Raw genomic sequence first — 72,089 nt, 5'->3', positions numbered from 1 at the left:
GCATTATGGACATAGCACTTTAACTGGACCTGTAAAGACAAGGAAGATTACAGGAGAAAGACATGGGGCAAGGCAAATATTTAAGATAGGGAAATTGAAGCGAGCAATTTCTTTTATAAAATTGGGTATTTGTTGGGTTAAGGAGGGATATAGTAGAGAGAAAAGGAAATAACTGATAAGAAAAGATGATTTTTTTTTTTAGAGTTGATTGAGAAATATCAGAAAGTATTGAGAAAAAGTCCAAATAGTTTTAAAATCACTTTACACTCTCCCCTGAAATTAGATTATTTAAATTTTCTTCTTAGAGGAAGCAGCCTCATGAAAATTAAAATGTGTTCATTTATTCAAGTGTTCTCCCATAAAGGCTACTCTCTGCTGACAAAATATGGTATCAACTAAACTTTGCCTCCAAGGATTTTGATGCTGAAAACATTAGCAATTTCACACATTTCTATTTTCTGGGATGATTGTACTTATAGAAGGGAGTTAGGGAAGGCTCTCAGTCCTGTCTCAAGGCTTTAGGGAAAGTTACTGCAAAATTTAATAAGGACATGCCAATGTGACTCTGAAACAACTCAAATCAATTTCAGATAAGGAATAATTATCTGGGAACTTGCAAGTCAAATGTTAAGAAGGTTTCTCCACTAGTGCTCCATTTCTTTCCTTCTATGTATGAAAATATCTAATTACTTCCTTGAAAATCTCTTGCATCTCTGACCTGTGTGACCTCACATCACAGGGACGCTGCAGTTGCTGCCACCTCTACTTGGAAATGGTACCTTGATATGAACGTTTAACAACTTTTTCTGCATGCCCTCTCTGACATCTTATTCCACTGTTTCTGTTTTTAAAAAAAGTGTTGAAACATTCAGTTACGTCACTTCATCACAGAGAACCCTTTTTCCAGATCTTTATTTTGCAGGGGGGGAGAGGGGACAGAGTGCTACAGAAATTTCTTGAAGGCTTACTCCAATGCCACGTCATCTTGTGGAAGGGACTCTGGGCTCTCAATATGATAACATAGTACAACCTACTAAAACTTGTAAGGAATTAGCATGTAGGCCAAGTGATAGATTTTTGTCTTTATTATTCAAGGTCTGGTCTAGCTAACTTTGTTGAAACTATTCACAAATTTGACTACATGATGATTTCTTTGGAGGGGGGCAGTGTATAAAGCTTGAGAAAAAGCATTAGCCAAGGAGTCAGTGGAGGGATTACACACTGATTTAACCAAAGATCCTGGGGGTATCAATGCTTGAGCTATTAAAGTAAAAGTTTACATATGTATGTATATATGTATGTACATGTGTATATATGTATGTGTGTATCTCAACTTGTTCAAACAACTTAATGTTCAAACTATGCCTATTCCTACAGAAGAAACCGAATGAGAGGAGGCTGCGCTGTCCACTTTGTCCTCTTATTCATTTAGGCAACTAGGTATTGCAATGGTTAGAACTCTAGGCTTGAAAACAGGAAGACCTGAATTCAAATCCTGCTAAGGAAACTTCCTAGCTGTATCATTTTACTATCCAAGTCATTTAACTTCCGCCTCAGTATCTGCCCCTGAAAACTGAGAATAATAATGTCATCTACCCTGCAGGATTAGTGTGAAGATAAAGAGAAAGAGTATTTAGAAAGTGCTTTGCAAAACTTCAAGGTGCTATATAAATGCCACTTGGTATAATCATTATTATTAAGCATGCACTTACTGTATATCAGGCACTGTACTAGTTGTAGGTGATACAAAGAAAAATATGAAATAGTCATTGCTTTCAAGAAGTTTTTGCTTTTTAGGAAGATATAATATTAATAGTAGGGATTTTTAACCTGGGGTCTAGGAACTTAAAAAAATTGATAACTATATTTCATATAATTATTTTCCTCTGTAAATCTATATATTTTATCTATTTACAAGCATCATTCTGAAAATGATCTGATGACACCTAAACAATTGAAACCTTGTTTCATAGAAAGAAATATAAATACAGATGAAATATTTTTCATGGAGTGCACTAGCACCTAAGGGATCAGGATAGACCTCTTGAAGGAAGTGACACTGGAGCAGAATCTTCAAGGAAGACAGAGATTTTGAGAGAGGGAGGAAAGCAGAGAATGTGTTCTTATCCACAGGGTACAATCTTTCCCTAGTTATGTGGAAAGGAGACTGAATACTGAGAAGCTGAGCAAATTGTTCACTGCAGGTGTGGGAGGGCTAGTTTGTGCAAAGGAACTGAGAAAGGTGATGGGATACTGTGTACACATAACACTGAGTGCCATTTGGGCTGAAAGGTGGAGTTCATGAAGAGAAATAATTCCCAGAAAGCCTAGAAAAACAGACTGGAGTAAGATTTTTCAGGACTTTAAATGCTAGAAAAAGGCCCTTTGTTTTATCCTGAAGTTGCTGGGATCCAAGCTCAGATATATGATTGAGTAATATCAAACTAGTAGATGTGTGTGGGATAAGTTACAAAGGGGGTAGACAAGAAGAAAAATTAACCAGGCTACTGCAATAGTTAGAGTAAGAGGTAGAACAAACTTGATCTAAGATGGGAGCCAGTGAGTGTGAGTTACCAGGGGTGTTGTGCAAGTGGAGTTGATAAGATTTCTCCAGTCATTTCTCAGTCATGTTCAAATCTTTGTGATTCCATTTGAGTTACAGGATTAAGTGACTTGCCCAGGGTCACGTAGCTAGTAAAAGTCAAAGGTCAGATTTCAACTGAGGAAGATGAGCCTTCCTGACTTTGTCCCCACACTCTACCCATCATGCCACTTAGATGTCCCATATTGAAAAAGGTAGAAACTGATTAATATTGGGTGCTGGAAAAGAGAATGAAGCGTAGAGTATGACTTACAATTGTGAGCTTGGGTGACTGAGGTGGTGGTCTAAAGAGAAAGGGGTTAGTTAAAAAAAACCTGTGAGTTTAGGGGGAAAAATAAATAGTCATGTTTAAGGAATGTTATGTTTGAGATTCTTGTAGGACTTTGGGAGATTTCCAATAATTAAAGTAGTTGGCAATATCTCAGGAAAGAAAAGATTTCAGAGATCTCTCTCTCTCTCTCTCTCTCTCTCTCTCTCTCTCTCTCTCTCTCTCTCTCTCTCTCTCTCTCTCCCTCCCTCCCTCCCTCCCTCCCTCCCTCTCTCTCTCCATAAGGTAAGAGTTATCTTATGAAGAGCTGTTAATTGAACCCATGGGAGCTGAAATCACTGAATTGGAAAGCATATAAAGAGGAGTGCCCAAGACAGAGCTATGGGACACATTAGGGGACATGGCATGGATAATATTTAAGCAAGTAATATTTAAGCTTCTTATGTACCAGGTGCACTAAAAAATATACAAATTTAGAATACTGTTTTCCTCCAGGTTCCCATTGTTTATTTTTTTTTTTTGTCCTTGGGCCAAAGTAATGAAAGCACTGTAATTTTTTTCTATTGTTACTTTAATTAGTTATTCAAAAAAGGAATGCTTCTCATTGTTAATTTTATTTAATTTCTCTAGGGAATTAATTTAGATCATGTGTTCTTGACCTGGATTCCAAGAATTCCTTAGGTTTCAGGAAGTCTGTGCTTTGGGGTGTGTGTGTGTGTGTGTGTGTGTGTGTGTGTGTGTGTGTGTGTGTGTGTGTGTGTGTGTGTGTGTGTGTGTATGTGTTTGTATTTTTACTAGCCTCACAGCTCTAGTGTAAATATTAGACTGTTTTGTTATGAGAGTATTTCTGTGTATCAAGGTACCAGGCACAACCTCATGTTTCCAGAACTCAATCTGAGCTGCCGGGTAATGTGAAACCAAAAGGAAGAGGAACCTGAGAACCCTGGCAAGACCCCTATAACTGAGATGAAGAGAAACTTGATTCTCCCAAGAAGACCCATACTCTTTTGGTGGAATCTATGCCTGTGGAGGACTCCTCTTTTGATCTGGGGGAGACAAACTGGAAAGAAGTTGGTTCTTTAAGACCAAATAGATTCTGATTTTGGTTTAAGTTAGAGATCTATCTAAAAAAAGAATACATAGGGTTCATTTGCCCCCAGTTGCTGTTGGTATAATACTTTTTCCTTGAGTAATTTCTAGTGCCATGTGTTGACGGGAAATTTTATACCAGTTTTGCTTGTTGAAGTCAACTCATCTTCCTCATCTTGCCCTGTATTCTGGTTTGACCTATATTTGACTCCTGCCCAGGCTTCATACAAGAAACGCACAGAGCAAATAGAAGATTGCCTAAGAGTAACCACATTAGTGCCTGGGGGAATCTGGGAAAGGTTTCCCACAGATTGTGGGATTCAGTCTGAGTCTTGAAAGTAGCTGGGAAAACTAAGAGGCAGAGGGTTAAGGCAGAACATTCCTGCCACAATGGACAGTCAGTGTCAGTGCGAAAGGCATGGGCACAGAAAATTGAATTCTGTGTTTGAGGAAATGCAAATAGATTAATGTAATTGATCATAAAATACAGTACATGGAGAGAAGAGTATAATAGGGAAATAAAGTTCCCTGTAAACCTTCTTATAGTAAGATAAAGAAACCATCAGCTTCTGGAGGAGAACATGGAATGATGGACCTTGAGGCTCAAGTTGGCCAAGAAAACCTCCTTGCAGCTATAGTTGCAACCTATCCCAGCATCAATAAGGAATGGATTTGTAATGGGGGAAAGCCTGTTATACTTGTACCTTGTTGAGTATTTGGTTTTCATACATGAGTGGTAGTCTGGTACACTTGATTTCTTTGCACCACCTAATCTATGGCATGGTCATAGTTTAGTGCTGGGCTCCTCAAACTATAGATTTGCTTAATTGTGGGACCTCACATCTGCTTGAATATTTGGTTTCATAAGATTTTGCTTGTTATTAGTAATTTCTTCCTACTTTGTTCTTTGGACCCCAACCATACCACATTATAATTCTGTAATTTAAGGTCTTGAGTAGGCTTCCTGCCTCTACCCTTTAATTGTTTCCTACTTTGTTCTAGCTAATCTGATAATGGTTGTTTGTGACTCACATGATCCACTCTCTGATGCATTATTACTATAGACTTCTGACCCAGATAGGGTGGCATCCAAGTTCTGCCATCAAAGGTACTTGACAACAGTTGCCCCTAGATCTGATATAGCTCTTCAGTAATTCTGCCAGTAACAACTCCCTGTACAGTTGAACTGAGGAAGGAAGTTGGCAAATAGCTTAGATTTCCCTTCAAATCTGGTTGAGGAATTTCAAAGGCAACTATGTGACTTGCCTAGATATCTAGGAAACCATTTGACAAGGACTATTCCCCACAGTTTAATTGTGGTGTTAATATGAAGTGATTATAAATGCTCCTGGTCAAATAGATCAAAGAATCACGTATTTTGAATGGGGAGAAACCTCATACATTACTCTAAAGCCCTCAGTTTGAACATGAGGAAACTGAGACTCAGAGAAATTAAGCAACATCTTCAGTCACATAGCTAGTAAACAACAGATGTGGAATTTTAACTGAGATATTCTGAAAGCAAATTCAGTTCTTTTCCCATTGTTACATGATGCATTCTTACTAGCAGAGTTCTTGGAAAAAGAAAACAAGCTCATACCCAGTTTGTGTGGCTATCAAATTCTTCAAAAGCACAAAATACAAGGCTTTTGTTCTCTGACAAATTGTGAAGTTCAATTTTAAGGAAGAGCACATTGTTGTGGGGATCTATAAAAGTAATGAGTTTGACCAGGCACTAGGCTATCTTGTGATTGGTCTAGGGGTGCACAAAGTTATGGTTGTCAATGAAGATGCAAATACAATGAGTGACTCCCTCCAGATGATGACACAAAGTAGTCTTCAAAAACAAAAGTATCCTTCTCTCAAGGGATGTAGTTCATGTACAGTTCAGCGAGTTTCCAGATGAATAAAACAGACAAATTAGGAAGAGATTTTATCTGATTGGGACATGATTTCTCACTTGGCTCTGTGAAAAAAATTAGTTTGCACATTAAATGGGAGTTGCAGATGTACAGAATTTAGGGACAGACATATTAAAACTTTCAGCAAATAAGAGGCTTGCTGGGTGGCTAGTTCTTGGAACTGATCCAGCTCAGTTCTTTCTCAGCATTTATGTAAGAGAGGTGGTTATTGCTGTTAGTCCCTCATTTTCAAAGAAACCTGGTGTCATCATGTGGTGATATTTTGACTTGCATGTGAATTGTGTTTTAATGATACAGTTACACAAAGTTATCAGGCTCTCTCTCTCTTTCTCTCTCTCTCTCTCTCTCTCTCTCTCTCTCTCTCTCTCTCTCTCTCTCTCAAAGTCATCAAGTCCAATGGCAAGACAAAGGTCAAAATGACTGGCAATGGCCTGTGATGCAGTTGATGACCACACTCCACACTGTCTGCTTCAGATTCTTTAATGATTGTTGGAATACATTTTTCAAAGTAGGATTATATAACAAATTAGCAATTATACCTGGAAAAATTTTAAAAGCACTGAAAAGTTTTGGTGCCCAAAGAAAGCTTAGATTAATTGAAATAGTAACCTTCTTACTCTATCTTTGAATATCTTACCAGGAAAGTCCAAGGACCCATTTATCTTATGTAGGATAGTCAGTTTCATGACTGGGAAAGCTATTTTGTCCATAATAGCCAAGAGTGGTCACAAAAGTATTTGAATCTCTAGACACAGTCGGAGGGGATGGTGGAAATATGGTGGAAAGCGATAGTTAATGGTGAGTGAGTCCCTGCTAAAACAGTGGGTCAAAAAGAAGAGAACATTAAAGTATAAAATAGATAATTTGATTACATATAATTTAAAAAGTTTTTTCACAAACAAACTCAATGCAACCAAAATTAAAAGGAAAGCAGAAAACAGGGTGGAGAGAAAATTATAAGTGTCTCTGACAAAGGCCTTATTTCTGAAATATACAGAGAACTGAATGAAATTTGTAGCAAGTCATCCACCAATTCATAAATGATCAAAGAATATGAAGAGGCAATTTTAGATAAAGAAATCAAAGCTATCTATAGTCATATGAAAAAATCTTTTATGTCAATATTGATTAGATAAATACAAATTAAAATAGCTCTAAGGAACTATCTCACACAAACTGGTTCTCCAGGATGGTTGAATAAGTTCACTGATCCATCAACAGTACATATACTAAAGGTGGAGCTATGAACTGATCCAATGACTCTGGAGAGCAATTTGAAACTATACCTAAAGGACTATAAAACTCTGATGCAGCAATATCACAACTAGGTCTATATCTCAAAAGAGATTAAAAAAACTAAAAACAAAACACCTATATCTGCAAAAATGTTTATAGCAGTTTTTTTCTGGGGGCAAATAATTGGAAATTGAGGGAATGACCATCAATTGGGGAATGGCTAAACAAACTGTGATAGAATATTACTGTACTATAAGAATGACAAGCATGGGGGTGGAACCAAGATGATAGAGTAGAAAGTCGCTCTTCCCCCCACATCCCATAAAATACCTGTGAAGAAAAACTCTCAACAAATTCTAGAGTAGTAGAAGCCACAGAACAACAGAGTGGAGGAGATTTCCAGCCCAGGCTGGAAGGCTGATGGGAAAAGTCTGTCGCATTGAACTTGGAGTGGAGCCCAACCTAGCCTTGGCTGTGAAGCATGGCTCCTGGAAGAGGATGCAAGCAGGCCTTGGGGGTGGAATCCCCAGCTGCAGTAGCAATGATTTGCAGATCCCTCAACCCACAGGCACCAAAGATCAGTGAAAGAGTTTTTTTTCAGCTGACCAAGAAAGAAGTTGGCTTTTCCCATAGCTCAAGCGTCAGGAGGCAACAGCAGCTCCCACAGCAGCCAGCAGTCATTGTTAGATCGTAAAATCCCTGGGGGAACTGAGCAGCTGATTCTTACCTCAGTCCTGTGTAGTGGGTCTGCCCTCATCTAATGTTTCTGGGGTATTTGAGCAGCTGATCTTTATCTCACACTGAATGGCAGCCCTGCCCCCACTGAAAGCCCCTGGGGGAATGGAGAAGCTTATTTGAATCTCAGCTCCCAGTGCTTGGGTTGGAGGCCAGGTGGCTGTGGAGAGGAAAATCTTACTCAAAAGATTTTGGGCACGAAAGTTTCTGGTTGCTCCTAGACCAATGTACATGCATGACTGTGCCACCTTGGAGGAACTGAGATCTTACAGATGCCCAGAGTATTCCCTGCCTTTGACAAAGGACCCCAAAGTCAAGTAACTGATTGGGAAAATGTTCAAAAAAGGGGGAAAAATAAGACTATAGAAGATTACTTTCTTGGTGCACAGATATCTTCTCCCATCCTTTCTGATGAGGAAGAGCAATGCCTACCATCAGGGAAAGACAGAAAAGTCAAGATTTCTGTATCCCAAACATCCAAAATAAATATTCAATGGTCTCAGGCCATGGAAGAGCTCAGAAAGGATTTTGAGCATCAATTAAGAGAGGTGGAGGAAAAATTGGGAAGAGAAATGAGAGAGATGCAAGAAAAAGCATGAAAAACAAGTCAACACCTTGCTAAAGGAGACCCAAAAAATGCTGAAGAAAATAACACCTTTAAAAATAGGCTAACTCATTTGGCAAAAGAGGTTCAAAAAGCCAATAAGGAGAAGAATGCTTTAAAAAGCAGAATTAGCCAAATGGAAAAGGGAGGTTCAAAAGCTCACTGAAGAAAATAGTTCTTTAAAAATTAGAATGGAACAGATGGAGGCTAATGACTTTATAAGAAACCAAGAAATCACAAAACAATACCAAAAGAATGAAAAAATGGAAGATAATGTGAAATATCTCATTGGAAAAAGCAACTGATCTGGAAAATAGATCCAGGAGAGAAAATTTGAAAATTATGGGACTACCTGAAAGCCATGACCAAAAATATAGCTTAGACATCATCTTTTCATGAAATTATCAAGGAAGACTGCCCTGATATTCTAGAACCAAGGGGCAAAATAAAATTGAAAGAATCCACTGATCACTTCCTGAAAGAGACTCAGAAAAAGAAACTCCTAGGAACATTGTGGCCCAATTCCAGAGTTCCCAGGTTAAGGAGAAAATATTGCAAGCAGCTAGAAAGAAACAATTCAAGTATTGTGGAAATACAATCAGGCTAACACAACATCTAACAGCTTCTACATTAAGGGATCAAAGGGCATGGAATATGATATTCCAGAAGTCAAAGGAACTAGAACTAAAACCAAGAAATACCTGCCCACTAAAACTGAGTATAATACTTCAGGGGGAAAAATGGTCCTTCAGTGAAATAGAGGACTTTCAAGCATTCTCGATGAAAAGACCTGAGCTGAAAAGAAAATCTGACTTTCAAACACAAGAATCAAGAGAAGCATGAAAAGGTAAACACAAAAGAGAAATCATAAGGGACTTACTAAAGTTGAAGTGTTTACATTCCTACATGGAAAGACAATATTTGTAACTTTTGAAACTTTTTTCAGTATCTGGGTAATTGGTGGGATTATACACACATACACACACAAAGATGCACACACACACACACACACACACATATATATATATACATAGAGAGAGAGACAGAGACAGAGACACAGGGTGAGTTGAATAGGATGGGATCATATCTAAAAAAATGAAATTAAGGGGTGAGCAAGGAATATATTGGGAGGAGAAAGGGAGAAATGGAATGGGGCAAATTATCTCTCATAAGAGAAGCAAGAAAAAGACTTTTCAATGGAGGGGAAAAGGGGGGAGTGAGAAAGAAAACATCAAACTTACTCTCATCACATTTGACTCAAGGAATAAAATGCATACTCATTTTGGTATGAAACCCATCTTGCAATACAGCAAAGTGGGGGAGAAAGGGATAAGCAAGGTGGGAGGGTGATGGAAGGGAGGGCAATGGGAGGAGGGAGCAATTAAAAGTCAAGACTCTTGGGGAAGGACAAGGACAAAAGAAAGAACTGAAGAAATTGAGGGCAGGATAGGATAGAAGGAAATATAGTTATTCTTATACAATATGACTATTATGGAAGTCATTTGCAAAACTACATATATATGACCTATATTGAATTGCTTGCCTACCCAATGGGGATGGGTGGGGAGGGAGGAAGGAAGAGAAGATGGAACTCAAAGTTTTAGGAACAGGTGTTGAGAATTTTTCTTGCATACAACTGGGAAATAAGAGATACTGGTAATGGGGTATAGAAATTTATCTTGCCCTACAGGACAAAAGAGAAGATGGGAATAAGGGAAGGGAGGGACTTTAGAAGGGAGGGCAGATTAGTGATAGGGGTAATTAGAATGTTCGGTGTTTTGGGGCAGGGGGAGGGGAGAGATGAGGAGAAAATTTGGAACTCAAAATTTTGTGAAAATGAATGTTGAAACTTAAAATAAATAAATAAATTTTAAAAAAGAAAGAAAAAACAACACAAAGAAAGAATGACAAGCATGATGATTTCAGAAAAAAAAGTACCTAGAAAGACTTACCTAAACTGATGCAAAATGAAGTGAGTAGAACCAAGAGAATGATGTACACAGTAACAGCAATATTACAACATAAAGAATTGTGAATGACAACTATACTCAGAATGCAATTATCCATGACAATACCAAAGGACTAATGACGAAGCATTCTATCACCTCCAGAGAAACAACTGATATTGTTTGAATACAGACTGAAGTGTGCTATTTTTCACTTTCTTTCTTTCATTCTTTTTCTTTTATTCAAGTATTCTTGTATAAAATGACTAATACGGAAATGTTTAAATAATTGCACATGTATAACCTGTATCTGAATGCTTGATATTTCAATGAGGATAGAAGAGAATTTGGAACTCAAAATAAACACAAAAAACAAATATTAAAAATTTAACAAATTTTAACAAATGTTAAAATTATTTAACAAGTAATTAGGAAAAATAAAATATGTATAAAATTAAAATATAAAATGAAACAGTGGGTCACGGGACTGGGCAGGGGAACATTAGTAATTATACCACTGACAGTTTTCCTATAGGCTGGTAGGAAAGGAAGTGACCTGGAAGAGAGGATATGGGTTAGTAAGGGGGAGACCTCTTTATTCTGACCTATCCCTTTCCCTGCTTTATTTTCACAGGAAACAAGAAACACTGGATAGAGCTGCTTAATCTCCAGTCTGAGTAAGATAAGGTGACTCAATCTTTAAAAGAAAAAAAAAGAAATAGGAAAAAAAATTCTGAACGCCAATGAAATTACAGATGTGCATATGTGTATGAGAGAGAAAGGCAGACAGGAGGGAGTGAGAGAATATAATCTAATATGTAAAGAACTTTTAATACTATAAATAAATTAGCAAAGCAAGGAGTAGTGCATCTGTCAGATTTATGGAGAATGGAGGAATTTATGACCAAACATGGAATAGAGAACATTATGAAATGCAAAATGGATGATTCTGATTGCATGAAATTGTAAAGTTTTTGCACAAACAAAGCCAATGCAATAAAGATTAGGAGGGAAGCAGAAAACTAGGGGAAAATGTTTAAGTAGAATTTCTAATAAAGATCTTATTTCTAAAATATATGAAGAACAGAATCGAATTTACAAGAATATAAATCATTCCCCAATTGGTAAATGGTCAAAGGATATGAACAGGCAGTTTTCAGAGGGAGGAATTAAAGCTATCTATATTCATATGAAAAAAATTTTCTAAAGCACTATTGATTAGAAAGATGCAAATCAAAACAACTCTGAGGTACCACATCACACCTATCAGATTGGCTAACATGACAAAACAGAAAGATGATAAATGTTGGAGATGATGTGGGAAATTTGGAACACCAATTAATTGTTGGTGCAGCTGATCCAATCATTCTGGAGAGCAGTTTGGAACTATGCCTAAATGGCTACAAAATGTGCATAACCATTGACCCAGCAATACTACTTGTGGTGCTGTATCCCAAAAAGATAATAAAAATGGGAAAAGACCCATATGTACAAAAATATTTACAACAGTTTGTTTTGTAGTGACCAAGAAGTGGAAATTAAGGGGATTCCCATCAATTGGTGAATGACTGAATATCCTGTGGTGTGTGAATGTAACGGAATACTATTTGCTATAAGAAATGAAAAACAGGTGGACTTCAGAAAAACATGGAAAGACTTATATGAACTGATGCTGAGTGAAGGGAGCAGAATAAGGAGAACATTATACACAGTAATAGCCACAATGTGTAAGGACTGTTTTTGATAGACTTAGCCCTTCACAGCAATGCAAGGTCCTAAAACATTTCCAAACATTTCATGATGCAAAATGCCATCCACATCCAGAGAAAAACTTCGGAGTCAGAACACAGAATGAATCAGACTATTTTCTCTTTTTGTTATATTATGTTTTCTTTTTCTCATGATTTCTCCCATTAGTTTTAATTCTTCTATGCAACAAGACTAATGTGAAAATATGTTTAATAGGAATGTATGTGTAGCACCCATATACACTACATGCCATCTTGCAGAGGGAGGAGGGAGAGAAGTGGAAAAACTTTGGAACTTATGGAAGTGATTGTTGAAAACTGAAAACAAATAACAATAAATCTGGGGAAAACATTTGCATACCTTTACTGATTCCAGGGCTGTATCTCAAAGAGAACATAAAAATGGGAAAAGGACCCACATGTACCCCCATATTTATAGCAGCTCTTTTTGTGGTGAAAATTGAGGGGATGTCCATCAATTTGGGAATGGCTGAATAAGTCATGGTTTATCAATGTAATAGAATATTAGTGTACTATAAGAAATGATGAACAGGCAGACTTCAGAAAATCCTGGAAAAACTTACATGAACTGATGCTGAATGAAGTGAGCAGAACCAGGGAACCATTTTTCACAAAAACATCCATGGTGTGTGATGACTGATTTTGGTAGACTTAACCCTTCTCAGCAATATGAGGACTTAAAACAACTCCAAAGGACTCAAGATTGAAAATGCCATCCACGTCCAGGGAAAGAACGATAGAGTTGAAATGTAGAATGAAGCAGGTTATTTTTTTTTGTTTCATTTTGTTTTGTTTTGTTTTTTCTTTCTCATGATTTTTCCACTTTGTTATAATTCTTACATGCAACATGAATAATATGAAAAAGTGTTTAATATGAATGTATGTGTAGTGCCCATATCAGATTGCATGCTATCTTGGCTTGGGAAAGGGATGAGAAGGGGAGAAAATTTAAAATTTATGGAAGTGAATGTTCAAAACTAAAAATAAATAAACTGGAAAAAATGCATCAACAAAATATTCATAGAAATATGTAAGCACTTTGTAAACTTTAAAATCCTAGAGAAATATTTCTTCTGTCATTATTTGTCATGACAAAAAACACAAGGCTTGGAACTAGACATTGCTTCATTGTACATTGCAAAGGAAAGTCCTGTGGCAAACTTATTAGGTTATATTTTATCATTTCCTTCTCTGTCCAACTTGACAAAGACAATAATGCTATTTTCTCCTCAGAAAATAAAATGATAAGTCCCCTTGCTTAGGAAAATTTTTTTTGGGATGATTTCTCCCTTAACTACAATTAAGACCTAATCTACATTTACCCTGTATAAAAGTTCTAAGCAGCACTTTTTCAAACTACATGAGATAACTGTTATGACTGATTCAAAATATTAGTAATATTCTTGTGAGAATGAGAATGTTGGGAACCTCATAACCTACAAGATCAGATAAGTCTTGGTATGCAGAGTTCATCAGTACTCTCTGCTCTTCTCATTTGAGGACAGAGTGAAGAGTTCCAAAATCTAAAAAGTTCCCAAAACCACTTAAGGTGGGGACTGAGTTCAGCCATCTCTTCATTAACCTCTTGGCTGTACTCTTTTGACTTCTCTAACATGTCTTCCTGTCAGGTACCTTCCCCCTGCTGTCTTTTAAGCTTCCTTTTATATGTTGTCTCCTCCTTTCTCTCTCACCCCTTTGACACTGGATTGAGAGCTCTTTGAGGACAGAGACTATTTTTTCATTTTCTTTGAATACTCATGATTTAGTCCATAGTAGGTTCTAGAAAATAATAGGTGCTTAATAATTGATAATTGCCTGTATGACTAATCATAGTATCAGATTTAAATCTGGAATGGACTTCAAAAACATTTTAGTCTAGCTCATTCATTTCACAAATGGGGAAAATGAGGCCTAGAAAGTAAAAGTGCTTTTTTTTTTTCACTCAAAGCTTTAAAGATAGTTAGTGATGAAGCTAGGACTTGAACCCAATTCTAGTAGCAGTGCTCTTTCTATTATACCATACTGCTGACACACAGCGACTCTAAAATGACCAGTTACTGATAAAGAAAGCTTAGTAGGAAGTTTGATCCTGTTCTATAATAACTCAGAGGGTTTAAGAAGCCTGAGGTGGATGAACTCATGTGATATAATTATTTGTTATTTCTTTTATGCTTTCCTTAGGACTTTTTTCATAAATGCTCATAAAATGCTACCTAGTCAATCTTCTTTGATTCAATAAAATCCTTTTGAAAAACATAATTTTTCTCTTGAAACTCCCTAGAGTTTATTTCTAAGATCATGCTTATAGGTAGACACTAAACATAGTGAAAAATCAAAACCTAGGTCCACATGATGAAAACCAACAGCCCCAAAGTGAGTGTTGTTTAGTGTGAATTATCTAAACAACAGCCTCAACTTTTTATGTCCTGCTTCACAACATGGTTCAGCCCAAAACATGTTATTGCAGAGGATAGGATCTTTTGGTAAGTAGAAAACTAGTTTTCTCATCATTTGAGGGATGAAATAGAGATACTGTATTTTGTTTCAAAGGTTGACTTAGGAGGGCGAACTGACACACTACAATTTTGAGTGTTCATTAGAATAGGTCAGGCCATGATGCAAGGGTGATGTTGGCCTGACTATTAATGGACTCTGCTAAGCTTAAATATTGGCCCGAAAATTTAGTATTGTCTAAGGGCAGCTATACTTTATCCATTAACCTTCATTCTGCCTGAAACTAAGTATTAAAAAAATCTTTGATTTAAACTTAGCCAGAAAAGATGACAATGTGCTTACTTCTTTTGGTCGCTGATTTTTTTCCTTTAGTTATTAGGTGTGTAGTATTATACTGTTTATTTGATGAGAATTATTGAAAAGTTGGCATTTAAAATACCTTTCCATTTCCTCTTTCCCAGTCCACAACTACCATATTAATCAAGGCCTGGCTTGAAACTCAGATCATTTTGTGCTTGTCCTTAAATCTCATCCCACTTTGATTACACTATGATTGTGTGTCCTTCCAGGATTTATATACTCCATGTATTGGTTTATAGATAGTACATAGGTGGTAGGAATACTTTGCATAATGGAGGTTGAGTCACCATTTGAAATGATCTTGGCAGGTTAGAATATTGGGGCAAATCTAGATGAAATTGAAGAGTGATAAATATTAAGTCTTTGCTGGTTCAGAAAATTGAAAAACACTGTGATATGGAAAACAAATAAAAGTAATATGATATGTAAACCAAGTAAAGCTAATGAGGTCTTGTGTTTCATTGAATATTTAACTTCCAGGGGAAAACAAAGGTTGATAATCCCACCGTACTCTGTCTCAATCATACCATGTCTGTAGTATTGTACCCGTTTCAAGATGTTTCAATTTAGAAAAGACACTCCTAAATTGGAAAGCATCCAGAAGAGGACAATTAAGATAGTGTCAAGTCTTGAATCTGTGCAACAAGAGAATTGACTGAAGGCCTGGAGGATTTCTAGAGTGGGGATAACAAGATACAAGAGGGACATGATAACTGTGTTCAAATATTTTAAGGTCTTTTATGTGAAAGAGGAATTAAATTTGTTCTGTTTGGCAGATCCAGGAGTAATGGACTGAAAATATAAAGAGGCAGCTTTGGGTTTGATGCCAGGACAAACTTCGTATCAATTAGCACTTTCCAGAAGTCAAATAAGCTTATGCAAAAGGTAGAGTATTCCTTCCTGTCTCCATTGGAGGTCTTCAAGCAAAGGCTACATAACCACTGGTTGAATAATGTGTTGTGGGGGTTCTTTTATTCCCTCCAAATTAATTTCAGTTTTCAACATTTACTTCCATAAGTTTTAAATTTTCTACCCTTCCCTTCTTCCTCCCTCCCTAACATGGCATACAACCTGATATGGACTCTACACATACATTCCTATTAAAAATATTTTCATATTGGTCATATTACATATAAAATTATAACAAAGTAGAGGAACTATGATAAAGAACAAAGCAAAACAAAATAAAACAAGCAAAAAAAATAGTCTGCTTCATTCTGCATTCCTACTCCATACTCCTTTCTGTGAATGTAGATTGTACTTTCCATCATTTGTCCTTTGGCATTGTTTTAGGTCCTTCCACTGCTGGGAAGGGCTAAGTCTATCAAAATCAGTCCTTGCACACTGTGGCTGTTACTGTGTACAAAGTAACCCTGGTTTAGCTCACTTCACTCAGCATCAGTGCATATAAGCCTTTCCAGGTTTTTCTGAAGTCTGCCTGTATATCATTTCTTATAGCACAGTGCTATTCTATAACATTCATACACCACAAGTTATTTAGCCATTCCCCTGTTGATGGGAATCACCTCAATTTCCAATTCTTGGCCATCATAGAAAGAGTTGTTATAAGTATTTTTGTACATATGGGTCCTTTTCCCATTTTTATGATCTCTTTGGCATATAGTCCTACTAACAGTATTACTGGGTCAAAGGGTATGCCTTTTTTTGAAGGGAAGGATAAAATAATTTTATTTAAAAAATGTTTTAAAAGTGTTGTTATTAACTGTATTAATTTAATTTATTAATTTATTAATATTTTGATTATTTTATTTTTATAATTTTAAAGTAATTTAAATATATTTATATAGCTTATAATTTTATAATTAATTTTATAAATTAACTATTAATTTTTATTAATCAACTAATTTTAGTTTTCAACTTTCACTTCCAAAAGATTCTGAGTTTCAAATTTTCCTCCATCTCTCCCCTCTGCTCACCCCAAGACAGCAAGCATTCTGATTATCCCTTATCCTAATCTGCCCTCCCTTCTATCAGACACCTCTACCTTATCTACTTCCTCTCTATTTTCATGTAGGACAAGTGTTTCCTCAAGTGTTTATTTCTAATTACCTCCTTCCATTTGCTCTACCTTTTTTCTTCACCCTACCCACAGTTATTCCCTTTCCCCCTATTTTCCTGTAGTGTAGCATAGATTTTCATACCAAATTGAGTGTGCATGTTATTCCCTCCTTAAGCCAAATGCGAAGAGAGTAAGGTTCACGCTTTACCTCTCACCTCCCATTTCTTCCGCTCCATTGAAAAAGTTTTTTCTTGCCTCTTTTATGTGAGAGATAATTACCCCATTTTATTTCTCCCTTTGTCTTTCTCACAATATTTTTCCCTCTTGACCCTTAATTTTATTTTTCTTAAATATTATCCTTTTATATTCAACACAATGAGTGCCCTCTATCCATCTATATATATATCTATCTATGTAGAGAAATACACACATGCACAAATATATGTATGCATATATGTATACGTATGCACACAGATATATATGTCCTCTAACTACCTTAATACTTACAAAAGTCTCAAAGTTACAAATATTATCTTTCCATGTAGAATATAAACAGTTCAATTGTAGTAAGTCCCTTAAGAGTTCTCTTTCCTGTTTACCTTTTCATGCTTCTCTTGTTTCTTGTGTTTGAAAGTCAGATTTTCTATTCAGCTTTGGTATTTTCATCAAGAATGCTTGAAAGTCTTCCATTTCATTGAATGACCATTTTTTCCCCTGAAGTATTACACTTAGTTTTCCTTTGTAGGTGATTCTTGGTTTTAATCCTAGTTCCTTTGACTTCTGGAATATCATATTCCAATCCTTTCAATACCTCAATGTAGAAGCTGCTAGATGTTGTGTTATCCTAATTGTATTTCCACAATGATAGAATTGTTTTTTTTCTGGCTGCTTGCAATATTTTCCCCTTTACCTGAGAACTCTGGAATTTGGCCAAAACATTACTAGGAGTTTCTCTTTTCAGATCTCTTTCAGGAGGTGATTGGTGGATTCTGTCAATATTTATTTTGCCCTCTCGTTTTAGAACATAAGGGCAGTTTTCCTTGTTAATTTCATGAAAGATGATATCTAGGCTCTTTTTTTGATCATGGCTTTCAGATAGTCCCTTAATTTTAAAATTGTCTCTCCTGGATCTATTTTCCTGGTCCTTTATTTTTCTAATGAGATATTTCACATCATGTTCTACTTTTTTTTCATTCTTTTGGTTTTGTTTTGCAATTTCTTGATTTCTCATAAATTCATTAGCTTCCATATGTTCCACTTTAATTTTTAAAGAACTATCTTCTTCAGTGAGCTTTTGAACCTCCTTTTCCACTTGGTTAATTCTGTCTTTTAAAGCATTCTTCTCCTCATTGGCTTTTTGGATCTCTTTTGTCAATTGAGTTAGCCTATTTTTATTTTTTTTTATTTTTTATTTTTTATTTAACTTTTAACATTTATTTTCACAAAGTTTTGGGTTACAAATTTTCTTGCCTTTTATCCCCTCCCCCCCCAAACCCAAGCATTCTGATTGCCCCTGTGACCAATCTGCACTCTCTTCTATCCTCCCTCTCTGCCCTTGTCTCCGTCTTCTCTTTTGTCCTGTAGGGCCAGATAGCTTTCTTTACCCCTTGACCTGTATCTCTTATTTCCTAGTGGTAAGAACATTACAGTTGATTCTAAGACTTTGAGTTACAACTTCTTTAGCTCCCTCCCTCTCCACCCCTTCCCTTTGGAGGACAAGCAATTCAATATAGGCCAAATCTGTGTAGTTTTGCAAATGATTTCCATACTAGTTGTGTTGTATAGGACTAACTATATTTCCCTCCAACTTATCCTGTCCCCCATTACTTCTATTCTCTTATGATCCTTTCCCTTCCCATGAGTGTCGACCTCGGATTGCATTCTTCTCCCCATGCCCTCCCTTCTATCCTCCCCCCCCACCCTGCTTGTGCCCTTGTTCCCCACTCTCCTGTATTGTGAGATAGGTTTTCCTATCAAAATGAGTGTGCATTTTGTTCTTTCCTTTAGTGGAATGTGATGAGAGTAGACCTCATGATTTTCTCTCGCCTCCCCTCTTTATCCCTCCACTAATAAGTCTTTTGCTTGCTTCTTTTATGAGAGATAATTTGCCCCATTCAATTTCTCCCTTTCTCCTCCCAATATTTCTCTCTCACTGCTTGATTTCATTTTTTTTTTTGAGATATGATCCCATCCTCTTCAATTCACTCTGTGCACTCTGTCTCTATGTATGTGTGCGTGTGTGCATATGTGTGTGTGTACTCCCACCCAGTACCCAGATACTGAAATGTTTCAAGAGTTCCAAATATTGTCTTTCCATGTAGGAATGTAAACAGTTCAACTTTAGTAAGTCCCTTATGACTTCTCTTTGCTGTTCACCTTTTCATGGTTCTCTTCATTTTTGTGTTTGAAAGTCAAATTTTCTTTTCAGCTCTGGTCTTTTCATCAAGAAAACCTGAAAATCCTCCATTTCATTGAAAGACCATTTTTTCTCCTGAAGTATTATACTCAGTTTTGCTGGGTAGGTGATTCTTGGTTTTAGTCCTAGTTCCTTTGACTTCTGGAATATCCTATTCCATTCCCTTCGATCCCTTAATGTAGAGGGTGCTAGATCTTGTGTTATCCTGATTGTATTTCCACAGTACTTGAATTGTTTCTTTCTAGCTGCTTGCAATATTTTCTCTTTCACCTGGGAATTCTGGAATTTGGCCACAATGTTCCTAAGAGTTTCTCTTTTTGGATCTCTTTCATGTGGTGTTCTGTGGATTCCTTGAATATTTATTTTGCCCTCTGGTTCTAGAATCTCAGGGCAGTTTTCTTTGATAATTTCATGGAAGATGATGTCTAGGCTCTTCTTTTGATCATGGTTTTCAGGTAGTCCCAGAATTTTTACATTGTCTCTCCTGAATCTATTTTCCAGGTCAGTTGTTTTTCCAATAAGATATTTCACATTATCTTCCATTTTTCCAATCTTCTCGCTATGTTCTGTGATATCTGTCTTTCTCATAAAGTCCTTAGCGTCCATCTGTGCCATTCTAGTTTTGAAAGAACTATTTTCTTCAGTGAGCTTTTGAATCTCCTTTTCCATTTGGCTAATTCTGCTTTTGAAAGCATTCTTCTCCTCATTGGCTTTTTGAACCTCTTTTGCCAATTGAGTTAGGCTAGTTTTCAAGGTGTTAATTTCTTCAACATTTTTTTGGTTCTCCTTTAGCAGGGAGCTGATCTGCTTTTCATGCTTCTCTTTCATCCCTCTCATTTCTCTTCCCAGTTTTTCCTCCACCTCTCTAACTTGATTTTCAAAATTCTTTTTGAGCTCTTCCATGGCCTGAGCCCATTGGGTGGGCTGGGACACAGAATCCTTGATTTCTGTGTCTTTGTCTGATGGTAAGCATTGTTCTTCCGCCTCAGAAAGGAAGGGAGGAAATGTCTGTTCTCCAAGAAAGTAGCCATCAATAGTTTTATTTCTTTTCCCTTTTCTGAGCGTTCTCCCTAGCCAGTGACCTGACCTCTGAATATTCTCCTCACACCCACCTCACCTCCTGGTCCTCCCAGCCAGCATTTGGGGACTGGGATTCAAATGCTGCTTCCCGCCTTAGGGCTTTTGGCGGGGACAGGGCTGCTATTCAGTGTGAGAATTAAGTTCAGATGGTCAGGTCAGGGCAGGGCCGCCTCTCAGGCTCAGTTCCCTCAGGGGGTTTATGTACAGACCTTCCACAATGGATCCAGGCTCCCACCCGCTTGGGGAGCCCCTGTCTGCAGTCGCCTCTCAGCTTCTATCTCCCGGGGGGCCCGAGCCATGGGGGCACCCCACTCCCCTCTCGACCCGCCAAAGAGACTCTCTCACCGACCCCCATCACCTGTGGGTGGAGGGGGCTTGTGCCGCCACTGGAGGTCCCGTCCCTGAAGCCTGCTCAGATCTGTACCTCTCGGAGCCGCGGCCACCACAGGTCTGGCCTGGGCTCCACATCTGCAGGGCGACGGACCTTTTGCGAGAGGTTTGCAGGTCCCTCTGTGGGTGGAGGGACCCGCGTGGCCACTGGAGATCCCGTCCCCGCAGCCCGTTTGGATCTTTTACTCACGGTGTCGCAGCCGCTGCAGGGGTGCACTCAGCTCCCAGTCCCGGCGCCCAGTCTGCAGCACAAAGGACCCCCCGCGAGAGGTTTGCAGGTGTCTCCAGAACAGAAATCTCCCTCGCTCCAATATTCCGTGGCCTCTGGGTGCAGAATTCACAGTGAGTTGGTCCCCTCTAGCCGTTCTATGGGTTGTGGGTTCAGAGCTATGTGTATGTGTGTCTTTCTACTCCGCCATCTTGGCTCCGCCCCCCGAGTTAGCCTATTTTTATAGGTGTTATTTTCTTCAGCATTTTTTTGGGTCTCCTTTAGCAAGCTGTTGACTTGCTTTTCATGATTTTTTTTCATCTCTCTCATTTCTCTTCCCAGTGTTTCCTCTACTTCTTTTACATGAGTTTCAAAATCCCTTTTTGAGCTCTTCTATGGCCTGAGACCATTGCATATTTATTTTTGAGGTTTTACATATAGAAGCCTTGACTTTTATGTCTTCCTCTAGTCGTATGCATTGTTCTTCTTCATCTGAAAGGATGGAAGAAAATACCTGTTCACCAAGAAAGTAGCCTTCTATAATCTTATTTTTTTTCCTTTTTGTAGCATTTTCCCAGCCAGTTACTTGACTTTTGAGTCCTTTGTCAAGAGCAGAGTATACTCTGGGGACCTGTAAGTTCTCAGTTCATCCAAGGTGGCACAATCAAGGGAGAGGAGTTTACTCCTCTACTGGCACGTACTCTGGTCTGAAAGCAACCACAGGCACTCTGTTCTGCCCAGAGTTTGCCTACAGTGTTTCCTCTCCAGAACCTCCACCAGCTCCGCCACCAGAACTCTTCCTCAACCCTGGACAGACACTCAGGGCTGAGATCCAGGTTGGCCTCGCAGTTCCCCCAGGGTCTTTGGGTAGAGTGCTCCAAAAACGGATGCTGCAGCTGCAGTGGCTGCTGCTGGTGAGTCCAGACCTTGTTCCCTTCTCACCCAAGTGAAAGAGCTTTCTCACTGACCTTTGAAGCTGTCTTTGGCGTTCATGGTTTGAGCAATCTGAAAACTACTGCTGTTGACTCCTGGAAGCCTTTTCTGGGTCCTGCCTCTACCATGCTGTCTGGTCCACGCCAGGCTGCACTCCTTTCCATGCCCGGTGTGATAGATCTTTCCTGTCAGCCTTCCATGCTGCCTTGGGCTGGAAATATCTTTCACTTTGTCGTTTTGTGTCTTCTGCTGCTCTAGATTTTGTTTAGAATCATTTTTACAGGTATTTTATGGACTATCAGGAGGACTTTCTACAGGTCTGCCTTTCTGCTCCTCCATCTTGGCTCTGCCCCTCATTGATAATTTATTGAAAGCTGGTGTCTAGGTTCTTTTTCTGATTGTGGCTTTCAGGTAGTTCAATAATTTTTAAATTGTCTCTCCTGTATCTATTTTCCTGGCCAGTTGTTTTTCCAATGATATATTTCACATTGTCTGGTATTTTCCCACTCCTTTTTTTTTGTTTTATAATTTCTTGATTTTTCATAAAGTCATTAACTTCTATCTGCTTCATTCTAAAAGAATTTTTTTCTTTAGTGAACTTTTGGACCTCTTTTTTAGTTTGGCAAATTCTGCATTTTAAGGAATTCTTCTCCTCATTGGCTTTTTGGATGTCTTTTGTATTTTGGGTTATTCTATTTTTTAAGGTTTAATTTTCTTAGCATTATTTTGGGTTCCCTTTAGCAAGCAGTTGATTTGTTTTTCATTATTTTCTTGCATCACTCTCACTTCTTTTCACAACTTTTCCTCTCCTTTTCTTATTTAATTTTCAAAATCCCTTTTGAGCTCTTTCATGGCCTGATACCAATTAATATTTTTCTTGGAGGCTTTGAATGTAGGAGTATTGACTTCCTTGTCATCTTCTGGTTGTATACTTTGATCTACCTTGTCACCAATGTAAGTTTCTTTAGTCTGATTATCTCCCCTCTTCTTGCTCATTTCCCCAGCAAATTACTTGACTTTTGAGCTGTCAAAATAGATCCCTGCTTCCATTGGGGGTGGGGATTGTACTCTCAGTTTCTAGATCCTTCAGCCCCAGTCTGTGGGCCTAGAGCTGCCAAAAAAGCCACCATTGAAGCTCCTGCTGCTGCTGCGGCTGCTGCAGGTTCCTCTACGCTGTCCACAACCCTGGGGCTGGAGCCAGACCTCTCTACTCTTTCACACAGGTCTGATAGATTTTTCTCACTGATTTTCCAATTAGTCTTTGGTGTTTTGGGGTCATGAAGTCTGAATACTTTCACAAGCACCAGTGATTAGGTCCCTGTGAGGCCTGCTTATGTCCCCTTTGTGCCAGCCCAGCCCTTGCTAGTTTGTGCTCCCCTCCTAGCCTTGGGCAATAAACACTTTCCAGTGATCTTTCAGGATGTCTTGGCCTGGACATTTGCTTTACTCTGTGATTCTGTAGGTTCTGCAGCTCCAGAATTTGTTTAGAGCAATTTTTTATAGGTATTTGGCTGGGTTTGGTGGGTGAGCTCTAGCACACCCCTAATATTAATCCATCATCTTTGCTCTGCCTCTCTGGTATGCACATTTTTATAACCTTTGGGCATAGTTTCAAACTGCTCTCCAGAATGGTTGGATCAGCTCATAGCTCCACCAACAATGAATTAGTGTTCCAACTTTCCCACATCTTCTCTAATACGTATCGTTTTCCTCTCTTGTCATGTTAGGCAATCTGATAGGTGTGGTGTTTTGATTTGAATCTCTCTCACTTAAAGCAATTTAGAAAATTTTTATATGACTATGGACATCTTTAATTTCTTCCTCTGAAACCTGCCTGTTCATGTCCTTTAATCATTTCTCAATTGGGGAATGATTTCTACTTCTAAATTTGACACAGTTCTCTGTATATTTAAATATGAGGCACTTATCACAAACACTAGTTGAAAAATTTCTTCTCCAGTTTTCTACTTTCCTCCTGGTCTTGGTTGCATTGGCTTTGTTTATGCAAAAACTTTTCAGTTAAATGTAGTCTAAATTATCCATTTAATAATTCATAATGTTCTCTATCTCTTGTTTGGTCATAAATTCCTCCATAAATCTGACAGATCAATTATTTCTTGCTCCTCTAATTTCTTTATACTGTCAGCCTTTATATTCAAATTGTGAACCAATTTGGACTTTTTTTCTGGTGTATGGTGTCATGCATTGGTTTATGTCCAGTTTCCACCACATTAGTTTTCTCAGCACTTTTTGTCACATAGTGAGTTCTTTTCCCAGAAGCTGGAGTCCTTGGGTTTATCAAACAGTAGATAGCTATAATCATTGACTATTGTGTCTTGTGTACCTAACATATTCCACTGATCTCCCCCTCAACTTATTAGCCAGTCCCATGTGCTTTTGATGATTGCTGCTTTATAATACACTTTAAGATCTGGTATGGCTAGGCCACCTTCCCTAGCAATTTTTTTTTCTCTAATTCTCTTGATATTCTCTACTTTTTGTTCTTGCAGATGAATTTTGATATAACTTTTTTCTAGTTCTAGAAAATATTTTCGTAGAGTTTGATTGGTATTGCATGAATAAGTAAATTAGTTTAGGTAGAGTTGTCATTTTTATTATATTAGCTTGGCCTAGGCATGAGCAACTGAAGTTTTTCCACTTACTTACATTTGACTTATTGGTATGAAAAAAAAAAAAATACGTGTTAATTGTATTCATATAGTCCCTGAGTTTGTTTTCACAGGTAGACTCCAAAATTTTTTATAGTGTCCACAATAACTTGAAATAGGATTTGTTAGTAATTTATAGAAATGGAGATGATTTACGTGGGTTTATTTTGTACCCTGCAATTTTTCTAAAGTTGTTTATTATTTCAAGTAGTTTTTTACTTGATGCTCTAGGATTATCTATTATATAAGTCTTTGCAGGCCTCTCTGGAGTTTTCCTGTTCATCATGTCCTATAGCACAATAGTGTTCCATTATATTCATATACCACAACTTATTCAGCCATTTCCCAGTTGGTGGGCATCCCCTTGTTTTCCAGGTTTTGGCCACCACAAAGAGAGCTGCTATGAATACTTTTTTTTACATGTGAGGCCTTTTCCCAATTTTGTGATCTCTTGGGGATACAGTCCCAGAAGTGACATTGCTGTGTCAAAGGGTATGCACATTTTTGTAGCCCTTTGGACATAGTTCCAACTTGCTCTCCAGAATGGTTGGATCAGGTCACAGCTCCACCAACAATAAATTAGTGTTCTAACTCTCCCACATCTTCTCCAATATTTTTCATCTTCCTGTTTTTTCATGTTAGCCAATCCGATAGGTGTGATGTGGTATCACAGAGTTGTTTTGATTTGCATCTCCATGATCAGTAGTGATTTAGAGCAATTTTTCATATGACTATAGATAGGGTTAATTTCTTCCTCTGAAAACTGCCTGTTCATATCCCTTGACCATTTATCAATTGGGAAAAGACTTGAATTCTTGTACATTTAACTCAGTTCTCTATAGATTTTAGAAATGAGAACTTTATCACAGACACTAGTTGAAAAAATTCTTTCCCTGTTTTCTGTTTCCCTCCTCATCTTGGTTGCACTGGTTTGCATGTGCAAAAACTTTTCAATTTAATGTAATTAAGTCATTCATTTTGAACTTCGTAATGTTTTCTATCTCTTGTTTAGTCAAAAAATTTTTCCATTCTCCATAAATCTGATAAAAACACTATTCCTTGCTCCACTCATTTGTTTATAGTATCAATGCTTATACCTAGATCATGTACCCATTTGGATTTTATTCTTGTGTACAGTGTCAGGCATTGGTCTATGCCTAGTTTCAGCCACACTGTTATCCAGTTTTCCCAAGAATTTTTGTCAAAAGTGAGTTCTTATGCCAGAAGCTGGGGTCCTTGGGCTTATCAAACAGTAGATTGCTATGTTCATTGAATACTGTGTCTTCAGTACCTAACCTTTTCCACTGGTCTACCCTTCTGTTTCTTAGCCAGTACCAAGTGGTTTTGTTAATTGCTACTTTATAATACAATTTGAGATCTGATAGTGTTAGGCTACCTTCTCAAGCATTTCTTTTCATTAGTTCCCTTGATATTCTTAACATATTTTGTTCTTCCAGATGAATTTTGATATTTTTTTTAGCTCTAGAAAATAATTTACTGATAGTTTGATTGGTTATGGCATTGAATAAGTAAATTAATTTAGGCAGAATTTTCATTTTTATTACATTGGATCGGCCTACCCACGAGCAACTGATGTTTTCCTACTTATGTAGATCTCACTTTATTTGTGCAAAAAGTGCTTTATAATTGTGTTCGTATAGACCTTGGGTTTGTTTTGGCAGGTAGACTCTGAAATATTTTATAGTGTCTACCTTAGCTTTAAATGGGATTTCTTTTTCTATCTCTTGCTGTTGGGCCTTGTTAGTAATATATAGAAATGCAGATGATTTATGTGGGTTTCTTTTGTAATCTGCAACTGTGCCAAAGTTGTTTATTATTTCAAGGATTTTTTTTTTTTACTTAATTCTCTGAAATTCTCTATGTATATTATCATATCATCTGTGAAGAATGATAACTTAGTTTCTTCTTTGCCTGTTTGAATTCCTTTGATTTCTTTTTCTTCTCTTATTGCTACAGCTGACATTTCTAATATCACATTGAATAATAGTGGTGATAACAGACATCCTTGTTTCCCCCTTGATCTTACTGGAAATGCATCTAGCGTATCTCCATTGCATATAATGCTTGATGAAGGTTTTAGGTAGATACTGCTTATTATTTTATGAAAAGTTTCATTTATTTCTATGCTCTCCAGTGTTTTCAATAAGAATGGGTGTTGTAGTCTGTCAAAAGCTTCTTCTGCATCTATTGAGATAACCATGTGGTTTCTGTTAGTTTTGTTAGCTTCTGTTTGTTTAGCATCAACAATGGTAAGGGTTTTCCTAATATTGATCCAGCCCTGAATTCCTGGTATGAATGCTACCTAATCATAATGTATTAGTCTCATGGTAAGTTGCTGTATTCTTTTTACTAAAATGTTATTTAAAATTTTTGCATCCATATTCATTAGAGAAATTGGTTTATAATTTTCTTTCTCTTTTTTGGCTTTTCCTGATTTTGGTATTAAAACCATATTTGTATCATAAAAAGAATTTGGGAGGACTCTTTCTTCCCCAAGTTTCTCAAATGGTCTATATAGTATTGGAGTCAACTGTTCTTTAAATATTTGATGAAATTGACTTGTAAATCCATCTGGCCCTGGAGATTTTTTCCTAGGGAATTCACTGATGGCTTGTTCAATTTCTTTTTCTGAGATGGGGTTAGTATTCAACTTCCTCTTCTATTAATCTGGGCAATTTATATTTTTTAAAATACTCATTCATCTCATTTAGATTGTCGAATTTATGGGCATAAAGTTGGGCAAAGTAATTTCTAGTTATTGTTTAATTTCCAGCTCATTGGATGTGAGTTCATCCTTTCCTTTTTTGATACTGGTAATTTGGTTTTCATCTTTCTTTTTTTAATCAAATTGATCAAAAGTTTATCAATTTTACTGCTCTTTTTCATAAAACCAACTCTTAGTTTTTTATATTAGTTCAATAGTTTCCTTAATTTCTGTGTTAGTAATCTCTCCTTTGGTTTTCAGTGTTTCTAATTTGGTATGTACTTGGGGATTTTCAATTTGTTCTTTTTGAGCTTTTTCAGCTGCATGCCCAATTTATTGATCTCCTCTTTCTCTATTTTATTCTTGTAGGCATGGAAAGATATAAAATGTCCCCTAAGAACTGCTTTTACAGTATTCCAGAAGTTTTGGTAGGTTGTCTCATTATTGTCATTCTCTTGAATGAAGTTGTTGATTGTTTCTATGATTTCTTCTTTAACCCACTAATTCTTTAGGATTACATTATTTAGTTTCCAATTAATTTTTGGTCTATCTTTCCATGGCCTTTTATTAAAGATAATTTTTATTGAATTGTGTTCTGAGAAGGATGAATTGACTATCTCTGCCTTTCTGCAATGGATTGTGAGGTTTTTATGCCCTAGTATATTGTCAATTTTTTGTATATGTGCCATGTACTGCTGAGAAAAGGGTATATTCCTTTCTATCCAGATTCACTTTTTTCCAGAGATCTATCATATCTACCTTATCCAGAGTTTTATAAATCTCCTTAACTTCTTTCTTGTTTATTTTGAGGTTAGACTTATCAAGTTCAGAGAGGGGGAGGTTGAGATCCCTCACTAGTATAGATTTGCTGTCTATTTCTTCCTGTTCTATACCACTTGGTGTATATATGTTTAATAATGACATTGTTTCATTGTCTATGGTGCCTTTTAGCAGGATATAATTTTCTTTCTTGTCTCTTTTGATTAGATCTATTTCTGCTTTTGCTTTGTCTGAGATTAGGATTGCTACCCCTGCTTTTTTTACATCAGATGAAGCACAATATATTTTGCCCCATCGTTTTACCTTTACCCAGCATGTATCCCCTAATTTCAAATGTGTTTCTTGTAAACAACATATTGTTTGATTATGGTTTTTAATCTATTCTGCTATCTGTCTCTATTTTATGGGAGAGTTCATCCTATTCACATTCACACTTATTATTACTCTCTGTATTTCCTACCATCCTCTTTCTCCACACTCATGCTTTTAGTTCTCCCTTCTCCTCCACAATATAGTTTTAATTTTTCACCACCACCTCCCACAGTCTTCTCTTCCTTCTTTCAGACCCTCTCCCTTTTACTCCCTTTTACCTTTACTACTTTTTTCCTCCCCTTTATCCTCCCCTCTCTTTTCTTTACCCCTTCTCCACCTACTGCCTATGGATCTAGTTAGATTTGCAGACTTAATTAAATTTGTTGTTCCCTCCTTGAACCAAATCAGATAAGAGTAAATATCAAAAAATACTCATCTCCCTTCCTTCTTTCCCTCTACTGTAATATACTTTGCCTGCCTCTTACTGTCATGTAATTTACCATTTTCTGCCTCCTCCTTTTCTCATCTTCTGTTCCAATTCCTTTGCACCCTCAAATCACATTTTTATCGTCATATCATTGACTTTGTACCCGCTCCCTCTGTGTATGTATGTCCCTTTTACCTTTCATGATGAATACACAATTCTCAAGATTAACAAGTATCTTCTACCCTTACAGGGATGTAAACAGTTTGCCCATATTGAGGAATAGAATTTTTCCCAGTTTACCTTTTTATGCCTCTTTTGAGACCCGCGTTTGAAGATCGAATTTTCTGTTGAGTTTTGTTCTATCAGGAAAGTCTGGAAATCCCTTATTTCGTTGAATGCCTCTCTACTTGCCTGAAATATTATGCTGAACTGTGCTGGGTAATTGATCCTCGGTTGTAGTCCCAGTTCCTTTGCCTTAAGCAATATCAAATTCTGTTTCTTTCCATCTTTTAATGTAGGAGTTGCAAGATCCTGTGTGATCCTGAACGTTGCTCCTCAATATTTGAATGGTTTCTTTCTGGCTACCTGTAGTATTTTCTCCTTCACTTTATAGTTCTGGAATTTGGCAAAGATATTCCTTTGTGTTTTTAGTTTGGGATCCCTTTCAGGATGTAACCAGTGGATTCTTTCAATGACTATTTCACCCTCTGGGTCTAGGACTTATGGGCAGTTTTCCTTGATGATTTCTTGGAAGATATTGTCCAGGCTCTTTTTTTAATTATGGCTTTCTGGTAGGCCAATAATTCTTAGGTTTTTCTCCCCTGGATCTATTTTCCAGGTCATTTGTTTTTCTAATTAGATATTTTACATTTTCTTCCATCTTTTCATTCTTTAGATTTTGTTTGACTGATTCTTGATGTCTCATAGAGTCATTAACTTCTACTTGCCCAATTCCATTTATGTCAAATTGTTTTCCTCAGTTAACTTTTGTATCATCTCTTCCATCTGTTCATCTATTCCTCTTAAGGAGTTATTTTCTCCAGTTAGTTTTTGTACTTCCTTTTCCTTTTGTCCAATTTCCTTTTTAAGGAGGTGTTCTGTTCAGTGATTTCTTTTTTCATACTTTTAAAATCATTGACCAGTTTTTTTTTCTCTGTCTCTAATTTGGGTATTAAAATCCTTGTTCACCTCTTCCAAGAGTGCTCTTTGTGCTTGTGACCCATTCATAGTCCCTTCTGAAGTTTCAGATGGGAGTACAGTCTTACTGTTGGTCTCTTTGATATTCATGATTTGGTCCTTGTCCCCATAGACAGATTCTACGATCTTGTCTTTCCTGCTTTGCTTCTTACTCATGATGATGATAATCACCATTTTCCTGGTTTTTAAATTAGATCTCTGCTTGTAGGGCACAAAGGGCTCTGTCCCACAGTTCTTTTGCCTTGAACTTGAGGCTTTGTGTATTGTAGTCTCTGTTTCTTTCACCTAGAAGCTAACATGTTGCAATTTATCTGCACTCAGCTGGCTGATGTGGGAAAGCAGAGGCCAGGTGCAGTCTTTTTGTGTTTCCCTGGATTTACCCTGGAGCTAGTTTGTTAAGTGTAGGGGACTGGTGATCTGGTCACAGAAGGTCTCCTCTACTGAGCTAGAGCATAGGTAAGCTCAGTGGGTGCTGATCCTGGGTGCCCTAATGTCTTCCCAATTCACCTGGGGTGCTGAGGCAAGCCTGGGGTCCTGGAGTTGGTGGTTGTGAGGTTCCACTCCCCTGGGGCTTTGAATCTCCTCCTAGCTTGCTCTGGTGAGGCTGTCTGGGACAGCTCCAGTCTTTCATTGAGTCCCCTTGAGCCACAGCAAGAGGGACCCTCCTTAGAGATTTTCCTGGCCCCCCATGCTAAGAGACTGTTTGCTCCTTCTGCTGATCCCACTGTTCCAAGATTTTTCTGGGAAATTATTTTATGGTTCTTTCCAGGTCAATAAGGGGAGGGGGAGAGAGTATTTACCAATCACTCTGCCATTTTGGCTTCTGGAAGTTCAAGTAGGTGATTTACAGGCATTTAATCTGCAGACTGATAGTCTCAGGAGTAGCTGCTGCAGATACCTGGAACTCTCACTTTCTTGGTTCTACTGGACTCCTGCTCAGCCCTGCTGCATCAGGAACAGAAGCACTGGTACAGCCTGTGTGCTGTGTGCTCCTCTAGCCCTGTGGAACAGATCCTACCCTTCAACCTTCCAGTCTGTCCTGGGTAGTGAATCTGTCACAATCTGTCTCCTATTGGATTCTTCTCCTCCAAATCTGGTCAGATTTTCTTTTTAGAGGTATCTGAAGGAATTTGTGGAAAAGCTCAGGTGAGTCTTTGCTTTCACTCCTCCATCATAGCTTCATCCTATTCCATGGATTCTTTTTAATTTATGTCTTGCTATGTACTGGAGATTCAGAGACAGAAAATGAAACATATCCTCCCCTCAAAGAATGTGGATTCTTTAAGGATAAAATACATTACAAATTGAACACAGATAAGTATATGAAAGACATACAGAGTAATTACCAGAGGGGAGGAATCTGTCACTCCTAGGGATTAAGATAGGAGCTGGCTTTTGAGAAGAGCCCTGAAGGAAGTTAGGAAAAGAAAAATTAGAATGAAAAAGGAAGTGCATCTGTGTATAGGGTATGGGCTGTGCAAAGTCACAGAAACTGAAAATGAAAAGTCATGTACAGTGAGTAAGTAGCAGTGAGTAAGTCAATGGGGCTAGACTAGAGAGTATGCAAAACTTAGTAATGTTAAATAAACGTGGAAAGGTGGAGTGGAGCTAGATTGTGAAAGTATTTAAATTCAAAGCCAATATATTTATGTTTTATCTAAGAGTCAAAAGAATGTCTTTAAAATTTCTTGAGAGCAATGTGGTTACCTGTGCCTTAGGAATTGTAATTTGGCTATAGATTTGAGAGGTGAGAGACCAGAGGCAGAGGAGACAAATAAATATCAGGTAATAGTTCAGGTAAGAGTTGATAAAGACCTGAATTAGGCTGGTGCTGTGATATTTGAAGAGGAGAAAAAAATGTAAGAGGTTGTGATGAGAAAATCAGCACAATTCAGCAAGTGATTGTATATGAGAGGCAGCAGAGAGAAAAATATTGAAGATGATTCTGAGACCGAATTCAATGACTTAGAAAGGTGTTAGTAGTTAAAATAGTGAAGCAGGGAAGCTTGGTGAAAATGAATTCTCTTTTTTTGATGTATGACATTTAGGATACCTATAGATCATCTGTTTGGTTCCTTCCAACACTTAAAAGTAAAAGAAAAAAAACTGTGTCTATCATTTTATAATATTACTAAAAACGCATCTATGTGAAAGGTAGCATGCTAGATTCTGGTAACACAAAGAAAACATAACCCTAATTTCTGTTCTCATCAGATTTTATGTGATCATAGATCAAAAGGTAGAAATAACATTAAAAACCATCTGATCCAAGCCTTCATTTTACAGAAGAGGAAACGGGTTCACAGAAGTTACATGTTTTAATTAAGGTCATATAGTTGGTTAATGAAAAAAGCAGGATATGAGCCCAAGTTATCAGACTTCACAGCCACAGTGTTTTCCACTTTATTAGGTTTTCTAGTGGGCTATTTTTCTATTCATTTTCACTAAAGGAAATTAGATCAGGATATAGTACCAGGGTACTGATGGTCAAGGCATGTCACAGTTACTTACTTCAGATATCTGAATGAATTTCATTGTTGCCAAATACAGGTATTATTACTCACAGAGTGGGGCAATTATTCAATTCCAATTCATAACCAATTGATTAGACTTCACATTGGACTCCTTCATATTTGTGAAGCAGATTTTTAATTAGATCACAGTAAAACAAACTCAGAGGGATAGAGTTTATGAGTATTTTTTAAACTAGAGAAGACAGAAAATATGATCCACATCTTTATGAATGAAAAGCAACTCTAATGGTAAAGAGAGCAAAAGGGGGGCCACTCAATTGTAATGAAATGAGGTTGAAATTGAGAAAATTCAGATTAAATATTTGGAGGAAAAATTTTAGATGAAGTATGTCTGCAGTTGCAACCAATCACTGTAAGTCTGTGTGATCAGTGATATTTGAACCTAAGATGTCACAGAGTGGAAAGAACCTTGGCATGAGATTCAGAAAAATATAGGTTTGACATCTTGTTTTCTTGCTTTAAACATGTCACCTTACTTTAATTTCTTTCATTTCAAAAATGGCTAATTGGATTTTTCTTGTCTATTGCACGGAGCTATCATGAAACTCAAGTGAGATTATGTATGTGAAAGGGCTATGTAAACTACAAAGCACAGAATAAACACTAAACATGAGTGCCACTGCCATTTGTATTTGAATAGGGGCTGAAAAGCAAGAAACCTCTTAACCACACCCTACCTATCATGTTGAGGATAGCTATTTGACTGGGACAGTTCTCTGACTCATTTAATTGTGAAATGAAGGTAATGCCATGTCTTTCATTTTCCAATAATGCCAAAGAAGAATTTGGGAGAGGGAGCATGGTACAATGAAAAGAACTCTCAATCTTGAAGCAAAGAACCAAGATAAAAATCTTAGTTTTTATCACTTTCACTTTGGTGACTGTGGACAAGTTATTTCAACTCTATAGGAAACTAAGGTTTCCTCAACTATAAAATAAGGTAGTCAGATCAAATGACTTCTAAAGTCATGTTCATTTACACATCTCTGACTTTCTTTTATTTACAAATATATTGAATACTTTTCCCTGACAGTCAAAGAAGCTTGAGATGTGTGTATGTGTGTTTCTATCTAACAAGGGTAATGATGTTAATTAAAATACATCTTCATAGTTATTGACTAAAACTTCTAAATATAACACTTGATGCATTATAATTCTCATTTAAAGTTTTACATTTTAATCTATGTCTATATTCGATACATAGGTTGCAGAGATTATTTACAGATCCTGAGAGGAAGAGATTGTCGTTATCTATTAGCACCAAAATCTTTGATTGATTGCTGAGATTGTTAGATGTCTTGATGAGATTATAAAGAAACTATTTATTCTACATATTAACTATATATTAAAAGCCTTTATATAGACAACCTTCTTACCTACTTCCATTTTAAGACCAGCTTCTGTTATTTCTAGTGTTGTGGTGCTTTTACTCACACTTACATCACAATATTTCCAGTAAATGGTTACACCATCTGGGTTGTCCATTTACCTGAGAACTAGTTATTTGACTTAATGGTTAATGGCTTGACTTCAAAGTCTGACTTCAACTCAATCATTAGCACTGTTGAATTGCACAATAGCCTAAGGAATCAAGATCTTCACAGATTATGTTAAAAATAAAGCTAGATGCTGCAGAGTGAAATGAGCAGGATAGGAAAATGATATAATAACTTTAAAGATAAAAAAATACAATTTGATAAGCATAATAATAATCACAATCCCAAAATATGAAGGTAAACACACCATTCACCTTTTGACATGAACTTAAAAATCAGAAAGACACAGTTTTGGACATGAATGGTTGTGAGAATTTGTTTTGCCAGTCTGTCTAGATTGATATAGAGGGATTTGTTGTTGTTGTTGTTGTTTTGTATGTTCATATTTGATGAATTGAAAATTCCATCTGTTCCCTTTCTCACAGAATGGAAGCCATGATACCAGAGAGGATTCCTTACACCATTATAAGACCCAGGCTCAATTTTTTACTCTCAACAAGGAAATTATTGTTAGCATCTCATGACTCATTTTTTATCCAGTGTTCAACTGAGGCTAATTCTTTTCCTTGCCGTTTGATATCCCTTTGTTTCCTTGCCATCATTTCTATAGAGTTATTTTGTTCTTTTGATTTCAGCTGGGGAACATACTTTGCTCTGCAGGCTTGCCAATAAGCAGATTTTCCCCTCAGTAAGACTAATTGACACAAGTCTTAATTGTGATTGCAACTACTTTGTTAGAACAAATGGCCACACCATAAGTTATTCTTGTTTGATAAATTGTTTCTTAATAGCTTTAAAGGTGAACTTATTAGAATTCAGAGGAGTGGAAGGCCAAGCCATCTGGTGCAGTACACTATCTTGTTACCTTTTGTGAATAATGTTTATAAATTTTGGATTTGCCAAGATGATGGGAGCCAAAGAAACATTTCTATGAAAGAGGTCATTTTTGTCTTCCTTCCTATGAGTTTGACATATCTCACTAGCAACCAAAACATTTGGTTTCTTCATTTATTTCTCTAAGCTCTCTTAGTATGGTCTTTTTCTTTGTTAAATATAATCAAACTAATCATAGCAGTGCTATGGATTTACAAAATTCTTCCTATAATAATGTAAAAATATCACATTAATACTATTTCAAATATTTCCCCTTAAGGTTAGGGAGGATGGATGAGTTTCAAGCTGGGAGAGGTTCCCATACCATCAATCCACTGGTCCAACTTGTACTCTCACTTTTGTTTTTCCAAGGATAAGTCAAAACTGATTTTCAACTCACCTAGTTATTTGGCATTTTTTTGCTTCTATCTATTGTAGCTTGATTATCTTGATATCTATATAGCTTGATAATTGCTTATGTGAATTTTTTAACATCCTCTCAAAACATGGTGATGATCCTTCCTCCCACTCTGATAATAATCACTTTTCTTCTTCTTTTTCTTCTTCTTCTTCTTCTTCTTCTTCTTCTTCTTCTTCTTCTTCTTCTTCATTCCAATTCATTCTAATCACATTCCAATATGATTAACAACTATGCATTTCCCTCCATTCAATTTTCTTCTATTTATACTTTTCTCTCTTGTTTAGTCCCATATGTGTGTTTGTATGTGTGTGTGTGTGTGTGTGTTTATTTATTTACATATTGTGTTCCCTGTACCACCCATTAGAATGTGAAGTCCTTGAGGGTATGGACTGATTTTACCTTTCTTTGTACCCCCAGTGCTTTACTCTTTGCTCTTGGGAGTGCTCTCTCTCTTTAATTGGAGGGTAGAAACCAGAGAACTTCTTCTAGAACCTCCATTTATAGAGGGTAACCAGGTCAACCATCTCCTCATTTTCAAATTTTGCCTCTCCATCATGCCCCCATGTCAAGAAACTTCTCTCCTTCTTTAATCTTCTTCCACCCTTTTCATCTTCCTTTTTCATACTGTCTTCTCATTATTAGCTTATAAAGTCCTAGGAGGCAGGGTCTTTTAATTTTCTTTGTATTCTGGAGACTTAACATGGCATCTGGTGTATAATCAGTACTTAATAAATGTTTATTGACATAAAGACATTCTAAACATTTACTAATTTTTAATGTATTTGTTTGTTTGATTTAAGAATAAGCCATCCCTCTACTGGTTTTTCCCTGAGATAGCTGTGACACCAGATTAGAAGAGAACCTTTGTAAAAGTAATCCTTTACAGTTAGTTTTTCTCTGGCTTATTTGGTTCCCTATGAGGCAGGTAGGTGCAGTAGTGGACATAATGTTGGATCTAAATTCACAAAGATATGAGCCCAGATCTAGTTTCAGACACTTTCTGTGTGACCATAGGCAAATCTTTCAACCTCTGCTTCTCTCAATTTCCTCATATGGAAAGTTAGGATAATCATGACATCTATCTCACAGGGTTAGTATGAGGATCAAATGAGAATGGTCATGAAAAAGTGTTTCAGAAACTGCAAAGAACTATCTAAATGCTAATTATTATTATTGATTATCTTTAGATTTTTTTTTACTTTAACTCTGCAAATTCTTCTAGTCAACCTTCTCTTTTATGAAAAATAATATCATCTCTGCATTCATCAAGCACCTAAGATTTTACTAAATGCCCTTGTATTACCTTATTTAATGTCTACAACAGCCTTTAAAAGTTAAGCAAGGCAGACATTATTATTCCCATTCAAATGGACCTAAAATTTAAATCTCAAAGAAGATACAGGTAACAAATCTTTGACTTAACTTTGTAGAACTGAGGGTCACATTCCATTTTGAAAAAAGTAAATGTTGAAAATAGCTTCAAAATAAGTTATTTTATTCATGATACATTATCTTGGGGAGTCAATGAAGATGGACATTGAGCTGGGTGTAGAGTAAAATAGAGGAAGGAAAATAAACTGGATTACATTTTGGAATTTGTGAAGCACTTCAAGGGATCTCTATGATTCAATGATTTTCTCACCCACATCACATTTTTAACAATTACAGTCCCTTAATAATTTCACATGACAGTGAATAATGGAATGTCACAATTTGGAAACATAGTCGTGCCATCAAAAGAATGCTGGATTTGAAGTCAGAGGGCATAGATTTAAATCTTGCCTAACACCACTATTGTGATGTTCAGTAGTCAATTAACTTTACTGGGCCTAAGTTTTCTCAAAAGTAAATTATGAAGTTAGATTAGATGACCTCTTAGGTTCCAACAGGTCTAAATATATTATCCTATGATGCAAAAAATCAAGACTATCAATAAACTAATAAAATATAACATATTAGCCATGATAACTTGGATTTATTGTTGTTTAGTTTTTCATGGCAAAGATATTGATTAATTTTCCATTTCTTTCTCCAGTTCATTTTATAGATAAGGAAACAGAGGCAAATAGGGTTAAGTGACTCACCACTTGCCATGGTCACATGGCCAGCTAACGTCTGAGGCCAGACTAAAACTCAGAAAGGTGAGTTTACACCTAGATAGACCACACGTTTCTCTGATACCCCCAGATTTTTAGAAATCTAGAAATAGCATTATAGCATGTTGGACACATTCTGTGAGGAGACTTTCTGGGAAGATAGAGGCAAAAATTGCATTGAATGAAATTACATGAATGGGTTTCAATGTATAGTACTGGCTCACATATATTTGGTTCAGTTCACTCCAATTCAAGGCACCATCAAGTGCCCATTCTTTCTTCGATTCTAGGGTCATAAAGATAAAAGAAGGCAGTTCTTGTCTTCTAGGAGCATCAAACTGAGTTTTGGAGTCACCAATAAAAGTTCAGAAGAAGTCATTTTCCTGACCCAAGACACCTTAGGAGGTTGGAAAGAGTGATCTGTGACACTAGGGTTGGGACTGGCTCAGAATACACGTGACTTGAACACCAGCAGTGAACCCTGGAGGTTACTGTAAGAGCAGCAACTGTAGCTTCATAAATTCTCAGCCAAGATATAGAAAAAGGGTCAAGAAGCTAGCCAGAAAGAGATTATAGTTAACCCTGAGCTGGCAGTGGGCACAGCACCCTATTGCATTGCTCATATAAAGTTCCAGATCATAGTTCCAGGGCAGAGAGAAGCACAAGCATTTGTTGCCACAGGAATAAAGGGACCCTGATCAAACTTTCAGAGATGAGAAGGGCGCTAATACTTGTGACTTTGGGGGAATGGGGTTTCTTCCTGAAAATCAGTAGAACACTGACCATACCTCTCCCTGGTTCATACCACCCTAGCAACATCAAAAATTTACAAAGTCAGAGTGAGCTCTGAAAATCATAGTTCAAAAAGCCTGCTGTTTGGGCCAATGTGCCACATCACCCACCAACTCACCCAAGATGCTGGGGACATAATCCAACCTTGACATAAAGTTAAAAGTTATTGAATAAGCAGGAACAATGAGCAAATGACAGCAAAACCAAAAAAGAACTTTATCATAAAATATCTACTATGATGACAAGGAAGCTCAAAATAGAAACTAAGAAAAATGCAACAATATGAACACAGCTACAAGTGAAGCCTGAAAGAACAAATGCAAATTGGACACAGGCCCAACAAGAATTCCTGGAGAGTGGTAGAAGAAAAATTGGGAAAAGGAATGAGGGTAATGCAAGAAAATCATTAATAGAGAATGAATATCTTGGAGAAAGAAGACCAACAGATTCTGAAGGAAATACCTTAAAAACCCAAACTGACTGAATAGTAGAAAGAGGCACAAAAATCTATTGAGGAAAAGAAGGCTTAAAAATCAGAATTTTTCAAATTGCAAAAAAATACATAAATTCACTAAAGAAAATAATTTCTTAAAGATGGAATTAAACAGGTAGAAACTAATAACTCTGTGAGACACAAATAAACAATAAAACTAAATCAAAAGAATGAAAAAATAGAAGAAAATTTGAAACATCTCATTGGGGAAAAATAAGCTGTCCTGGGAAATAATTTGAGGAGATATAATTTAAGAATTATTCTATTACCTGAAAGCCAAGATAAAAAAAGCCTAGACATCATATTCCAAAAAATTATAAAAGAAAATTGTCCAAATTTCTTGGCATAAGAAAATAAAATAGAAATTGAAAGAATCCACCTATCACCTACTGAAAGAAATTCCAAAGTGAAAATTCTAAGCACTATAAGAGCTAAATTACAAAACTCCCAGGTTAAAGAAAAGATTGCAAGTAGTCAGTAAGAAACCAGTCAGAAACCATGGAACCACAATCTGAATTGTATAAGATTTAGCAACTTCTACATTAAAAGACCAAGGGACTTGCAATCATATTCTGGAAAGCAAAGGAGCTAGGATTGTAACCAAGAATAGACTATCCAGCAAAACTGAGTATAGTCCTTCAGGAGGAAAATGAAATTTTAATAAAATAGTGAACTTCCAGGCATTTCTGATGAAAAGGATAGAACTGAATAGAATTTGATCACATTGTCATGTTCCTGTTATTCACTCCTTTTGGTAGACATACAAGTTTGTTGATTAAATTAGTGCTGATTGCAAACTTTTCTCCAGCTTCACATTGCTCCCATTCACTGTTGCCACCCAGCTTTGACTTCAGTAAATGGGTCTTAATTTGCCAGCCTTGTTTAACTCAGGATTGTTATTTGGGCACGATACCTGCTGAGTTCTCTCATAACAACAATTTGTCTTTCAGGTCTGCTTGATTTCATGTAGTTTCTAAGCATGTCCACGTTCCATGTACTGATGGTGAGTGGAATTATCTTTGCAAAAATTTTGGTATAGTTTGTGTGTGTGTGTATGAATGTGTGTGTTGACCCCAGGGTATAATGTTTTCCTCTTATAGTAAGAAGGCCAAGGGTTAGTGAAGCTGATGATTTTTAGGGCAACTCAATTTTAACAATGGTTTACATATTTTATTGTTTTTTTCATAAAATAAGCTTCTAATTTTATATGTTCAATGGTTTTTCTACTTTCTCTTTTATCCTGATCCCCATCAAAAGTCTGTTTTTCTTCTTTCCACTACATCCCTTAATTTGAAACTCTCCCTTCTATCAGTGCCTCCTTTTTCTTATCCTCTTCTCCTCCTACTTCTCTAAGATAGAATTCCTGAGTATGTGCATGTATGCATACATACATACTTGTATTATACATACATACATACAATGTAGGGTACATTCAGGGAAGACTAGCTTCTCTGGTGTGAGGGCTGATGAGCCCTTTTCAGGACAGCTTTTCACCTTTGGTGTCCACCTGATCCACTTAATTCTTACCTGTAGTTCTAGAAAGCTATAGTATGCACAATCACCACTCTCCAGTAAACTATTTTGACAGATAGGCCAAACCAGGTTAAGGGTAACCAAGGGCTGTCAAATTCATCAGAAAGCATTGGGGGTGTCTAACCTAAGCATGTGAATATTTCCCCTGGTGGGATGGGTGTACGACAGCACTTTGTTTCAATGGTCAAAAAGGCAGCTGAAGCAGACACTGTGGTTCACTTAGAGCTTGGTTATATATTGAAGATGCCAAAGTCACCTGCTGCATTTCAGGTCATCACTAGTCATTTTGATTCTGTCCTGCCACTGGACTGTAATGACTCTGGAAGAAAGATGAAGCTGACAACTTTGTGCAACTTTGCCTTGAGGAAAAACAAAAGAGAAAGAAAAAAACCAAATGACCCGTATCAGAATGAAAATGGTGAAAGCAACCACAAATGACATTGAAAACAATGTAATTATTGGGATCTATTTTGTTCAATTATATGACCACAGAACTTAAAATATAAATAAAATGGATAAATATACCTTAATATCAATTGCCCAGATTAAGAGAAGTGGATGTAGAATACTTAAATAATCCTTTCTTAGAAAAAAAAATGGAAAAAGTTATCAATGTTCTGCCTAAGAAAAAATCCCCAGGACTAGATGGATTTAAAAGTGAATTCTATCAACCATGTGAATGACAATTAATTTCAATACTCTATAAACTATATGGGAAAACAGGTAAAGAAAAATTCCTTTCAAATTCCTTCTATGACACAAAGATGCTTATGAAATCTCAATTAGAAACAGTGAGAATAGAGAAAGAAAACTATAGAACAATTTTCATAATGAATACTGATGCATTCCTTAATTGATAAATCATCAGAGGATATGAAGACATTTTTTTCAGAAGAAATCAAAGCTACAAATAATCATATGAAAAATACTCTAAATCACTACTACCTAAACATATTTAAAATTAAGACAATTCTGAAGTCCCCTCTGAGACCTATGATATCAACTAATATGATAGAAAAGGAAACTAACAAATGTCAAAGGGGATATGGATAAATTGGGACAGTAATGAAGTGGGGAATTGTGAAGCAGTCCAGCCATTCTTGAGAAAAAACTGTAAACTATTCCCCAATGAGCATAATACTATGCAGATCCTTTGACCCAGCATTATCACTAGTATGTCTGTATCCCAAAGTGATCAAAGGAAAAAGGACCTAGATACACAAGAAGAGTCATAACAGCTTTTTGCACTAGCAAAGAATTAGAAATTAAGGGAATACCAATCAGTTAGGGAATGATTGAACAAGTTGTGGCATATGATTATGATGGAGTAGTATTGTTCTATAAGAAATGACAAACAGGATGGTATACGATAAACCTGTGAACCAGAAGAATACTGTAGAGTTGTTAGTACAACATACTAAAATTTGTGGGATGCTGCCAAAGCAGTACTTAAGGGAAAGATGTTAAACACATTCTTTTCAGGTATTGAGGCAATAAAAATTACTTGTAATAAATGGATATGGAAATATGGACTAAAACTAATTGGAAACTAAATAATTTAATCTTAAAGAATGAGTAAGTTAAACAACAAATCAGACAACCATAATTTCATTCAAGAGAGTGACAATAATGAGACAATATGGCAAAGTTATGGGGATACAACCAAAGCAGTTCTTAGGGGAAATTTTATATCTCTAAATGCTTACATGAATAGAATAGAGAGAGAAGAGGTCAATGAATTGGGTATGCACCTAAAAAATTAGAAAAATAACAAATTAAAAATCACCAATTAAAAAGCAAATTAGAAATACTGAAAAACCAAAGGAGTGATTAACAAAATTGAAAGTAAGAAAACAATTAAAGTAATAAATAAAACTAAGAGCTGGGATTTTTTTTGAGAAAAGTAAAATAGATAGACCTTTGGTAAATTTAATTTAAAAAGAAAGGAAAACAAATTACCAGCATAAAAATGTGAAAAAGGTGAATTCACCACCAATGAAAAAGAAATTAAAGCAGTGAAACTGTTTTGCAAAACTCTGTATCAGTAAATCTGACAATCTAAGCAAAATTGATGAATATTTACAAAAATATAAATTGCCTAGATTAACAGAAGAAATAAAGTACTTTAATAAGAGAATTTTAGAAAAAAGATATTGAAGAAATCATCAATGAACTCCCTAAGAAAAATCCCCAGGGTCAGATGAATTTAAAAGTGAAGTGCATCAAACGTGTAAAGAGCAATTAACTCCAGTACTCTAAATTATTTGGAAAAATAGGTCCAGAAAGATTCCTAACAAATTCCTTTTATAATACAAGTATGGTGTTGATACCTAAACCAGGAGGAGCAAAAATAGAAAAAGAAAATTTCAGATCAATTTCCCTAATTGAAATCAATTAAATTATATACCTATAATTTAAATAAAAATATTAGAAAAGATATTATAGCAACTTGTCATGAGGATAACACACTATGGCCAGGTCAGATTCATGCCAGGAATTCAGGATTGATTCAATTTTAGAAAAACTATCAGCATAACTGGCCATATCACTAATCAAATTAACAGAAATAATATGATTATCTTAATATATGCAGAAAACCTCTTAAGATATAATTTATTTATTTTTCCATATTCACTTCCACAAGATTTTGAATTCCAATTTTTTCCTCATGTGTCCCCTCCCCCCACCCCAGGGCAGCATACACTCCAACTATCCTTTTCCCAAATCTGCCCATCCTTCTATCAACACCCCCTTCTCCACTCCCTTCCTCTCTATTTTCCTGTAGGCAAGATAGATTTCTATACCTCATTGCCTGTAAAATACATTTCCAAGCTTTATGTAAAAACAATTTTTAACATTCATTTTTAAAGCTTTGAGTTCCACATTCTCTCCCTCCTCCTCACACACCTTCACTGAGAAAGCAAACAATTCGATATAGGTCATACATGTGTAGCCATGAAAAACACTTCCATAACAGTTAAGCTGTGAAAGACTAATCACATATCTCTCTCTCTTGTTCTCCCTCCATTTGTCCTATTCTCTCCGTTGACCTGTCCCCACTATAGGGTTTGCTTCTGATTATTCCTTCCCCCAATATATTATCCCTTCTATTGTCCCCCCTCTCCTATTACCTTTCCCTCTGCTCTCCTGCAAGGTATGATAGATTCCCATACCCAATAGAATGTGCATAATTCCCTCCTTAAGCCAAATCTGATGAGAGTAAGACTCACTTATTCATTCTCACCTTCACACTCTTCCCTCCATAGTAAAGGCTCTTTCTTGTCTCTTTTATATGAAATGATTTACTATATTTTACCTCTCCCTTTTTCTTTCTCCCAGTATATTAGCCTCAACATAATTTTATTTTATTTTTTAGGTACCCTCCCTTCATAACTCACCCTGTGCCCTCTCTCCACATATACATACAAACACATATACATACCTACATATATACCTACACATATATAATATACACATATTCCATATGTACACATATACATATAGATAGATAGATAGATATAATTATATATGTGTATATGTATGTATTACATTTTCCCTATAACTACCCTAATACTGAGAAAGGTCTCATGAGTTACAAACATCATCTTTCCATGTAGGAATGTAAACAGTTCAACTATAATGAGTCCCTTCTGTCTTCTTTTTCTTGTTTACCTTTTCATGTTTCTCTTGATTCTTGTATTTGAAAGTCAAATTTTCTATTCAGCTCTGGTCTTTTCAACAAGAATGCTTGAAAGTCCTCTATTGCATTGAAATTCCATTTTCCTCTGAAGCATTATACTCAGTTTTACTGGGTAGGTGATTCTTGATTTTAATCCTAGTTCCTTTGACCTCTGCAATATTATATACTGATCTCTCTGAGCCCTTAGTGTAGAAGCTGCCAAATCCTACATTATCCTGATTATGTTTCCACAATACTTGAATTGTTTCTTTCTGGCAGCTTATAATATTTTTTCCTTGACCTGGGAAATCTGGAATTTGGTTACAATATTCCTAGGAGTCTAGGAGTTTTTCTTTTATGATCTCTTTCAGGAGGTGATTGGTGGATTCTTTCCATTTATATTTTATCCTCTGGTTCTAGAATATCAAGGCTTTTCTCCCTTGATAATTTCTTGGAAGATTATTTCTAGGCTCTTTTTTTTTTCATCATGATTGCCAGGTAGACCAATAACTTTTAAATTATCTCTCCTGTATCTATTTTCCAGGTCACTTGTTTTTCTAATGAGATATTTCACATTGTCTTCTATTCTTACATTATGTTAGTTGTGTTTTATAATTTCTTAATTACTCATAAAGTTATTAGTTTCCATTTGCTCCACTGTAAATTTTAAGGAATTATTTACTTCAGTGAGCTTTTGGACCTCCTTTGTCATTTGACCAATTCTGCTTTTTAAGGCATTCTTTTCCTCATTGGCTTTTGGGACCTCTTATGCAATTTGGGTTAGTCTATTTTTAAAGGTGTTATTTTCTACAGTATTTTTAGGTCTCCTTTAGCAAACTGTTGACTTGTTTTTCATGATTTTCTTGTATCAGTGTAGTTTCTCTTCCCAATTTTTCTTCTACTTCTCTTTCTTGATTTTCAAAATCCTTTTTGAGCACTTCCATGACCTGAGACAGTTTCATATTTTTCTTGGAGGCTTTGGATGTAAGAGTATTGATCTTGCTGTCTTCCTTCCAGTTGTATGCTTTGATCTTCCTCTGATATTTATGCTTTGATCTTCCTCATCATAAAAAAAAAAATCTTTTCACCAAGAAAGTAACCTTCTATAGTCTTATTTCCTCTCATTTTTGGTCAGTTTCACAGCCAATTATTTGAATTTTGAGCTCTTTGTCAAGTGAAGGGTGTACTGCCCCAAGTTTCAGAGGTTTTATGTGCTGTTTTCAATTATATCTCTGAGTGTTGTAAATTCTCAGTTCCCTCAAAGTGATATGATCAATGGAGACATATTTATTCCCAACCTGCATTTTGTTCTGTGAGCAATAACAAGAACACTTTTCTGCCCTGGAACTGTGAGTAGAATTCTCTTTCCACGACCACCATCAACTCTCCACATGAACATTTCTTCTTGCCCCAGGACTGTCATCCAGGACTGGGACACTGATCAGCTGCTAGATTCCCCCTACTGTCCTTGGACTGAGAACTCCAGGAACAGATGCTCTTGCAGCAATGGCTGACACCACCCTGGGGCTGGGCCCTGATCATGTTCCTCTCTCACTTAGGTAAGAGAGCTTTCCCACTGACATTTGAAGCTGTCTTTGGTGATTGTGAGTTGAGCCAACAGTGATTCAGCCCTCTGAGGCCTGCTGCAGTCCAGTCTCTGTCAGTGTGGCCCATGTTGGGTTACTCTCTACTTCCAAAGCTGGTACATTGGTACTTCCAGATTTTCTTGGGCTGAAAATTTGTTTCACTAGGTCATTTTGTGGCTTCTGCTACTCTGGAATTTATTTAGATTTAGAGTCACTTTTACAGGTATTTTGAAGGGTTTGCAGGGGAGAGTTCAGGCAGGTCCCTGCTTCTACTCCACCATCTTAGCTCCAGGAAAAGAAAAAAAAAAACTTTTGACAAAATACAACATCCAGTCATATTAAAAACACTAGAGAGAATACAGATAAATGAACCTTCATTAAAGTGATAAGTACTATCTGAAACCATCAACAAGCATTATATGTAATGGGGATAAACTATCCCAGGAAGATCAGAAGTGAAAGAAGGATGTCCATTATCACCGCTATTATTCAATACTGTGATAGAAATGTTGACTGTAGCAATAAGAGAAAAAAAATTAAAGTAATTAGAATAGGCAAAGGAGAAACAAAGCTATCCCTCTCTGCAGATGATGCAATTGTATAATTAGAGAATCCTAGAGAATCAACTGAATTGAAACAATTTGAAATATTTGTGGGTTTTTATGTGACTATAGATAGCTTTAATTTCTTCATCTGAAAACTGCCTGTTCATGTGCTGTTCCATTTATCAGTTGGGGAATGACTTGTATTCTTATAAATTTGACTCAGTTCTCTATATATTTGAGAACTTTGAAACAATTAACAACTTTAGCAAAGTTGCAGAATATAAATCCACACAAATCATCAGCATTTCTATATATAAGCAGCAAAGCCCAACAGCAAGAGAAATTCCATTTAAAATAATCATAGATAATATAGCATATTTGGGAGTCTACCTGCCAAGACAAACCCAGGAATTACATGACTATGAGCACAAAACACTTTTCATACAAATGAGGTCAGACCTAAACAATTGGAAAAAAATGAATTGCTCATGGTTAGGCTGAGCTAATATAATAAAAATGACAATTCTACCTAAACGAATCTATTTATTTGGTTCCATACCACTCAAACTACTAATTTCTCATAGAGCTAGAAAAATAATAACAAAATTCATCTGGAAGACAAAAGGTCAAAAATATCAAGGGAATTAATGAAAAAATGCAAATAAATGCATCCTAGCTCTACCAGATCTAAAACTACAGTATAAAATGACAATCACTAAAACTATCTGGTACTGGCTAAGAAATAGAGTGGTGGATCAATGGAATAGATTAAGTACACAAAACACAGTAAAAAGTGATGATAGTAATCTACTGTTTGATGAAACCAAAGACTCCACCTTCTGGGATAAGAACTCATTATTTGACAAAACTGCTGGTGAAAATGGTAAATGCTATGAGAGAAGTTAGGCATAAACCAACATCTCACATGCAATACTATGATAAGGTCAAAATGGGTACATGATGTATACATAAGGGATGAAATTATAAAGAAATTAGGAGAGCAAGTAATAATTTATCTGCCAGATCTATGGAGAATGGAATTTATGACCAAAAAAGACACAGAGAACGTTATGAAATTCAAAATCAATAATTCTGATTACATTAAATTAAAACATTTTTGCAGAAACAAAACCAATGCAATTAGAAGGAAAGCTGAAATCTGGGAACCAATTTTTACCACCAGTGTTTCTGATGAAGTTCTCATTTCTCAAATATATAGAGAACTGAGTCAAATTTGTAAGAGTACAAGTCATTCCCCAACTGATAAATGGAACAGCACATGAACAGGTAGTTTTCAGATGAAGAAATTAAAGCTATCTATAGTCACATAAAAACAATACTCTAAATCACTATTGACTAGAGAACTGTAAATTAAAATAAAACCTCTGAGATGCCAACTCTTACATATAACATTAGCTAATATGACAGAAAAGGAAAATTATGAATGTTGCAGAAGATATGGGAAAATATTCACACTAATGCATTGTTTGTGGAGTTGTGAACTGATCCAACTATTCTGGAGAGTAATTCTGTTCCAGCAATACTGCTGCTAGGTCTGTATTCCAAAGAGATCATAAAGAAGGGAAAGGACACACACATACAAAAATATTTATAGTAGCTCTTTTTGTGGTGGAAATTGGGAAATGGCTGAACAAGTTGTATTATATGAATGTAACTGAGCAATATTTTTTCTTTAAGAAATGATAAAACAGGAGTGTTTCAGAAAAACCAGGAAAAACTTACATGAACTGATGCTTAGTGAAGTAAACAGAACCAGGAGAACATTGTACACAGTAACAGGGACATTGTATGATGATCAACTATGACAGGCTCAGCTCCTCTCAGTAACACAATGATCTAAGACAATTCCAGAAGACTCATGATGGAAAATACTATTCATATCCAGAGAGGGGGAGGGGAAACTATGGAGTCTGAATGCAGATTGAAGCATAGTATTTTCACTTTTTTTTGGTTTTTTTTTCTTTCTTGTGGTTTTTCCCTTTCATTGTTATTCTTCTTTCACAATATGACTAATGTGGAAATATGTTTAATATGATTTTACACTTATAACCTATATCAGATTGTTTGCCATTTTGGAGAATAGGTCTGGTAGTGAAGGAGGGAGAAAATAATTTGGAACTCAAAATTTTATAAAAGTGAACTTTGAAAACCATCTCAGGGGGTGGAGTCAAGATGGGGGGGCAACATGGCAGAATAACTGCACAGACTTTCTAGAGTGAAATGCCTGTAAAAAACAACTCTAAACAAATTCTGGAGTTGCAGAACCCACAGAGTGACAGTGTGAAGAAAATCTCCAACTCAAGGTAGCCTGGAAGGTCCCTGGAAAGTGTTTATCATACCATGCTGGGAGCAGAGCTTAGTCCAGTGTGGGCCACACAGGTACAGAAGGAATCTGAGCAGACCTTAAGGAGACTGAATCTCAGGCACCTGTGGTGGTTTCCAGATGTCATGACCACAAAAAGCTGAGGAAAAATTAGGTCAGTGGAAAATATCTGTGGGACCTGTGTGAGACTAGAGTAGTGGGACCCCAGCCCCAGTGTGAGAGAGCGGGGTGAGGGGGTGGAGGAATCCATGGCAGACACAGTTTCTGGATCCCTAGGCCCACAGATTTTGGGGCAATTGAGCAAATAACACTACACTCACCACCCCCACTGGAAGCAGAGGACTACCTTGAGAAAGAAGTCAAAAGTCAAGTAAATGAGCAAAGACCTGAAAAAAGAATCAGACTATAGAATCTTACTTTGCTGACAAGGAAGATCAAATCATGAAAAAAGAAGACAACAAAGTCAAAGCTCCTCCTTCCAAAGCCTCCAAGAAAAAAATATGAATTGGTCTCAGGTCATGGAAGAGCTCAAAAAGAATTTTGAAAAACAGGTAAGAGAAGCAGAGCAAAAATTGAGAAGAGAAATGAGAGTGATACAAGAAAATCATGAAAAAACGAATCACCTGCTTGCTAAAGGAGACCCCAAAAATGTTGAAGAAAATGACACTTTAAGAAATAGACTAACCCAAATGACAAAAGAGATCCAAAAGCCAATGAGGAGAAGAATGCCCTACAAAGGAGAATTGGCCACATGAAAAATGAGGTCCAAAAGTTCACTGAAGAAAATAGTTCCTTAAAGATTAGAATGGAGAAGATGGAAGCTAATGACTTTATGAAGAATCAAAAAATTATAAAACAAAATCAAAGGAATGTAAAAACAGCAGATAATGTAAACTATCTCTTTGGAAAAACAACACATGGAAAATAGATCAGAGACAGACAATTTAAAAATTGTAGGACTACCTGAAAGCCATGGTCAAGAAAAGCTGATCTTTCAAGAAGTTATCAAGGAAAACTTCCCTCATATTCCAGAACCAGAGGGTAAAATAAATATGAAAAAATGAAAGAATCCACTGATCACCTCCTGAAGGAAGTCCAAAAAAGTAAAACTCCTAGGTACATTGTAGCAAAATTCCAGAGTTCCCAGGTCAAGGAGAAAATATTGCAAGCAGCCAGAAAGAAACAATTAGATTATTGTGGAAATACAATCAAGTTAACACAAGATCTAGCAGCTTCTACATTAAGGGACCACAGGGCTTGGAATATGATAATCCAGAGATCAAAGGAGCTAGGATTAAGACCAAAAATCACCTATCCCTATACGATACTTCAAGGGAACAAGTGGTCACACACTGAAAAAGAGGACTTTCCAGTGTTCTTAATGAAAAGACAAGAGTTGAATAGAAAATTTGATTTTCAATCACAAGAGTCAAGAGAAGCATGAAAAGGTAAATAGGAAAAAGAAATCATAAGGGACTTATTTCAGTTGAACTCTTTACATTTCTACATAGAAAGAAAATATTTGTAACTCTTGAGACTTTTTTCAATATGAGGGTAGTTGGAAGGATTATATACATATAGACAGAGAGCAAAGGGCAAATTGAAGAGGGAGAGATGATATCTAAAAAACATAAAATTAAGTGGTGAGAGAGGAATAGATTAGGAGGAGAAAGGGAGAAATAGAATCAGGCAAATTACCTCTCCCATAAAAGAGGCAAGAAATATTTTTATTCAATGAAGTGGGGGAGATGAGAGGGAAAAAGTGAACCTATTCTCATCACATTTGCCTTAAGGAGGGAATTACATGCACATTCAATTAGCTATGAAAATCTATCTTACACTACAGGAAAGTAAGGGAGAAGGAGATATGTGGAAGGTGGGGGAGATGATGGAAAGGAGGGCAAATGGGAGGAAGGGGTAATTAGAAGTAAACATTTTTGAGGAGGGATAGTTTCAAAAGAGAGAAGAGAATAAATGGGGAGCAGGATAGGATGGAGGGAAATATACTTAGTCTTTCACAACATGACTTTTATCAAGTCTTTTGCATAACTACACATGTATATTATATATTGATTTGCTTGTCTTCAATGGGTGGGAAGGAAGAAAGGAAGAGAAGTTGGAACTCAAAGTTTTAAAAATAAATGTCAAAAATTGTTTTTACATGCAACTGGGAAATTAGATAAACAGGTAGTGTGGTATAGAAATCTATCTTGCCCAAGAATAAAATAAAGGAGATGAGGATATGGGAAGGGGGGCGGGATATGATAGAAGGGAGGACAGATTAGGGGACAGGGTAATTGAAATGCATGCTGTCTTGGGGTGGGTGGAAGGGAGAGATGGGGAGAATATTTGGAACTCAAAATTATGTGGAAATGAATGTTGAAAACTAAAAGTAAATAAATAAATTAGAAAAAGAAAACTATATCTAATTGTAATTGGAAAAAATAAAATACTATAAATTGGGAACACATTTTAAAAATGGATTTATTAAATTTTGTACTGACTTTTTATTAACCCAAATACCATCTTGTAGAAGATAATTATCCTTAAGGGAAAAAAGGGGCACAAGTGTCTTTGCTAAAATAGGTACTAAGAGTAAGTAAATATTGCTAAACATAAATATTAAGTATTATTTAATAGTAGCAACATATGATTACACAGCATTTTAAAATTCAGAAAGTTTTACCACAACCATAAAATGTAGTATATTTTATTATTCTGTTTTTATAGATGAAGAGACTAAGACTCAGAGAAGTCAAATAACTTGTCTAGTATCAAATGGATAGAAATCTTCAACGCAAGAACTCAGATTCATGTCTCTGCCTGTAGGACCAGTTCTTCTATTCCCAGATGGCTAGAATCCTTTCCCCCCAATAAATACAGGAATAAAAGAAGGATGTCTACTCTCCCTTCGCTCCACTATTTGATATAGTTCTGGAAATGCTGCCAAAAACCAAAAGAAAATAATTTAAGGGATTAATGATGGGCGAAGAGGAGATAAATATATTTCTATGTACTAATGATATGATGGCCTACAAGGAAAATCCTATGCAATAAGCAAAGATGCAATAAACAACGTAAGACAATAATTTCACCAAAGTTGTCATCTACAAAACAAGCCTTCAAAAATCGACTGCATTTCTGTATAATAACAAAATCCAAGAGGCAATAACAGGACAGGGAATTCTATTCCAAATGCCTATAAAATGAATAAAATATCTACTAAAGCTCATAAAACATTAGGAGGCTCAATTACCACTGAAATAAAGAACAACTTAAATAGCTGTCAGATTATTCAGTGCTTATGGTAGGTAGCCCATTGATAGCATCAGGAGGACCTGACTTCAAATATGGCCATATACTCTTACTTATTATGTGACTCTTAGAAAATCATAACCTCTCTACTTTAGTTTTCCTCAGTTTAAAATGACAGTAATATCATCTATCTCGTAGTAGTGTTTTGAAGATCAGCTGATATGGCATTTGTAAAACTCTCAGCTCAATGCCTAGGGCATAGAAGGCATTCAATAAATAGTTACTCCTTTCCTTTGGTTGGCCCATTGCAAATGAATAAAAAGAATTATAATACAACCAACATCAATTTATATTTTTAATACTTTCCAAGTCAAATGATCAAGAAGATACTTTATAAAAAGTGACAAAATAACAACAAAGTGATTTCCTAATAGATAAAGTAGTCAAGGGATATGAGCAAACAGCTTTGAAAACAACTGCAAACTATTAATGACCACATGAAAGAATATTGAAAATCACTAATAATAAGACAAACACATTATAAAATAACCTTAAGGTCTTACCCATCACCCAGAAAATTTTCAAAGATGAAAACAAATGGCAATAGCAAATGTTTGAAGGGTTGTGGAGAGATAGTCACACTGCTGCTGTTTTGCTGGACTGGAAACAATACAAGCATTTTGGAATGTTATTTAGAATTATGCAAATGAAGTAACTAAAATGTGCATAAGCTTTAATTTAGAGGTTCCTTTATTGGTCATATATCTTAAGGATATCATTGATAAGAAGAAAATGCCTGTAAACATCAAAATATTTATAATAACATATTTTTGTGATGATAACGTTGGAAATGGGAAATAATGGAGATACCAGTTGGTTGGAAAATGGATAATGAAATTGTGGCACATGTAATAGGTAAAGAGGAAGGAAATATGCATTTATAGTGTCAATTATTTAGCAGATTTTGTGTTGTCTTTATAAATATCTCTTCTGATTGTCAGAAAAGTTCTGTGAGGTCTATTATCTTCATTTTGCAGTTTAGGAAACTGAGGTAAATGAAATTTTACTATACCATAAGAACTGATAAGTTTCATGAAGATGAAAAGATAATTACACTAAAGCAGAGTGATGTCAACAGACCCAGGAAAATAATTTGTAAAATGACTGCAACATTTCAAATGGAAACAACAGCAGTAACATATACAATATTAAAAGTTAATGTTGCAGACTTACAAAGAACAAATGTTGCTCAAAAGAATACATGTGAGAAAACATTCCCATCCCACAATTTTACAGAGATGGGAAATTCACAAATATGGTACATTGACTATATTGTGAAACTTTTTCAATTTATTGATCAGTTATGTCAGTGTTTTCTTTCTTTTCCTTTCCTTTCCTTTCCTTCCTCCCTCCCTCCCTCTCTCTTTCCTCTTTTCTTTCTTCCTTCCTTCCTTCCTTCCTTCCTTCCTTCCTTCCTTCCTTCCTTCCTTCCTTCCTTCCTTCCTTCCTTCCTTTCTTTTCTTTCTTTCTTCCTTCCTTCCTTCCTTCCTTCCTTCCTTCCTTCCTTCCTTCCTTCCTTCCTTCCTTCCTTCCTTCCTTCCTTCCTTCCTTCCTTCCTTCCTTCCTTCCTTTCTTTCTTTCTTTCTTTCTTTCTTTCTTTCTTTCTTTCTTTCTTTCTTTCTTTCTTTCTTTCTTTCTTTCTTCTGTAGAAATACTATTTTATATGTGGGATTGCTCCCTGAAAGCAGGAGGGGGAGGAATACTGGGGGAAACTATCATCACGTGAGAAACTATATCAATAAAACATTTTAAGAGGTGCCGTAGATGAAATCTGTAGAAAGTCAAGAGAAGGAGAGAAGGGGAAGAACAACCAGAGAAAATACCTTTTGATCAGAGATGGAGTCGTCATAATCATAATAGACATTGGATAGAATACAAACATTTGCTACTTTAAATTGAATTTAGCTTGGCTAATCTTTCCACACTTTGCTGCAGAGATGTCCATTTGTTTTCTTAAAAGTGATTCTCATGTAATTTCTGGTAGCAGCATTTTGGGTTAATTAAACTGTTACTAGGAAAGTGTGACCCAGTATAGCAGTCCTTATGTGCTTACAGGTAGCACTCATGTGGAAGTAAGTATAGCAATCACAGTGCTGCCAAGCTTTAATCCTCTCTCCAAATACAAATAATATAAATTGGGGGACCACAAGGATGAGGTGAAATTATTATAACCAGGTCATATCAATATGTCCATGTAAAATATTAATAAATAGGTAGGAAGGTAGTTAGGTAGAGAGACAAACAGACAAGTAGATAAAGAGACAGAGATAGAAAAACAGACACCCTCTATGATAACATGCTTGAAATCAGTCTGTAAAGACAACTTGTTTGTTTGTATTTTGATTAGATCAGGAGAAATTCAATTTACCTTCAGGTAAAATGAGAAAGGAAGGAACTGGTAATAATTAGCACCATTTTTCAGATGAAGAGAAAATAAGGTTGAATGACTTGGCAAAGGTCACACAATCAGTGACTGACCTGGAACTCTCAATCTATTTACTCATGAATGGCCCACTGCCCTTTCTTACTACCTTATGCTGAATCTCACCACAGCAAATTAATCAACACTATCCCTGACCTCTGGGGATACCCATTCTAATGCTGGTGCATTTCTTACTCCCCATTGTTTCTCTATGCTGCAGGCTCCATTGCCTGCTAAAAGTCTATGGCCATTCAATCTGCTTACCAGCAGGAGAGTAAGCAGTTGATGCTCCTGACACCTGAGCAGTTGATTTTAGCATTCACCCTGTGTCATACATCTCCTTGCATTTTTTTTTTAGGAAGCAGATAGTAACTGAACTCTGCGTGAACAGCATCGCCTTAAGCACTTCTGTGGACTTTTTCCTAAAAAGACTTCATGAAGATTCAGTGAGCTAAACTGTTATCAAGAAAATCACCTGTTTCATATTTGCCTCAGTCTGTGTGAGGGTGAATATCAGAAAGTTCATTCTCTTGGTTGCTTTCTTGGCTGTGGATAGCAGAGTTTGAATGGTTCAGTGGAATAAGTCTTATTCTAGTATCAGAGGACTTGGATTTGAACCCCAGTTCTATGCAATCTTAGGTAGGTGACAATAGGCAAGTTTTTATTCCCTCTGAGTCTCAGTTTCCTCATATGTTAAAATAAAAGAAGTTGGACTAAATGGGGCCAGGAGACACCTCTCTGGCTCCAAGTATATGATGTTTATGCTAAGCTTCTGTGAAAGTAGAAGAGATGATCCCTTTAAAGGAGTGCTCCAAAATCCATTGTCCCCCAGAGTTTCTCCTTCATTGGTCATCTGGTTCCCTTATCATTAGAGACATTCCTTATTAGATGGAGGCACATAAAAAACAAAATCTTCCAGTCACACTCCTTGGACTTAGACACCCAGGAAACTTCTTCACCATTAAGTTCATCATCCTGCGAGATTGGGTTAGCTTTGCTTCTCAGATCTCTTCAATTCTTTCAATATGCTTTACATAGCAGTATATTATAGACGTTATAGGTATCATTAATCCTATTCTGAAGAAGAAACTGAGACCAAAAGAAATGATTTGCCTATGGTCACAAAATTATTAAGTGTAGAGGTGGAAGTTTAATCCAGATTTTTCTGAAACCAAGTACACTCTATCATCATGTTGCTTCTTCACTCATTCTATTTCTTCCCCATACCCCTCTCCCTTTCAAAAAAGGAAAATCATTTCAATTCAACAAGTTATCCTGTGTATATTTTGTTTGTACATAGTTGCTTGCATGTTGTACACCATTAGTTCATGAGTTCTTTGAGAAGAAAGACCATATTTTGGTATTCCCAATATTTAGTATAGTGTGAGGCACATAGTAGGTTCTCAATACATGCTTGTTGACTTGACAATTTAAATTTTTCTATTTTATTTATTTATTTATTATTTTGTTAAAATTATACATATTTACTGTGTATAAAGTACTTCTAAATTCTGGCACAAAGGCAAAGTGAAATAATCGTAATCTTGCAGTATCTACCATTTCCCTGGGGATATGTAGGATGAGAGATATATTTAAGTAGATTATTAAATATCATTGGAGGAGAGAAATAATACTGCTGACTTGGAGTATCATTGAAGGATACCCAGAGGAGGTGCAAACAGAGATGAGCTCTATAGAAAAATAAAGATTTGGAGGTGTAGAGGCGAGAAGGCTGTGCCTTTCAGCCACAGGGATCATCTTGTGTTAATACACAAGTTGAGGGAAATTTGAGAAAGACCTACTTATTCATTTCCAATTGCACATATAATACAAAACTGGTTTTGGATTCTGAGGATGTCAGTTCAAGTCTCACTTCAGATGCCTCCTATCTGTGTGATCTTAAGCATGACCTTTTTTTGTTATTTAATTTGTTTTCAGTTTTCTACAATCACTTCTAGAATTCTTAGATTATTTCCCCCTCCCTCTTGCCTCCATCCCAGATGGCATGCAGTCTTATATAGATTCTACACATACAGTCTTAATGAACACATTTTCGCATTTGTCACGTTGCATAGAAGAAATAAAATGAATGGGAGAAACCATGAGAAAAACCCAAACAAACAAACAAAAAAACATAACACAAGAGAAAATGTACTGGTTTATTCTTTGTTCCAATTCCAATATTCTTGCTCTGGATGTGGAAAGTATTTCCTCAGTAGTCCTTTGGGAATATTTTAGATCCTTACATTTCTGTGAAGGGCTGTCTACCACAAAAATTCCTCACACGCTGTGGTTGTTACTATGTGCAATGATCTCCTGGTTCTTCTTTCATTCAGCATCAGTTCATATAAGTCCTTACAGACCTCTCAGAAGTCTTCCTGTTCATCATTTCTTATATGAATGTAATAGTGTTCCATTACATTCATATGCCACAGCTTGTTCAGCCATTCCCCAATTGATGAACATCCCCTCGATTTCTAGTTCTTGACCATCATAAAGAGAGTAGCTATAAATTTTTTTGTACATGTGGGATCCTTTCCCATTTTTATGATCTCTTGGGTATATAGCCCTAGAAGTGGTATTGCTGGCTTAAAGGGTATGCACATTTTTGTAGCCCTTTGGGCATGGTTTCAAATTGCTCTCCAGAATGGTTGTATTACCTCACACTCCACCAACAGTGAACTAGTGTTCCAACTCTGTCATATCTTCTCTAACATTTACCATCTTCCTGTTTTTTCAAATTAGCTAATATAACAGATGTGGGGTGGTATCTCAGAGTTGTTTTGATTTGCATCTCTCTAATCAATAGTGATTTAGAGCATTTCTTCATATGACTATACATAGCTTTAATTTCTTCCTCTGAAAACTGACTGTTCATATCTTTGACCATCTATCAATTGGGGAAAGATTTGTATTCTTGTACATTTGACTCAGTTCTCTATTTATTTTTGAAATGAAGCCTTTATCACAAACACTAGCTGTCAAAATTCTTTCCCAGTTTTCTGTTTCCCTCCTAATCTTGCTTGCATTGGGTTTGTTTGTGCAAAATATTTTCAATTTTTTGCTCTTCATGATGTTTTCTCTCTCCTCTTAGGTCATAAATTTCTCCATTCTCCATAAATCTGACAAATACACTATTCCTTGTCTCCTAATTGGTTTATACTATCAGTCTTTATACCTAGATCATGAATCCACTTGAACTCTTGTGTGTGGTGTCAGGCACTGGTCTATGCCCAGTGTCTTCCACAAGGTTATCCAGTTTTCCCAAGTTTTTGTCAAACAGTGAGTTTTTAATCCAGAAGCTGGGTTTATCAAACAGTAGATTGCTATATTCATTGACTACTGTGTCTTGAGTACCTAACCTATTCTATTGGTCTACCCTTCTATTTCTTAGCCAGTAGCAAATGGTTTTGATGGTTGCTACTTTTAATACAATTTAAGATTTCTTTTCATTAATTCCCTTGATATTCTGGACTTTTGTTTTTCCAGGTGAATTCTGATATTATTTTTTTCTAGCTCTAGAAAATAATTTTCTGGTAGTCTGATTGGTATGACACTGAATAAGCAAATTAATTTAGGTAGAATTGCCATTTTTATTATATTACTTTGGCCTACCCATGAGCAACTGATGTTTTTCCACTTACTTAGATCTGACTTTATTTGTGGGAAAAGTGTTCTGTAATTGAGTTCATATACTCCCTGAGTTTGTTTTGGCAGGTAGACTGCTGGATATTTTATAGTGTCTACCATAGCTTTAAATGGAATTTCTCTTTCTATCTCTTGCTGTTGGGTTTTGTTAGTAACTTGAATTTTTACCAAAGTTGTTTATTATTTCAAGTAGTTTTTTACTTGATTCTGTAGGATTCTCTAAGTGTATCATTATATCATCTGCAAAGAGTGATAACTTAGTTTCTTCTTTACATATTCTAATTTCTTCAATCTATTTTTCTTTCCTTATTGCTGAAACTAACATTTCTAGTACAACTTTGAATAACTGTGGTGATAATAGACATTCTTGTTTCCCCACTGATCTTATTGGAAATGCATTAAGCTTAATCTCATTTTATAAAATACTTGTTGATGGCTTTAGATAGATACTGTTTCTTTATTTATGGAAGACTCCATTTATCCCTATGCTTTCCAGTGTTTTCAATATGAATGAGTGTTATATTTTGTCAAAAACTTTTTCTGCATCTACTGAGATAATCATATGGTTTCTGTTAGTTTTGTTGTTGATATGATCAATTATGCTGATATTTTTCCTAATATTGAATCAGCCCTGCATTCCTTGTATGAACACTACCTGATCATAATTTATTATTCTTGTAATGAGTTGCTGTATTCTTTTTGCTAATATCTCATTTAAAATTTTTGCATCTCTATTCATTAGAGAAATTGGTCAAGATTTGATTAGAAAGGAAAGAACTAAGTATGACTCCAGAATTCCAGATCAGGATGGCAGTATACCTAAAAGAAATCACTCCTACCCACCTACTAAAACTTTTTCTTTACAAAAGTAGGCATATTAAATGATTTTGGATTTGATATATTCATATAATGGTAATTTAAATCACAAGATCTGTCCCATTCATTAAGAGGGCCATGTGACCTGCTTAAGTCACTTGGAAGCCTAAATCACAGGAGTGTGAGTCACATGAAGCCTGGGATGAGAGCAGTTTGATGAAGAGATGGAACAGGAAGGGTGCAACAGGAAGAGGTGGAGCTAGAGTAGAGATTACAGGAAGTGAGTCAGAGAGCAGTCAGAGCTAGGAGGGATACAGGCAAGCAGGCTGCTGGCTGCTGTGAGTGGAAGAGATTGTTTCTTATTTTGTTCAAGGGAGCCTACCTGTGATTTATTTAATGGAGTTGGTTTGTGGGAAGCCTAGCATGGGGAAGGCTTAGGGATGGTGTCTTCCTCTTCATTGCTATTGTTTATAGATTTTTGTTACTATGATGGTTTTGACTTTCTGATGCCTGAATAAATGTTTTGTTCTATCTTCCACATGAAGGTTCTGTGGTATTTTCTGATTCAGACTTTTGTCTGGGATATTCATGACCCCCATAGGTGCTCTGAATATCACAATGGTGCTACAATTTTATAAATTCTACCTCCTTCCAAAACTATACCCCCTCAACCTTGTGACCATATTTTATATTATGGTTCAAGAGTTAAGTAAAATGACAGTAGTCATTGTGAAAACTGGAGGAAGGCAGACTTCAACTGTTCACAGTAATGGGACATTTTAGCCCACAGCAGTAACCCCAAAAGGATATACAATTTAGTAGAGATGGGAGGAATTCAAAAATCCAATTTTGAACATCAGAGTCATTAACAAATGAAGTTTTAAACTGGATTCCTGCCTGAGTTTTTTTATTGTTTCCCTTTAGTTGCATTAGTGACTGCACTCTAATCAGAGGTTTACAACCTGGAGTCTATGAACTAATTTTTAAAAACATGTGGATAACTGTATTTCAGTATAAGTCTTTGTCCTTTGTAGCCCTATGTATTTTTAAGCATTCAGAAATATTATTCTGAGGATGGTCCATATCACCAGACTGCCAAAGGGGCCTATGAAAAAAAAAAGGCAAGATGCTTAATTCTAAATGTTTCTCTCTGCTGGGCTATTGCTTCCTGGAGATACAGAAAGCTTGCACATCTATTCAGAAAGGCTTTCACTAGGACCTGGGCTGTCAGAATGATTTATGAGGGGAAAGGGTGGGATTTAAACATACCATAACTAGAACTACAGTTTTTTGGATTCAGTCCCAGTCTTCTCCAAAAGAGGAGAATATGACTTGCATTTTATTAGAATATTGTCACTTCCCATGAAGATTAAATTCACGTTGAGCATATGTTTTGGCAATTATCTCCTAATTATTGTCAGATAATCTCATTTACCTTAGCTCAATTTCCCTGAAAATAAGTGAATCTACTGTTGTTTAACTGTTTCATGAGTGGAGAGATGTATCCTAATGGCAATCACAGTATGGATCAGGTAGAATTGGGAAATAGGTAATTTGTCTCCAGTTCCTATTTTTTTCTCTTTCTTAACCACTCCATTTATTTCCTTGAGACGTGAACTCCTTGCCCTTGGTAGCCCAGTCCTCCCATTGTCATATTGCTGTTTAGAATTATTTCACTGGACCTCTTTCCCTAGCCACCATTCAATGCTATGAAATCATCCTGGTTTTTCCAGTAATTTCAATCCTTCTCAGCTCACAAGCTATGCAAAACTACTTTTCTACATTCCCTCACCTCAATATGTGAGTGACTGAGAGTAACTTAATATTTTAAATACCGTTTTCCCATGTTTTCATTTCAAAAAAGACTTACTGTTAATGCAAAAGAATGGATAGACTTTGAGGAAGGTATATTATTGATCCTATACTTTCCCCATCCCCAATACTAATGCCTTCCCACTGAGATTATTTTTCATTTTCATCCCAGACAACTTATATGAACTTAAAATACTTATATGTTGTCTCCCTTGTTGGACTGAGCTCCTTAAAGTCAGGAACCATATTTTTCTCATTTTCTTTGTATTCCCAGTGTTTAGCACAGTAATTGGTTTTTAACTAATCAATTAATAAATACTTATTGTCAGCTATTGTACAGGTGGATGAAATAACTGATTTTTTAAATTGTACACAAGCAATGGGCTGTAAGCTCATCTTCTGTAAGCTCTCTCAAAGCCTTACAGGGCAAAGTCCTATCCTTTCCTTGTATTTTTAAATTTTTGTGCGACTCAAGAACTTTCATCAGGAAAGGGAATACCTATGTTGATGAAAATACAATTATTTTTTCCAGGTAAACCCTGTTTTAGGCATTTAGATAGTTTTAAAATAGATAAGTAGACACTGTTCTTGCTTTCTGGGGACTTACAATCTTATAGGGAAGACAAAACTTGCACTAATAACTAGAATATAACTGCTGAAGAGAGGTACAGACCAAATTGCCCATGAGAAGTCTACAGAAGGTTCTTAAGTCATTAGTGGTAATATAAGGGGCAGAGGACCAGCAGGGAGAGCAAGCTGATAGTAGACTTCTTTTGGTAGCTTTAATTCTAGTTTCACAATTCTAAGTCAGTGCAATCTATTCCCAATAGCTCTTCTACCTTGTCTTCCCACTTTCCATTCATTTCCCTTTCATCTTATCCTTACATTCCATTTTCTTACTAATTTATACTTTCATTTCCTAAATACTTCCATTATTCGTCTTGCCTCTCTACTTCCCTTTCTTCCTTCCCTCCTTCTTTCCTAGTATTTTATTAGAATCCCTTCTTACTTTGTTCCCTACTCTGTCTTCTATAAATCCTAATGTCTTTTCCCTATAAGACTAAGCATTTCTCCAAGATAGAGAAGGCCTTATTTAAACTCTGTCTTTGTAATACCTAACATAGTACCCTGCATCCTACAGGCACTCCATCAAATAAACACTGGACTACTCTGTGTTTTTATTGCTTGCAGTGTGAGGCATAAATGACAGAGGAGCAAATTTTTTTCCCATCTCATCCTCTACACTGTCTTTTTGACTAGCAAATCACACAGGTGAACACAAGAGTAAATTCATCTTTTATTTTCTGACCATGAATGCCAATTAGATGAAATAAAGCTCCCAAAGGGGATTAGTTACCAAGGCTACCAAAGGGTTCCTTTGTCTTCCTTACTCCATCCCTATAATAACCATGGCCAGCATCTGTTGCCTCCTGAGTTTCAGGTGCCTGCCTCACTAGCCTAAGAATTTTCACTGAGCTAAAGCTGGTATATGACAATACACAAATTATGAACTTTTTGCTCTCCAGATGAAAGAGAGGACTAATTACCTGAGTGATTATTGAAAAAGGCAAAATAATTGAAGGAGTTTGTCACATGGATAAAGGTAATCTGCTAAGTGAATCTCTGGCTAAATTATGTCTCATGGCAAATAGAGTTCCCTTTGTCTGTGGAAGTATTAAGAGATAAGTAAGAAAAATTCTCTCTTTAATATTTAGATTCCCTTCCCTAAACACCAATTCAAAAAACATCCAGAAAGAGATCAATGCACGATATTTTCTTCTTTCTGTTATTAAAGTCTCTAAACTTTGTAGGCTTTATTCCTTTGATTACCTTTCCCTTCATTCTCTTCTTCTCTCCTTTTCTAAGCAATCAAATTTTCTAAGCAATATTCATATTTTCAACTACTTATCCACAGGATGTTATGCAGAATGGTTCTTTGATGGATAAGCCCTCAACGATGACATTGAGTTTTAACTTGTTTCCCCAAACTAAAATTACTTATGTCAAATGAGCAGAAACAAAAAAAAAATAGTTTTTCCCTCATTCTCATTCCATAATTTAAAAGGTTCATTTAAATGATGGGCTAAGGTGGATTTAATAAATGTTTGATATTGATCAAGATTTACTCTCCTTCATAACTTGAAAAGTAGAGACAAGAATGTTTTTATCTTTTTATTTTTTATGTTATGATAGCTGAAAAAATAAAATAACTATGTAGAAAAAAGTGTTAGACTTGCAGTCAGTAGATATGGGTTTGAATCCTAATTCTTCCACTTATTACCTATGTGAACTTGGGTCTCAGTTTCTTCTGCTCTGTAACAAGAAGGGACTTTAAAAGGTATCTAGTCAATAACATGGCAGGTAAGGAAACTGAGGTTTATATTGGTCACTTGTTCTAGGACAAATAGGTATTATGTAGCAGAGGAAGAATTTGAATCTAGGTCTTCTGCTTAGAAATTTTTACTTTTTCATTCTCTATAGTGCAGTGGCTAATACAGAATAACTCAAATAGCCTCTTCAGCCCTAAATCATGATCTTATCATTTTCCATCAAGACACATTAGAGGTTATGGGAGTCTAACTCTGAGAAAGTTGGAAGATAGAGCAAATGAAGGATGAAAAAAGCTACCAAGAAAGGGTACATTTGTATCAAAATACTTATAACAGCAACATTTTCAGTACCAAGGAACTAGAAATAAGATTAATGTTTCTTGATTGAAGAATGTCCCCAAAGGCTGTGGTAGATGAATTCAATGACTGCAATATTAACAACAATGAATGCTATGAGTACAGTGAAGCATAGGAAGATTTATATGAACTGATGGAAAGTGAAATAAGAATTTGGGAGATGATGTACACAATGGCTACAACAAGGAATAACAAAATAATTGAAATGAAATATTCAAAAAAAGAAAAATAAAACTTACACCCCCTTCCAAAAAAGATTTAATAAAGAAGCTTTCCCAAACTATTTTTGAAATGAGATGCTAAGGGTGTGGGATATTGCATAAGATTTCAGCTTAAAAAAATGTTGGTTACTCTAACTGAACCAGTTTTCCCTACCCCACTTTTAAAAAGATTCTTTTTCATATGTTTCGATTTTCTTGAGGGTAGAGAAGAAAAGACAAATTAATAAAACAGCTGATATAAAAAGACATCAATACAAATTTGTTTTTAAAAGAAATACTTATAAAGGAAGACTAATTGGTCATCTTTATAAATTTTCATTGAAAAAAAGATCTTTGCTATTATGGTTGTGTTTTTCCAAAGAATTTGAGCTTGGGTGTCTCTTTAGTACATTTGATTTGTAAAAAGGGGACAGAAATACTCCAGGAAAACATGGTGACATTCTTTCACTGATACAAATTCAATGTTTCCCCAAACAATCTACATTTAGCCAATAAACAGGAATTTCTTGTTTGCTCAGCATATCTTGATGGAACATAGTCTCTTTTTGCTAACCTTTTTTAGGTCGTGGGATGCCCTAGTCCCATTTGGAGGTAAGGAAAATGATTGATTTGAAAAATCAAGAGAAGTTTTCTTTATTTAGTAATTTGAATTCATTTTGGCACCCCAGAAAAATCACATTGACAAGGAAGATTGCCTGACTCAAGATACGTAGTTTTTACTTAGTGAATTTTTCAATATTCCAATACTGATACAGTAGGGGAAGTGGAGCCTATCTCACAATAAATATGTATTCTCCAAGGAGCTTTTTACACAATTAACAAATAACTGATCAATAACTGTCTAGAGATAGTGTTTTTCAGGGTCACAAACAAGGCAATCATCTAAAATCAGATAAAACTGGTAAAACGGTACCAGAAAGAGTCCTTTCTGGAAAGTGGTCACTTGGCAAAGTCTGATAGGGTTATGTTTACTGAATTCCTAATTCCTAATTCAATTAAGTAATTAATAATTAAGCATTTATTAAGTGCCCACTATATTTCACTAATGATGCTAAGTATACAGTTACAAAGCACATTTATTTGTTAAGCTATTTCTATTTTAATACTCTGAATGAATGAAAAGGGACTATTGAGGTCTTTCTATATGCTAAGTTTTGTGATTAGGAGTAGAAAAGTAAGTTTCTGTTTTCAAGGAGATCACATTCTAATGGGGGCATACTACACATGTGTAAGGATTCAGCCAGAAGTCAGATAGAAAAAGAAAAATCATGGTCCTTAGGGTGTAAAGGCAAAGCAGATGGTAATGCTTCTTTTTAAGAGAAATTTTCACTGATAAAAATCATATCAGCTTATGCTGTTGAATGATTTGGCAGTACCAAGGACTTTGGTGACAAGAGATTCCTTTTCTGGATATTCTCTCCCCACCACCACCTGCCACTCCCCTGAGGCAGATAAGTGGCACTATGGATAGAAGAGTAGGTCTCAAGTTTCAAATCTAGCCTCAGAAACTTACTAGCTATATGACTTTGGGAAAGTCATCTAACCTCTGCTTCAACTTACCCATTTGAAAAGTGGAGATGATAATAGTATCTGTTTCCCAGGATTGTAAAGAAGTATGAAGTAAGTATGACGTAAGATTTTATAAAGTGTTTTGCGAACATAAAAGTACTACATACATGTACCTATTATCATTTATTTGTCATTCAGGGATGGCTACAGAGGCTAGTATGTGGCTAGTCCCAAAGATCTTGGGCTCAGGCTTCTGTGCCATCTCCACCAGGGACTGAGGCAGATATCTGTGAAATCAATGATGGTTGCAACCCAATCCATCCAGCACAGACTGCCAACTATCCTTAACTCAAAGTGTTCTGATAGCTGAACCACACTGGCCTATATGACCTAGATACTGTGCTAGATATTATAATAAAAAGATAAAAATCTTATACTCCATCATGTTTAGATCATATTTGGAAGAACCTCACATTTCATAAAAGGATTACACAGAACTTCGATGTTTCTGAGAGTCAGTCAATATTCATTTATGCAGCCAGTGAAGATTTTGGGAGTCTGGAAGTGGACTAACTTGTCTGAGGATTATCAAGGAGGTCAACGTCACTGAATTTCAAAATATATAGAAGGGTAGGTGTAAGATGCTGAAGGACTGAAAAAGTTGGTGGAAGGGGACAAGTTATAAAAGGCCTAGCTCTGTTCTTTAAGTACTATTCAAACCAAACAAATTGATTCCATTGAAACAAAAAGAAAAGCAAAACAAAACATACAACAAAAAACTACTGCCTACTTCAACAGGATGGAGAAAACAGATGAACCAATGATTTTACTGCTACAGTATGCAAATACCCTTCACCAATGCCAGTTAACACCTCTGAAATTTAGAGTCTTAAATTTAGAGTTCCCTAAAACAACAGTTTTAAAACTTACGATCACAGGACAACACCATTATAATCCTAAAAAAAAATGAGTATCCTCTAAAGAGCTTTTATTTTATATGTATTGGAATCTATAGATATTTACCTGTTAGAAATTAAAATGTCTCAGTGTTTTTATGAAAATAGTTTTAACCCTGAAAAACCTCTGAAAAGATCTCAGGAAATCAGATTGATTATACTTTGAGAACTATTGACCTGGAGTACTGATAGGTTAATTGATTTACCCAAGGTAACATAGTCAATATGTATGAGGCAGTTCTTAAACTCGTGTTCCAAGTTCTAAAACTAGCTGTCTATCCTCTATAAAATGCTACCTCTCTCTTTCAAAGTGTGATGGAAGGCAATTGTTAGAGTACTAACGATGAATATGATAAATGATGTTGACTTCATAGCCTACCCTCAGTAGATTGTCACAATTTTAGCAACTCCAATGTTTGAAGATTTTACCACATTTTATTCTTCCACATTTGACTTCCTCATTTGACTTTATTTTTCCTTCAAGGATTCTGGGACAGAAGTTAGTCTCCAAATGCTCTGTATTGGTAAGGAGCAGAGAACAATCTTATTTACGTGGAAGGTCCTTGTCCCATTGTGGTGTTACTATCTGTGATGTTCAATTTTTTAATTCTGTTATCCCATGGAGATTTTTTTTTTCACTTGGTACACTAAGGAGAATGTTCTTACAAATCATAGCATTGAAAACAGAAGACACATTTTTCTAATTCTAATTCATTTAAGAAACATTTAGCACTTGCTATGTGCAAAACACTGTACTCCGATAGTCTTGCTGAAAGCTAGAAAAAATAAATAAGAAATAGCCCCTATGCTCATTGATTCTGTAGAAGATATAAATGATTATATGACAAAGATAGTGCTACAAGGATTCAAAGAATGGAAAGATCATTATCTCAAAGCAGATAATCTGGGCCACTCAGGATGAGAATGGAGTGAACAGGCAAGAAGAAAGAAGGGAGGGCACATTTTCTTTCTTTAAAAATGACAAGTATGAGGTGGAGAGTAAAACCAACTTGGCTTTGAAATCACAAAAAAAGAAAAGTTGACCTTTATATTACACTTCTACAGACTCTTAAATTGTACAGATCTCCCAAGAGTCCGGAATGGGTGTTTTTTGTGTGTGTGTGTTTTTTGTCTTGTTTTTGTTTTTAAGAAAGACCTTAGGAAGAAAAACCTGGGAATTACTGAAAGAAAGTAAAAGCAAATAACCATGACAGTTTCTGATAGAGGTATGCATATTTCACTAAATTGGAAATTGAAATTATCAAAAGGGGACCTATTCAGAGGGAATGAAAGGAGGAAATGGAATGTCCAATAGTAGTGCTGACTGTTGGGTGTGTCACTTCATTGAATGTCTTGACATTACATCTTCTGAGAGGGCAGAAAATGGAGGAGTCAAATGATTTTCGTGATAAGACTTGAGACAACCTGGGAAGTAGGTTGTAGATTGTAGAACAGCACTGTTTAAGAACAGGGAAAATCTTTTCTCAAGCTGACACTAAGATTTCTTTCATCTCTTTCCTTTCCATTTCTTTGTTTCATCTTTCTCTTCTTCTTCCTTCCTTCCTTCACTTCCTCCCTTCCTTTTGCTTTTCCCCTTTCTTTTCTTCCTCCCTTTCTTCTGCCTCCTTCACTGCATCCTTCTTTCCCTGCCACCTTCCCTCTTTCCTTCCTACCATCTCCCTGACTGTCTGTCTCTGGCTCCTTCTCAGAGAAACACTCATCTGGATTTGAAACTGGAAAAGAATGATGAATGTAGGAAAAAGAGGGCAATAAGAATACCCTAGAGGATTACCAGACCTTACCCGTGTTTCAGGTTTTGATGTTTAAAATGTAACCACACGTTGCTGAGACAGCCGTCTCCCTTTCACTGTGTCTCATAAGGATTTTCTAACTAGATTACCGATCCAGTAGTCATTAGTCCCCACCTATAATGGCTGACACAGGTACAACACAGGTACAGCTCCCTAATGGAGAATCACTTTGAGGAGCTCCTGGTAAGAAGTGGCACTCCTTACCTAGTTGCTAACATGCTACTGGTCTTGTAGCCCTAGGCTTTGCAGCTTAAATGTGGCAAATGACACAAATTTCAAAGGGTTGTAAATCTAAAGCTGGAAGAGCCATCTAGTTCAAGACCCTCATTTTATAGGAGAAGAAACTAAAGCCCAGCTCAGGACAGCTAAATAACTTAGGCAAACTCATGAAAACGGTGTCAAGACATACGGCAATGCTTATAATGATAGTTTGCCTTTATGTTGAATGCCTTCCAAAACACTTTTGTTTCTATAGGTTACATCTATAGATAATTTAGCATAATAGAAACTAAATTTTCTTAATTTTTATGAAAATACTAATATGACTTCAATGTTTACAAAGCTCTTTTTTTTTTTTAACAATCAGTTAAAGTCAATCCTACAAGCATTGTCAGTATCCTGTTAGACTAGAAGAGGCATAAAGGCAGAGATAGCATCTTATTGAAAGTTGGTACATCCAAGAGAGACAAATATACTGCTCTGCCATAGTAGTTTCCTAACAAATATTTGTTGAAAGAATGAATACAAGCCTGGATAGGCACTTCATTGCCAATAAAGAAAAATAAAAGCATGAATAAGTCCTTGTGACCAGAAGAAAGTATAAATGAATGTTATCAGTAAACACCCTAACATACACAGGGGGGACCTGCTATCACAGATTCTTAGATCTGCATTCATAAAAGGAAAGGCAGCTTTTGAGGGGTTAACAATCACTTTCACGAAGCACATGTATCATTCATCTAGTTCAGAGGAGTCAACACCTCGAACGCAAAAGTAGTCAACAGACATGGCTTCCTCTGTCTGACCATAATTCAACAGACAGGTACAGCTGTCTGACCAGTCACCAGAGAGGGAAGCACGACATCTGTGTTCTCAAAGTCAGGGGACTCTTTAGCGGCTTCCCAGACTCCTCATCTGGCTCTGAAATTAAGCCCCCAGAATAAAACTGAACCTCAGAGTCTATACACTTTTTAGAGCCAGAGGCCATCACATCACTTGAAAATCAGTGCCTCATTAACAAAAGGTGTGGGGCTTCTTACAAATCTTCCCAGGCCAGACAATGAGTGGGAAAGATCCTCCTCAGTCACATTCAGATAGAGGCAATATACTTGATTATACTAAAACAAAAACGCAAAAGATCCTACTTTACTTGGCATTACAATGAACCTAACCCAGGCCATCATCACTTCTTACCCGGACAGTTATAATAGCATGTGTATTAGCAAGCACCCTAGCACACCCAGGATGGCCTGCTAGCACAGGTTCTTTGATCTGCTTTACAAAGGAAAGGCAGCAGCAAAAGGATTAACAATCCTTCTTTAATTAAACACATATAAAAGTTATTCACTAGTTCAGGGGAAAGGTTAACACCCTGAATGTGGAGAAAATACAAACAGAGAAAATACAAGCAGAGAAATTAGCACAAAGATTCAGCACACAGGGTAGTTTAAATTTGAACTGAGGTCTTACTGACTCCAGGCCCATCACTCTATCAACTGTGCCAGTTATCTAGCCTACAGGGTTGTTACTATCTAAACAAAGTAATATAACCACCTACATACACTACTGGATGGGAGAATACAAACCTCTGAGCAGTGGGGGGCAACTCTTAACAAATGGCTACTCAGAATCCCTTTCAGAGAATCAAAAGGTCTTTCTCATAAGCAAACCCCCAAAGCAAAATATCAGCTTCCCAGTATATATAATAAAGATTCAGCTCCTGATTGGCTAAGAGCCAGTAGGCAGGAAACCTACATGATTTAGCACAGCTGTGAACCATAAGGGTTCAAAGGAGATCAGTCTTTCAGAGGTTTTCAATGAGCCTGGGAAACTAAACTCCAAAAAGAAAATAACAAAATTCCCACTTTGCTTGTCTTGTAGCATGTCAATGCACAGTGGATAGAATTCTGTGCCTGCTGTCAGTAAGCCATATGTTCAAATATGGCTTCAGATACATCCTACCTGTGTGTCCCTGGGCAAGTTCCTTAACCTCAGTTTGCCTCAGTTTCCTTAATTACAAAAAAAGGAATAATAATAAAACCTTCCTCCCAGGGTTATTGTGAGGATTATTTGAGATTTGTAAAGCATTAGCACAGTACCTGGCACTGAATGGCTGCCTATTGCTTATTATCTTCCTTGCAAATGTTCTTTCTACCTCTGATCTTTTCTCATTGGAATTTGGAATTCCAATGAGAATTGGAAATTGGAATTTCCCTTTTACCAGCTAGAACAGTAATCTTCTAATGTCACAGTTCTGACCATGCCATTTCCCAGCTCAAAAATATCTCCAAATTTCTTTTTATATAAGATACAAAGATCTTACCTTGGCATTGAAGACTTTCCACAATCTATTCCAATCTACCTCTGAAACCTTTTAAAATGTCTCCTCATTTATCTACTGTTATAATCAAACTGTACTACTAGCTTTTCTCAGATCTGACCTTATCTCCCACTTTCCTGTCTTGTCTCAGATGACTTGCAATCTCCGAAACATACTCCCTGTTTCTTTTTTCAGATTTTTAGCTTCTTTCAGTGCTGCTCAGTTACTTTTCTATGTCAGTCTTAGTTTTCCCATCCTGTAAGATAGTAAGGTTACCACCAGAAGTGGTACACTGGTAATTCAGGTCTTTTGATTCCATATCTAATAGTGTATTTGTGAAGCCATTATGACAAATACCAAAAAAAAAAAATGCTTGAAAATGTGATTGTAGAGTTAAGAATGTATAGTCAGTCATACTGGAGATCATGGCATCTGATGATTCTTTATAAATAGTATGGTATATGCATTAGAAGACAGTGTCATGATTGCATATATCCTTATTAGTTCAGTAGGACTGGGGTACTTTTATTAAGTACCTACTACTAGCCAAGCACTGTGCCAAGTGCTAGAGCAATACATAAGGAAGCAAAGGACAGTTCTTGCCCTCAAGGAGCTCACGATCTGATAGGGGAGACAACAAGCAAATGAATGTTGTAGGTACAAATGAATTATACACAGGATAAACAGGAAATAATTAAGAGAACTAAAACACCAGCATTAAGGGGGTTTAGAAAGGCTTCCTGTAGAAAAGATTTTAGTTAGGACTCAAAGAAAGTCAGGGGGATATGATGAAGGCAGAGTGATACTGCTTTCATGTGATTCCCTCCTTTGGCAAATTCAAAGACTGGCAATTAGAGTCAGAGAAGCAGCGGAATGCAAGTTGTAAGACAAACCCAGTTACTTTATTTAGGTGAAACAGGTCTCTAATAGAGAAGAGATTTCTGTTCTGTGCTTAGCCCTATATTAGGTACCATGGGTGTAGAAAATTGTGTAAGGATAACCACAGATGTAGATATTTTTAAGGAGAAGTAAATTTCTTCTCAAATTCTTTTATGGTCTTTGAAAGTTCTCCATGCAAATCATCACATAACCTCTGTAATGCAATTGTGCTTCCACAGTGAATTTGATACAGAGATGGCTGAATGAATTGAACCTCCTTCCTGATGCCCCAATAAAACTTTGTCTCAGAGCTGAGATATTATTACGAATATCAAGAAACACATACACATGACATTTTGACAAATCTCAATACCCTCATTACCCTGATGTTGATGATGATTTATTTAAGCCAGCATCTACCTTGAAGAAAGTAGTTATCCCCAAATGGCAAAAGGCTTTTATTGGATCTTTGGCACAGACACTTTAAGATGTAACTGAATTGAAATTTGAGATGAAAATGTGGAAAATCTGCCCTTCAATCTGTTGGTCTTTGGGAGAGAGATGGAGCTAAGGGGATGAGAGGACCATGATTTAGGTACCATATCATTTTCTGCTTTTATGGTCTTTGTTACCATTTTTCACAATATTTTATGAGGTTCTTACACACATTAAAAGATAGCTTTTCTTTATGAAAATCATTATAAAAAGTCACTTAGGAGAAGTGAATACAAATTGGAAATTAAAAAGAAATTAGCTTTCAGATAGTGTTTTTGAAATTAGGTCTACTATAGTAAAAAGTAGCATAGTATAACCTAATATACCTGCAAAGATAAATCCTAAGGCAACTAGGCAGTTCAGTGAATAAGGAAGATCTGAGTTCAAATGTGGACTCAGGTACTTACTAGGTGTATGACCTTGGGAAAGTCATTTTTTTCTTTTT

Source organism: Notamacropus eugenii, chromosome 5 (genome assembly GCF_028372415.1).
Source record: "Notamacropus eugenii isolate mMacEug1 chromosome 5, mMacEug1.pri_v2, whole genome shotgun sequence".
Lineage (NCBI taxonomy): Eukaryota > Metazoa > Chordata > Mammalia > Diprotodontia > Macropodidae > Notamacropus > Notamacropus eugenii.
Note: the sequence above shows the minus strand (reverse complement) of the source record.